The 72,089-nt window shown below is 39.1% G+C and overlaps 1 protein-coding gene, 2 long non-coding RNA genes and 1 other non-coding gene across 4 annotated transcripts; 3 read left to right on the top strand and 1 right to left on the bottom strand.

The window, feature by feature from the left end:
• Positions 1 to 16,656: 16,656 nt before the first annotated feature.
• LOC138825258 (zinc finger ZZ-type and EF-hand domain-containing protein 1-like) lies at positions 16,657 to 34,514 on the top strand. The gene is made up of 5 exons (XM_070019655.1): positions 16,657 to 16,706; positions 25,478 to 25,532; positions 29,494 to 29,605; positions 33,425 to 33,495; positions 34,355 to 34,514. Coding segments are annotated over exons 2-5 (345 nt in total). The 5' UTR covers positions 16,657 to 16,706; positions 25,478 to 25,530.
• Positions 34,515 to 34,698: 184 nt separating this feature from the next.
• Positions 34,699 to 41,010, top strand: LOC138825257 (uncharacterized). The gene is made up of 3 exons (XR_011371382.1): positions 34,699 to 34,768; positions 39,874 to 40,033; positions 40,881 to 41,010. It is a non-coding gene; the product is annotated as an uncharacterized lncRNA (long non-coding RNA).
• A 70-nt stretch (positions 41,011 to 41,080) lies between these two features.
• On the top strand, positions 41,081 to 53,426 carry LOC138825256 (uncharacterized). Its single transcript, XR_011371381.1, has 3 exons — positions 41,081 to 42,702; positions 42,796 to 42,909; positions 53,278 to 53,426. It is a non-coding gene; the product is annotated as an uncharacterized lncRNA (long non-coding RNA).
• Positions 46,837 to 46,940, bottom strand: LOC138825259 (U6 spliceosomal RNA). Its single transcript, XR_011371383.1, has one exon. It is a non-coding gene; the product is annotated as a U6 spliceosomal RNA (small nuclear RNA).
• Positions 53,427 to 72,089: the final 18,663 nt, after the last annotated feature.

Raw genomic sequence — 72,089 nt, 5'->3', positions numbered from 1 at the left:
TGTGTGTGTGTGTGTGTGTGTGTGTGTATCACATTTTCTTGATCTATTCATCTACTGAGGGGCATCTGGATCTGGGTTGGTTCAATATCTTTGCTATGATGAAAAATGCTGCAATAAACGTAGTTGTGCTGGTTGCTTTAGTATGGCCATGTTTGTGATCATTTGAGTAAATGCCCAACAACTTCGAAGTGGGGAGTGAGGGAGGTGGGGGAGGGAAGGGATAGTGGGAGAACAACAAGGGAAAAGGGTAAGAGTGCTCAACAAGAAATGGACTCCAGGGGGGCTGGGAAGGTGGCTCAGTGGTAGAGCACTTGCCTTGCATGCATGAGGCCCTGGGTTCGATTCCTCAGCACCACATAAGCAAAAAGAAAAAAGCCGGAAGTGGTGCTGTGACTCGAGTGGTAGAGCAGTAGCTTTGACCTGAAGTGCTGAGGGACAGCGCCCAGGCCCAGAGTTCAGGCCCCATGACCGGACCCCCCCCCCCAAAAAAAGAAATGTGCTCCAGGATTTGAACCAGGGGAGTCCTCACGAGGGCCAACAAACATGAAAACAAAACTTCAAACTCATCTGCTGCTGGTAGAGAGGTGGCATTTGCTGCCGAGTTTCTACTCCAAATATACCTGGTCTGCACACTAATGTCCTCAGCACAACTTGAAAACTAAAGACAGATGAAAACTAAGCACTTACAGACATTTGTTTTAATACATACGTTAATGTTTCATATCATGCAAGCTGTTGGTCATCTTTCTAGTTATTCATTGTGTTGAATAATTGAATAATAATTCAATTATAATTGAATAATTGAATAATACTGTAGGATAATTGAATAAATGAGAAAGGAACAGATATAAATGTGTTAATTACCAATACGTTTGAAAAAATAGTGGAAATTATAGTCAAAGTAATCAAATAATCCTTTCTGCCTTTAATTCTGCTCTAGACCCCAATAATATAATTCACATGCAGCATTCTGACGATCTGGCTTCACAGCTTTTGCCCAGTAATCATGGGTGTACTAGGACACAGATCCAGCTGCTGACTTGACCTCACTTTGAGTGCATTATGACTCCATATCTTAGTCAGGCTGTGTGGATAGATCTTGACCTCTTACTTCATCTGGGACCAATGGTCAAATTTCATCTCTGTTCTAAGAAAGCTCCTGTAGATTTAGAAAGGGTTTCCCCCATGCTGAGCTCTACAGCCCCTCACACACTCATTCCAATGCTGTAACATGTTTATCTGTGATGCTGTTTAGGGTTCTTACGAATTAAGAGGCAGTGGAATAGTGAAATGTAGCAAAGCAACAACCTTATGCAAAGCAAAATTAGAAAGGAATCTAAAAGCCTGGAATATATGAAATTCCTCAGGAAAATGTGTCATTTATTCTTTTCCCCTGGCACTTATTTTGCCAGTCAGCACCCCCTGTGAACTTGGAATCCTCAATGGTGTCTGCCACTAGCAAGGGTAGTGGTAATAAGTTGACTTGTTATGCCTAGTCTTGCAGCAGTAGGAACAAAAACATTCCAGCAGGAAGTTAAAGAAGCATTAGATTGGAAATGCAAATTATTATGAGAAGCTTTGGTATGAGAACACACAACAATCATCAAGTTGAGGCATGGCTCATGAGCTAGATCACACCTTTTTTTTTTTTTCTTGCCAGTCCTGGGGCTTGAACTCAGCTTCTTTTGTTCAAGGCTAGTACTTTATACCACTTGAACCACAGTACCACTTCCAGCTTTTTCTGTTTATGTTGTACTGAGGAATTGAACCCAGGGCTTCATACATGCTAGGCATGCATGTGGCTACCAGTAAGCCACATTCCCAGCCCATAGATCCCCAGCTTTGAGAGAACAACACCGAGAATGGGTGTGGAGTCCTGAATTCTGATCTCACTGCTGGCAACCACACAAAAAAGTGAAAAGAAGGACAGTAGGAAATGAAGGAAAGAAAGAAGCTAAATTTCAAAATAGGGAAGGGAAGGGAGGGGTGGGAGGAAGAAAATGCTTAGTTGCATTAACATTTTTCCCCCCCAAGTAACTTCACAGTCTGGGCCTCTGCCAATGCTCACCAGGTCACCCTCAGTCGATGGCAATTGTCTAGGTAGAATGGTTGCCATCCTTACTCCTCTATAGGGGCCGGACTCTCAGAGCCAGATCTTCCATGAATAACAATGGAAACAAGGAAGAAACCTAAGTTTTCTTGCAGTACATATCTATGAAGAAGTATCCAGGCAGGCAGAGGGATTCTGGCTGTTGGTCCCTCTGCAGGAAGGATCAGAGAACATAGCATGCCCCACCTCCATCAGACTAACCTCCCCACAGCTACCACTTCCACGCCCATCCTGAGGTATCCAGTCAGTTCCACACCTTTAGTGCTGGCAGCACAGAGGATCCATGGGATTCCTGGGCCATGTTTACAAATCCACCTCTGAAAAGGAGCAGAACATTGAAACACCTCCAAATCTGCCTAGTATCATATACAGATGGGGGTTTCTTACTGTAAGTCTGGATCTTTTAGCAGATACTGTATGGGAAGAGCCAGAGTAGGCATGACTACTGATCCCTCATCCAATTCTTCATCCCCATGCAGAGAGGCCAGGTGAGTCTCTCTTGATTATATCCTGTTGCAAATCTGTTCCCATAATCACTTCAAAGACTGGAGCTGCTCATTCAAGGGAGAAGATAGAGTGGATGGAGTTTGCTGGGTTGTGGCAGAAGAGAGGGCACAGGGTGGCAGTACTGGAAGAGAAACTTCCTGTCATCTTGCACGATTCTGGTTATAGCAAAGAGATTAGTTGGAAAGCATGTGTGTGCCAAGGGCCACTTGCTCATGCCTGTAATCCTAATTAGGAAGCTAAGATGTATCAATGTTCAAAGCCAGCTAAGCTATACAAGTCTGAGAGACTTTTACTTTCATTTAACCAGCACATAGATAAACTGAAATAGGTACACACACACACACACACACACACACACACACACACACATATCATGGAAATGTGTTACATATGTGAATGCATTTTGTATACAAGTGGAAGTTCGTTATAAATGTAGATCCTGTTGAAGATTTTATTTATAATTTCCAATTTGTTCTAATGCCCAGAGTCTGATTTTTCTTACATTCGTGGCTCTGTTTTACCGTGGTATTATTGAAATGACATACTTCGGAGAACAGCCAGAACCCAACTAGGCAGAATGCGATTCTCCCTGGCCCCTTATAGACTCAGTTGAAAAATGCCATGTAGATGGGGTCTTGCAAAGAATGGATGTAGCAGTAACTGAAAGTTTTGTTGTATGGAGTTTTCGGTATCAGCTATATTCTCAGGAAGTTTGTAAAATTACAACTTTTTAAGTCATGTTTTTAATAATAGGTTTGAAAAGTTCACATGAGAATATTGTTATTTTATGTATTTTTGTGCCAGTACTATGCTCTTGTTCAGTTTCTAACTTCAACGTAGTTGGCATTGTACCTCTTGAGCCAAACCTCCACTTCTGGCTTGTTCCTTGTTAATTGAAGAAGAGTTTCATGGACTTTTCTACTTAGGATGTCTTCAAGCTGCAAGTCTCAGAATCCGGTCTTCTAAGTACCTAAGTACTTTCTAAGCACCCTCAAGGTACTTAGTTATCTAAGTCCTAGAAGCCTGAGAAAGGCATCCAGATATAAAGTTTTTTAAGTGTAACACAACCACAATGTCACTGATTTTGTTTTACCTGATCTTCAAATACAATAGTATAGTCACTAACTTACACAAGTCTCTCTTGAGTTTTGGGTAACATCTGAAATGTGATATTAGACAAAAACAAGACAACCACAAGCAGAAATTTTGGTAGTATTATTTTTATTTGTTTTTCATTCTGTTGATAAGTATTAAAGACCAAGAAAACATTTTTGGAAGCACTAAATATAATAACAATGATTTTCTACATAATTTCTGAATTGTATTACTCTGTTAAAAAATAAGTATCATATTTTATTTAATACTTTATTCCTAAACATATCCTTTTCAGGGATATTCCTTTTCAGTGATACCCTTATACATTTTGATCATAAAATTTATATTACTAATAGTTTCAAAGGTATTGATATTTGATCTGTTGGGATATGTGAAGCCTTGTCATTGACATTGAGTGAAAACTGGGTCACAAGGGCTTGGAGGTGTGTATACATTTGATTTCCACAAGTGTATGGTAAAGTCATAGTCTGAGTTTTGGTGGTATTTTCAGCCTCATTGATTTTAAGTTTTTGGTATGATATTGCAGCATTGAGCGACATTGGAAAGAAAGGCAGTGAGAAGCAAAGGGAGGCTCACCATCAGCATGGTCTTTGTGTACCTCCTCAGGTTCCTTTCACCAAAGGTGGTCTTGTTGTATTCACTGCTTATATTTGTGCTCTGCTTTGTTCTTGGACTACCACGAGGGAAATTCCTCTTCAATAAGACTTTCAGCTTTGGAAGATTTTTTGGGGGCAACAGTTTTCTCCATTTTGTTTCTTATGATAGAATGAAAAGGTAGGTGCCACATTGTTAGGACCTCTATAATCACTTGATCTCCTTGTTTCCAACAACTTTCAGGAACTGTTTCTACTTCCTAAAACTGCTAGTTGTGGTATGAGGCAGAAGAGTGGACCACAAGGGAGTACGTTAAAGCAGGTAATTTAGGTTTAACCTAAAGCTTACATTTTATTGTTAGGTTAGATAGATGTACACAAGAAAAGTAGACATGATCAGCCTCCCCTACACGCTTTCCAATCCAAGGCAATGCATGAGGTCATGGTAGATTTATATGCAAGGTATTCTAAGAGTACCTGGCTGAACCATGTGGAATTGAGGATGAGTGGGGAAAATTCTTGTGGGGTTGTGCACAGATTGAAGGGACACCAGTGAAGGCCTCCACCTCCCAAGTTAGTTCCTGAACAAAGTGACAGGTCACTCCAATGCAGATGCCCTAGACCTTCATATGCTGATGCTCCAGCAACCTTAGACATACTTCAGGCCTGAGGAGAAAGGTGAAGAGAAAGACAGCCAATAGTTCATTATATTCTAAAGATGTGCTGAAGTGCTATCTCCTAATTGCTTTCATACAATAAATGTCCTTTTTCTTCCCTTCCCTGTGTGTCTTTAATAAAAGGGGAAAGTGGCCAGATCGAAGTTGGGACTCCAAATCACCAAAAGCCCACCCACAACAGCTCTAAAGCGTTGTTGCAAGGATTGCTGTGGAAAGAGTCTTGCTGCCCTGGTCAGCCCAGGAGCCTGGGGAATGGTAGGCCTGAAATTCCTTTCTCATCTGGAATTTTGAAGGCTCTGAGAGGCTATGGGTCAAACAGGAAGAGGCTCTAGTGTGAGGGCTAATGGTGATAATGCCCTCATCAAGGAAAGTTGGCACCCTGTTTCCTTTCATGTGTTCCTAAATGTTTGTTATGAAGGAGCAGGCTGGAACAGTGATGTTCAAAACAGACTGAGTCATAGTCAGTAAGGGTCATATGTAATTTCTAAATTCCTAATACCTTACTTCAGTAACTTAAACAGAACCAGGAGATATTTATTTAAATATTGTTTTATTAAAATAAAAATATCCAACCTATATCATTTGAACATGTGTCAATGCAAAACTACTATGAAATTTTATATCTGAATTGTGTATCATATTTTTATTTTTGGATTTAGCTGAACATTTGATGTGTATTTTATTAATCTAGTATATCTTCATTTCACTACCTCCATTCTATTTTTTTACAAGTTCTGATTTAATAGTATGTTTTTGTAATAATGTTTGTGCATTTTGGCCTTAAATATACAAACAATAAAATTTATTCTTGCTAGTACAGGACTCCATGTCTTTTGGAAAATACAGACTTAAGGATATAAAATCATGAACTATGCAACAATGTGCATCACTTTATTTAAAATCACTTTCTAAAACAATTATTCAACAAAACTCATTCTATCTTTCCCAGATTCCATTGCAAAACTCTTTTGTTTTTGTTGTAGCCCTTATCATGGACCCCTCCATTCAAATGTGCAGCTTTAATAGATTTGCCATAGTTTAGCTTTTATTTTGGTATTCACATGAGGTAGCTCACTGTATAATTTGAACACAAAGGGAAATTCCTGTTTTTGATAGAGAGTTTAATTCTCTGTGACAAAGGCAGACTCATGAGTAAACTGCCATAAAATACTCAATAACATCCAAATAAAGATATAAAATTATTCAACAAGTTTATATAATTACCACATAAATGTACTTCCTAATATTTTTAAAACACAATACAATTACACATCTATGTCATAAAATAATTCAGATCACAAGTATAGGACACTAATCTAAATATACTGCATCATCCTCAATATTTCCTTATAAAAATTTTGTCTTTTCATTACCCTTCGCCTCAGACCCTTTTTTTTCTTGCAAATAATGGTCTGGCGATGTCCCTAGAGTTTGGCCACCTCTCAGAAGCCTCTTGCCTTTTCTGCCTCTAGGTAGTCACTCACTTAGAAGACCTGAGGGAATGTTCTCAGTTGACTTGTTCCAATGTGTCTGTCCCAATGTCTCAATTTGACTGACTGTGCCCACTCTTGCTTCGCCTGGTTGGGGTCTGTGGCAATAGCAAGAATGGTGACAGGGACAGGCTAGAACTGTGTTGTTATGAATTAATGGTAGCAGAACAGAGTAACTGAAACTAGACTACCAGGGAAAGGATATTGGTGACCGAGACACAGGATTGGAGGGGCATGGAAGTGGGTGGCAGAATTATGTGTGCAGGGATTGGGGTAGCAAATAGAGGCATCTGGAGCAGTTTATCAAAGTCAGGGTAGCAGAGACAGAGTGGCAGAGAATAAGTTGTCAGGGATTAAGGTAGCACAATCAGGGTAGCAAGAACATGGGTGTGGGATCAGTGTATCCAGTACCAGGGTACCAGTGATTGGCATGTTGCCAATGTATTGGATGTTAGAACTTTAGAGACCTCCAACAACTCATCATCAGCTCTTTGGAAGTGGGCATGTGTCATCTATCAATGCGCACTCCAGGTGTTTCAGGTTCTTGGGAACCAGCTGTAGGATCTTGCCCTTATTTCCTTGAGAATCCAAACCCCACAATACTTCAAAACAGGCTCCACATAGTGAGCTCCAATCACCTCTTGCAAGCCATACTACTCCAATCTAATGTCAATTATCATGGTTGCACCCTGTGCCCTGAGATGTGTTCAGGGCACATAGTGCTCTGGACAGCTACCAGCTTCTGACCCAAACATTATAGGGCTCCCTGGAAAAGGACAACAACAGATCTGCTACTGTTCCATTCTCTCACTGTGGTTCTGGACAAGCAGTCTGTTGTACTTTGATCTCCAGATCCTCTTCAAGCCTCACACCTTGCTCTGTATTCTCTCTTTAGGCACTCATTTGTTCAAACTGCCCCTCCTTTTCTATCCAGGTGGTGCCCTCCGTGTTCACGTCTTTGTTTTCTCCTTCCAATCTACCTGTGGCTTTTGCACCACATCCTTGAAGTTCCTCATCTCTCTCTCCATCTGTGACTGCTGCATTAAAACCATCATCTCCCTTTTATGTCTGTTTGTCAAGTTTGTTCTGGAATCCAAGGCAGCACTAGGTAACTAAGAATGTGGGTGGAGCCTAAATACTCCCCTGCTATTGGTTGTTGAGAAAGATGCAAATGAGGTGTCATCAGTCTCACCTACTCAACCCCTAGGTCAGCAGAATAAAGTGATATCACAATGGAGCCACCACCCAGCAGCAATAACAATATATGACCCAACCATAGATAATTTAGGTAGTAGAGAGTAGCCAAATCTAGTGGAAGACATGCACAGATTTATAGAGCACTACTCAGAGCATCCACCAACCAAGTTAGTTTATAGACAAAGTGGCAGGCCAGTCTTAGGCTCTTAGGCTCTGCCCTACATCTTCCTGTTTTGAAGGACCCCCAGACACACCTCAGACCTAACAACATGGGTGAATAGAAAAGTAGGTGAGTATTGCTTAGTATTCTGAAGGTGCGCTAAGGTGCTGTCTTGTCATGGCTGCCATCTAATAAATGTCCTTTCTCTGACCTTCATGATGTCACTTTATTTGCCATAAGGGGAAAACTGGAAGCTCTAACAAGAATACCTAGAATTTGGACCAGGGGTTGTAAACTCCATTTTGAGATCATGATAAACTCACCACTTACTGAGCCAGGAAGTTGGGTTAGGAATTCACAAGCTGATAATTAACTCCAATTTCCCTACCTAAACATCCCTTAGCACCCCTCAGAATCCCACTTCCCAAATGTGTGGACAGCCTTAAACTCTGTTCTCCTGGAGAAGGATTTGAGTATGGGATATCATCAGCTTCTCATTTGTGGCTGCCTTATGAATGCAGATTTTCTTTTAGGCTCAAAATAACTTCAGTAGTTGGGTTGCTGTGTAACAGGTTATATAGGACTCGGTCAAGGGTTCACACCCCTAGGTAGAATTGTCAAGGGCTAAGGACTACTGAGGGCTCACTTGCTGTCCGTGGTATTGCACCGAAGACTTCTCTGTCAATGTTGCCCACAGTGCCTGGGCCAAAGCCTCTCAGAAAGACTCCAAGCCCACCCTGCCGTGGCTGAGTCTGTGTGAGTTAATTATCATTGAACAACTATGTTTCACAGTCTATGAGCCACACACTTCTATGTGCATACGCATTTGAGAGCCCAAGTATGACTCTTTCAGAACTTCTTTTCCTTCCTCCTGTGTTCCGAGAGCAACAGTTAGTACAGTGCATCTGTCTCCCAGGAGCTGTTTTTAACTGCACAAATTTCTTACAATAAACAATAGGTGGAAGCTGCCATTAAAGCAAACAAGTATGAAATAGCACACAATGCTTCCCCTGCATTCCTGGACCTAACAAGTTCCCAATTCTGAGCACAAAGTGTTCATGGCTGAGTTCTAAAAACCTTCACTGATTGGTGAACTTAAAATAAACTTAACAAGGCAGGTACCATCCAGTACAGTAGTTGCCACCTATAATCCTAGTTATTAGGATGGCTGAGATCTACTAGATCAATCAATTTACAGACCATGCAACACAGAAAATTCTAAGATATTAGTCCCAAAAGAACAAACTGAGACAAGGAGAGCCAAGTGGAAAAGGAGGAAGTCTTAACCAAGAGAATGTTTCTCTGAGCAGAGATGTGGGTAGTAATTCCAAGAAAGTTCTCGAGTTGTGGCTCATTAGTAGAGACTACCAGGTCAAACTTCACTAAAGCCAATAATAAAACATATAAAAATAAAAGCTGAAGGGATGTGAAGGGTAAACAAAGGAGGAGGCTGCAATGCTTGATAAGAAATGTACTCATTATCTTGCCCATGTAATTGGAACCCCTCTGTACAGAATGTTCACCAAAAAAACAAAAAACAAAAAACAAAAAACAACTGAGCTGGGAGCTGGGGGCTCATGCTTGTAATCCTAGCTACACAGGAGGCTGAGATCTGAGGATCACGGTTCAAAGCCAGCCCGGGCAGGAAACGCCATGAGACTTTTATCTCCAAAAAACCACTAGAAAACCGGAAGTGGTGCTGTGGCTCAAGTGGTACAGCACTTGCCTTGAGCTGAAGAACTGAGGGATAGTGTCCAAGCCCAGAGTTCAAACCCCACGACTGACAAAAAAATAAAAATAAAAAAATAAAAAACTATATTTGGATTTCATTACTAATAGCACTTTTAAGGGAAGTGGTGTGTGTGTGCGCGTATGTATGATGTGTGGTGTGGTTTGTCTGAGGTTGTGTATGGGCCAGTACTGGTTCTTAAAAAGCATTGAATTGGCACTGTCCTTTACGTTTCCCATTCAAGTCTGGTGGTATTCTAGCTCTACCACTTGAAACACACAATTCTGGCTTTCTGCTGTTTAACTGGAGATAAATGTCTAATGGGTATGTCAACCTGCATTGGTTTTAAAGTATGATCTTCAGATCTCACTCTCTTGAGTAGGTAATTCTTTAAGAGTGAGCCACTATGCTCAGCCCAGTATTCCCAGTAAGTTACTTAATATTTCTGATCCTCAGCTTCTTTCTGTGTGGAAAGTGAATTATTTTGTGGACCTTAGAATCTGGTGGGAATTATGATGGGCACAGGAAGTATGTGTGGACAGAGCCTGATACTCTCATAAAATTACTAATGTTTATATTGAGATGAATTCCAAGAAATGGAAACAAGAGAGATTTTTCTTTTCTTGTTTGTTCATTTATGGGGAGTGGGGGAGCCACAGAAATTCAAGGAGAACAGAAAAATGATGTAGATACTATGTTGACCATGAACTATACCATTTGTGGACAGGGACAGGAGGGAAAAACAGAGAGATAGCAAGCAAAGGAAGTGGTGAGAATATCCAACAAGAAATGTACTCATTACCTGACATAAAATGATGACCTGTATGTACATTACCTTAAGAATAACAATTAAAAAATCCAGGTTGATGATCCTCTCCCCCAGTTTTCTTTAGAGGCCCAGAAGACTAAGGCCCACCTATGGAGTGTTTAAAGGTCAATTTATATGATGATATAGAGACAGAATCTCTAAGAAATGTTATAAAAAAAAGTATTCTATTCTTAGTACCTGTTTTTGTTTAAGAGTGGAGATTCTATATGTTTTTGGCAAAGGTATTTTTTTTACTTTCTTTTTTCAGCACTTGTCAGGTGTTGAAATCCTTCTTAAAGCTTTGGGACAGAGGTCTGCTATATCTTGGTACTTTGCCCCTAGATAAAATGGTAATCAACCTTTGAAATTAATGTACTTGATTATGAGTGTTATTTTTGTGCATACCTATCAAGGAAATATATTGAGCAAATATATTATGAATTATCTGATATTTTAATGCATAAAACTGTTATCACTGTACCCAGGAATAATCTGGCACTGCATGCCAAAAAAGGGGGGGGGAGGGCATTTTAAACTAAAACTACAAAATGATTTTAAGATTTTGGTGCTAGCAAATGTGTCCAGGTATTATTACATTGAAAAGAGATTTCAAAATGGTTTTTCTTCATGGATACTTAGTATTTGCTAAAACCATGGAGTTTGATATCAAAAGAGTTTTCAAAATGTCCCCATTACAACAATGAGATGTACAAGTTGTTATGTCAAAAGCGAACTTTGCAACTTTGTGGGGAGGGTGGCAAGGGGAGCGGGAGGGTTGGGGGGGGCAAGGAAGGAGGATGGGAAGGGGAAACAAAGGAGGAGGCTACAATGCTTGATAAGAAATGTACTCATTGTCTTGCCCATGTAATTGTAACCCCTCTGTACAGTATTTTCACAATAAAAATAAAGAAAAACTAAAAAAAAAGAGTTTTCAAAATGTAAATTAAAGAAAAAATCACTAAGGAGGTAAAATTTATATTAAATGTTAATTTTTAAAGAGCAAAAGGAAGATCCTAGATGGCAGACTAGAGACAAAGCAGTATCAGAGAAATAAAAAGGTTTAATTGAAAAATTGAGCTAGAAAGTGGACATCAGGCAAAGGCAAGTAGTCAGAGCCTACCACCAACAAAGAAACATCCCAATATATTATCTCAGAAACAGGAAACAAGTTGCAGACCAGCGCTCATCATCAGTATCCCTGATTTCAATAATGCATGTACATCCTCTACACACACACACACACACACACACACGCACACACACACACACACATGAATGTATGCAACATCTCAACCTCAACCTACTTACAAGCATCCACTCAAAATGAATCAAAGATCTTCCTGTAATATTTGAAACTTTAAAAGTTTCAAGTTTTGTAAATAATTGATAACAAATGCATAAGCAATTATTTTCTGAATGGCAGAAATGTGAGTTCATGACGATTATAACTATTTAACACATCCCTCCATATCCAAAGAAAGAATTAAACAACAGACAATCCGAATTTTGGGAATATATTTCTACTAGCTATTCCCCAAAGGCTTAATAAGAAAATACATAAGAGATCCAAAATTTAAATACTAAAATAATACAATTAATATATGAGTAAGTGAAGTGAAGGACACTGACCAGAGATCTACTCTGCCTCCTGCTCTCAGCCAGCTGCACATTCCACCACTTTTGAGGCAGCTCAAGCCTGCAGTTTTTTTAGAGTAGCCATGCTGGGATTGGGGCTGGGAGCTAAGGGAAGAAGAGGGTTGGCCACAGGAGGAAGGAGGCAGCAGGCCAGCTGGTTCCTTCAATGGCAGCCCTAATGGCAACCGGTTCTGGGGAGTGTAGGTAAGGTGCAGTGATTGGGACAGATCCCGCGGGGCCTAGCCTGAGGAAAAGGAGTAGCAAGTTCCTCCAAGGTGGACAAGGAGAAATATGACAACCAGTGGCTGAAGCATTTCAAGAACAAAGGCCACAACTTGGAGGTAAACTCAGGCCGTGTGGAAGGCCAGGGCAGAGGGCCTGGGGGCTGGGCGACGCCGGTGGCCTAGAGGCAACAGTGATGCTTCCTTCTATGGACGCACCAGGAAGTGTGTGAGGGAAGGCTCCTCCAAGGCCCTGGCCTAGCCCTGAACTGCCAGGAATGGCTGGCATTTTTGTTTTGTTTTGTTTTTGGGTCTGGTCGTGGGGCCTGAACTCTGGGCCTGGGCTCTGTCCCTCAGCTCTTCAGCTCAAGGCTAGCGCTCTACTACAGTGCCACTTCCAGCTTTTTTCTATTTGCTTATGTGGTGCTGAGGAGTTGAACCCAGCCTCAGGCATGCAAAGCAAGCACTGTACCACTGAGCCACCTTCCCAGCCCATGGCTGGCATGTTTGAAACAAAGTTTCTAATTTTTTTGAACCAAAGTTTCTAATTCCTCCCATGCTGACAATTCTTCTGCTACTCTCATTTCTCCTTGTTTCTTAATTCAACTCCTGTGACCTTTCGGTTCATGAGAAACAGCTGAAGAAATGTGAAGATGGCTTGAAGTCAGAGCTAACTTCCACTCCAGCTCAGAGGATCTAGTGAAGGACCTCCACCTGGGCCTCAGAATCAGGTATTAATTGACCTGTTTGGAATAGACAAACTTACTTTCTCAGGGAGAATCTGTCATTCCTTGACTTTCTCTAAAGAGATCTGATACTAGGGCACATTTCAGAGAATGTGCTTTCCCACCATCATCCATAGCCTTGTCATAAGGAACAGATTCAAAACTGAAAGTGGGCTCATTTCCCACAGGGCCAGTCAGAAGCCAGGAGATCACACTTTCTTTCTCATCATGATGTTCTGGTAGTAATAGAGTAGACAAAGTCTAAGATGTAGCTAAACTGAGCCTGAGCCTGAGGGGGATACAAAGAATTTCCCTCTTTTTGACTACAAGTGAGTTGTAGTCATGGCACCTTCCTTCATATTAGAAAATGCCCTAGGTGAATTATCTCACTGCCACTTTGCAGGAGGTTCAGTTTCCCCTAAGGAGAAGGGTTAAAGGGTGTGACCACCAGTTTGCTTTCTAGGCTGTTGTTTCTCCCACTCCTTCCCATACTGGGAATTCATTGCTTCTTTCAGGCACTCAACTACTTGTTCTGACTCCTAGTCAGGAATACTATTCTTTTGCTAGTCTCTTGCAATTGATTTAGAATAGGCCCAGGCTCTGCTCATGCCAAGAGGTAGATGCAAGAAGGTGACAAGAAGCTCAGATTTGTACCAAAGATCAATCATATAGCAATAAAATTTAACTGAAATTAGTAGTTGAATAATTTAGGGTTTGTAGCCACTAATTTTAGGTATTTATTTGTAACACAGATCTAGAATCATGGATTAGGAAGAGAATTGTGAAATAGATTCAATATAAGATGCAAAAGGCACCCCATAGACATAACAGAAGCTGAGAGTGTGAAGGAACTATTGGTACAGGTCCATCTAATATCTTAGAGTGTCCTTGGATAGCAGGCTGTTAGAATATCTAAAGGAGAAGGACTTCCCAGGCACGAGTGGTTCACACCTGTAATCCTAGCTACTCAGGAGGGTGAGATCTGAGCATTGTGATTCAAAGTCAGCCCAGGCAGAAAAAACTGCTGGAATCTTACCTCCAATAAACAATTCAGAAAAAGCCAGAAGTAGTGCTGTGCAAAAAGAGGCTCAGGGATAGTGCCCAGGCCCTGAGTTCAGGCTCCAGGAGCTGCAAAACAACAACAATGATCATAAAATAAAAGAAGGATTTAAAGATTTGTTATGGAATGAGGCTTATGTGTAATTGCTTAGGGAACCTAGGAGGAGACAATTTGGAACACAGTGATAAATACTCATTACCAATAAAGGATCCAAGGCAAATGCCAAATTCCTCTACTCAAAAACGTCCAAACTTATCTTTTCTTGTAATTGAGGAGAGGCTTCTTTTACAGGATTTCTTCTTATATAGGTAAAAGTCAGTTAATGAACCTCATCAGACTTTCCTGTCAAGATGTAATGCAGCTAACTCTATGGAACCTAATCAGGGCTAGGAAAGTACTGACATTTATACATTTGTCATAATTTTCCTTATAAATATATAACACTGTCAGGTCTAATGACAGACTTCCTATTTTAGAGTTGGAACATGCAACCTATTGAAGGAAATACACATGGATCTCTCAGAGCAATTTCTCTACCACAGAACCATTTCAGATTTCATCCTCATTACCCAAAGAGCAACACATGAAAGCGATGCCCATGGAGGTGGTTGTCTGGATTTTGAAGACTGTGATCTGCACATATATATTTATGAAAATATTATGTTTTTATACTAATGAATGTGTAAAATAGTATAGTAACAGATAAAGAATTGAACACCAAAGTGCACACACACACACTCAAATATAAGAATTTCTCTATATCCTTCCTATTTACCTATACAGACAGTACATGACTTTTTCTTGAATTGTCCTGCAAGTTCTTTATCTGACTCTGGTAGCTTCACATTCTCTGATCTCAAATTAGCCAGATGATATGTGTTCAACAACATTGCCTGGTACAGGCAAAAGTATCCACCTGACAGCCAGAGGAACTTGGATTTCAGAAATGCCATGAATAAATGTGAGGCATACCAGTAGTTTTGAAATTGAATAGATTACATATTTATTAGAAAGGCTGGAAGAAAACACTTCAGTGTAGGATGAAAGACTTGAAGAAAACTACAATTTAAATTATATATATAGCCAGCACCAGTGGCTCATGTCTGAAATCATGACTACTCAGGATGCTGAATCTAAGAGTCACAGTTCAAAGCCAGCCCAGGCAGAAATGTCCCCATGAGATTTTTATCTCCAAATAAACACTCAATAACTGAAAAGGGTACTGTGGCTCAAAGTTGTAGAGATCTAGGGGTGGGATGTAGCTCTGTTGCAAAACACTTGCTAGCAAGTGCAATGTCCTGGGTTTGATCTCCAGTACCAAAAAGAAAAGAAAAAATACAGTTAAAGCTGGGTGCTGGTGGCTCACACCTGTAATCCTAGCTAATAAGGAGTCTGAGATCTGAGGATAGTGGTTCAAAGCCAGCCTGGGCAGCAAATCAGTGAGACTCTTACCTCCAATAAACCAGCAGAGAACTGGAAGTGGCACTGTGGCTCAAGTGGTAGAGTGCTAGCCTTGAGCTCAAGAGCTGAGGGATAGTGTCCAGGCCCAGAGTTCAAGCCCTATGACCAACAAAGAAAATACAGTTAAAAAAAGTTGTAGAGAGCTAGCCTTGAGCAAAGAGCTCAGGCATAGTGCCCAAGCCCCAAGTTCAAGCTCCACAACCAACAATAAATAAAAATAATTAATAAATAAATTACATATAGTTTATTACAAACTCTGTACAGGGAAAATAGGATAGGACAAGTGGCAACAAATGACTACAAGTTACAAAGTGCCATGCCATTTTCTCACTCTGAGAAGATGAATGATTTATACCAAATTTCAAAACATACTGTAAGTTATACACAGGAAATGAAATAACCATGCATTTTACAGACAGTATTTTCAAATCAGTATCTTTTCATTTACACTAAAACACACTGCTTTCAAAATTGATTTGTTTTTGTTATTCCAACTCACTTACCAAGGAAGGAAAGGAAATGGAAATGGAAACATTCAAAACCAAAGAACCTCTGAATATACCAAGGCTCATGCCTGCTTGCTATTATTTCTTTGCTAGGAAATATAACAGGATGATATAGTCTACAGGTAAAGTAGAAGAACAAACTCTCCACTGAGGCTGCAGAATGACTGATGAGGATGGGTCATACAACCTTATCTAGGAAGTTTCACAAAGAGTTTGCTGTGGTAGGTTGAGTCTAGTAGATAAGTGTAGCCAATCTTAGAGAGGAAATTCATTGTAAAAGGCCATATAGAGATGAGGAGGATAACTTGAAGGTGAATATGTGATTAGAGGGCCTTGCTTTCTTGAAGATAGACGTTTTTCGAGTAGGTTTTATACTGTTGAAAATGAGACAGTTAAGGAAGGGATGCTTATTTTTTTTTAGGTCCAGGAATTAGAAATATTATAACATTATCTTTGAAAATTGATAGTAAAGTAAGTGTATTTACAATTTCTATTGCAACATATAGTTTTACCCAATAAATGGTTGTTTATTCTGAATGGGTTTAGAAATGAAACACCATAATATATTTGAACTCACAAAAATAATGACACACAACTTGCCATGCATGGAATTAAAAAATATGTAACAAGACTTATGTCTGAATTCCCAGCTGCTCGGGAGGCTGAGGTCTGAGGATAGCTGTTTGAAGCCAGCCCAGACAGAAAAAAAATGTGAGTCTCATACTACCAATTAGCCTCCAAAAAAAAAATAGTAGGAGATTGATGTGTGGATCAAGTGGTAGAGTACAAGACCTGAGCAATACGGCTCGGGGACAGCAACTGGGTCCTAGTTCAACCCTCAGTACTCATACAAAACAATAAATTATGTGACTAAGGCATGTGGTGCATATTAGAGTTCTCATTCCTTATGCCCTTCATAGTTTATATAACACAAAATTCAGTTTTGTACATGTATTAATTATAGTTACTATAGTAGTATCAATTATTATAAATATATTATATATATTACTTATACATTATATAACATTGATGATATTATAATATATTCCTACATTATTCATAGTAATTATAGTAATATCAGTAAAATCGTATATGTTTTAGAAAAGGGAATAAATTTTCTTTGGTATAACGAGGAAGTAACAGTCACAAAAATTATTCCTCTTGGATTTTATATATATATATATATATGTATATATATATAATTATTTCTTTTGCATTCAAGATACTGAATGATAAAAGCAAGTTTTCATATGCACTGGTGTGTCATTGGCATGGGATTGTTCTCCTAAAGTCTTTACTCCAGGCAGAATAAACAGTGGAAGCTTGAATGATTGCCATTCAGGAATTTCTTTAGAAAATGAACCAATCTTGTTTTGATTATTAACAAATTTGTACCCAATACCCTTTTCATTTATAAAATATTTTCATTCTATAGCAATTTTATTGCCATTATAACTATAATTAGAAAGATAATGTGGATGCATCTGCTCCATATCTCTTAAAAGGTAATGTGACATTCACAGAATATCCAGATAAGCATGATGGAAAACTGGACTTGAATTCTAGGTCTGCAACTGGTCAGTCTTAGGTAATTGGGAAATTTGGTTGGCATTGCCTGCCTAATTCTTTAGATAGATAGATAGATAGATAGATAGATAGATAGATAGATAGATAGATAGATAGATATAGATATAATGTAGTATTGAATAAAAAGCACAGAATCTTTTCTCAAGTATGTATATTTACATTTTGAAAAGGTAATTTAAAAAGTGTAGCCATTATTGTGTATTTCTTTGAAAAAACGAGTGCATTTCAGGAGTATTTTCACTTCAGCTTCTATAAGAAGATGGGAAATTGTATCTTTTGTATGTTTGCCATGTGGTATTACATGTGTTTTCAAAAATACATACACATTTTAAATAATGGTATTTATTTCATAGGTCACAAACTGAATAATTGGAGTGGATGACCCTAATGTCTTATTTCAGTTGCCTGAATCAGACCGAAAAGAGTCTAAATTTCCTAGTTATGAACATTTCTTCATGCAAACTTAACAACATAGAATGGATTATGAAGGTATAGCCTTCACATACCTCTAAAGCTTTTATATATCTTAGAGTAATATGCACCTACACTAGTCAGCACTCATGAAACACTGATATATTATAATTGTGTTCATATCAGAAATATACTTTAGCTTAAAGTAAAATGAGATGGGTTGTATACTCAACCAAAGAGCAATGATCACCCACTGCAATTTTTCTCAGTGGGTAAACTCTCCCATGTATTTTACTGACTTAACTTCTATTTTGTGCTTTACCATTATTGGAGAGGTCCCATTGTGTCTACATAACAATGCTGTAACAGCCTGAGCTGCCTTTCAGTTGTACCTCCATTGTTGTGATCATGGTCAACTCTGCAGCTGTGAGCACATATTTAGTGGACACTTGATCTTGTCAAGCCCTGATTTAAAATCCAGCTTTCGCTTCTCATTGTCACAGTGTTAAAGATACCACTCCTCTAGATTTATTTTTTATCTTCTTGTATTTCAGACACTGCCTTAGATGTTAGATTTTGAAGTAGAATTTTTGTACATTTTTATTGTAAAAATACTGTCCAGAGGGGTTACAATTAAATGAACAAGGTAATGAGTACATTTCCTATCGAGCATTGTTGCCTCCTCCTTTGTTTTTCCCCTACCATCTCTTCCCTCTCACCTCCACAACTACTCCCTCCTCCCTGCCAGTTTTAAAGTTTATTTTCAATGTAGTGTCTACATCTCATTGTTACAATGGGTCTACCTGTATCCCTATTTAAGCATTTATTTAACATCATCTTATATGGTCATATGTACATAGCTTTTGACCTTTTTGCTTGTCCTAGAAAGAATTAGAAATTTTACTTTGCATTTGATCTGTTGAGGTGTTAGTGATGCCTGATGAACTGCATATATAATAATGTTAATAATGCGATGTTCTGGCATATATTTGTTTAATTTTTACAATTGAGGATGTAAATACACATCACTTACAAAACTGTTTTCATGCACTTTGGTAATACTTTATTGTGAACTTTCTAAATGCCAGGCATGGCAGCACATATTCAAAATCCCATCACTTCTGTAGCTGAGACAAGGCTGGAAAGTTCCAAGCCACCAGGACTATATAGCAAAAAGAGCAAAAGAACCTTCCAAAGGTTTTATTACATACTTTTTACACTTAGCCATTATGACCACCATAATGGAACTCCACTTCTTCACTAATGATTCACAGGATTACTGCTGATGATTGGTATCTTGCCAGGTGCTCATATATGTTTGTGTATCTTCTTTGATAAAGTGTGTTTCCACAGTTTGTATTGAGGAGTTCAGAATATCAGGTCGGTCCATAACCACAACTCTGGAACATCACAGATGATGGGATACCTTGCCAAAGAACTGAGAAATCACAGAGAGGAATAGGAAAGTGGGACACCAGGGGACCCAAAGGCTCACCACCAGTTTTTGGTGGTCCTGCTTAACAAACTTTTTATCCAGTTTAATATAGGGGTGTGGCTAAAGGTATTTGCACAAACTAGGTCATCAATCTATCTTGTGGTTACAACCACTAACAAGAGGTATACTTTGTATACATAGTGACAATTAACTATCTTACTGTTAGGGAGCAGAAGGGAGGAATACATACTTTAGCCATAAAATATCTCATCTCATCTCCAAGATCTTACTATTTTAGTATCCTAACAGCTGTATTTTAAACACACTTAAGGTAGTAACTTATAGCTCTATCTTGCCTTGACGATTTGACCTTTCCAGGGTACATGTCTCAGCCTTTTGAGTCTTGTTTAAGATGGCTTTCTAATCTTTTATCTCTTTCCAGATCTCACAGCTCAGCTCTAGAATCCCTCACAAGTACTCTTACAGTTGTATATTTTTGGAAAGGATTTTTTTCTAGGATAGGCTTCACTTTTTAAACTCTTAAGATTCCTTTTCTCTCCCTGTTCCTGTATCTCCCCCTTTGTGTGTGTGTTTGTGTGTAGGTTGTGAGTGTGTGTGTGGGGTGTAGTAATGAGATTTGACTTTGAGCCCTTGAACCCTTGGTGTTTACACTCATGCCTGATGCTTTACCATGTGAGCCAATGTTCCACTAGGCCTTTGACTGATCAATGGAACATCAATGTCTCATGGATTTGGCTACCCCAGCAAGCTGTGAGCCATGATCCTCCAATCTCAACCTCCTGGCCTTTTAGGAATAGGGATGAGCCACTGGCATCCAGATCTATTGCCAAGTGATTTTTGGTTTTGTATTGCTGTTGTTGTGTTCATCCAAAATCTGTAAGGAAAATAAATCATTTATCATCAGGACTATTCACATAAAATGTGCAGTGTTGAAAGATTAATTATGTTTGACATCCTGTATGATTTTTATCAGTTTACAGATACAGTATGTAATTTGAATTTTTGAATTCTATTGTTGGAAACAGTTGAGTCACATATATAATTTGATTGTTCTTGATTTGGTTTTATAATGTGTTATTTCAGAACAGAGTGTATTAAGGCTTAATTTTGCACTACTGAAACAAGACTTTTATGATTATTCAATGTCTTGTAAATTATAAGTTAATCATTTCTTGGCATCATGTGAGTGCCCGGTAGTTTCCTGTAGTCTTTCCAAGTGTTTTAGGACACAATGCCAGACACTTTTCTGAAAACATTTGAATTTACTGTTCTGACAAATATGTAAGATTGTACTTTATAATTCTCCTGGGATTTTCACTGTACTTCTCTGTACTCTCCAGTGATAAATTCATGTGACAGTTATGTTGATATTCTCCCGTGTTACATTCATCATTGCAACTTGGGAACTACTAGTATGCACTCCTGTACTTCAGTCCATTCACGCCTTGGCCTGCACCACTCTCACAGCAGAGAGCCATAGATTGGGAATATTTTCTTCGCTGTTTATCTTGGACATCTGTCTTTACTTTCTAGCAATGTATTAATTTAATTCACTCTCTAAAGTCTAAGAATGCCTTGAAAATGATTACTGTATTTCCATGGGTTTTTTCTTGTTATTTGGCTTCAGGGAAGAACTTAGGTCAAGCAGATTGCAAACAAGCCTCAATAAATGTTATTCATTAGATAATGTTAACTTCATGGTCTGACTGCCTCCTTCCTTTTCATTGTTTATTTTTCAATGTAGCCGTTTCTTGTAGAAAATATTTCTGTGCCTACTTAATATTAATTCCTACTGTAAGCAGTAATTAATTTTATTCCAACATCAATTCACAGTACCCTGTGAGTTTCTTCAGGATATTGTTTTAGGGTACTTCACATTCTTGGCTATCTTTTAACCATCAATGCATCCAATGATAAAGGCATATTGCTTAAATCATCATTTTGATCACTGAAAAGGAAACCATACTGCAATCTCAGTATATGGCAAACAATTTTCTGGTTTAAAGTTATTTTAGATTAAAATTGATGCTGCAAGAATGAACATTCTGTGTATAATTTAATATATTTTCCTATTTATTTTGTTTTAGTATAGGTTCCAATATAGAAGTATAAAGTTAAAGCATTGCTATTGCTTAGTTTAGATTAATATTTCCAAAAAGTTCAAGAAAATTTTCTATTTATTCACAATTTTCAGTCAACAGAGTGTCCATTATGACCAACGGAGAGAGTTTAAAATTGTTGTGTTCCTTAAAGTAGTTGCTGGGTAATCAAATCCAGTGCTTCATGTGTCAGTCTACTGTGTGCCTATGAGCCTGACGTGGCCTGTTGTTTTATTCTCACTCAATTAGAATAAAGAAAAATTTCAGTAGGAAGAAATCATTATTTGGTTAGTTTATCCAATATCTCTCTCACATATACAGAAATATAATTAATTCTACACTGGCTGAAAATGGTATTCTTGCATTATTTTTATTAGTAGTTGCTGTTTTTTTTATAGCCTCTCCCTTCCCACTCGAAGTCCTGCCTCTATCCTATCCCCTCTCACAAGTTCAACTTGACCCACTTCCAGTCAGCCCCTCTTTCGAAACCCTGTCCTGCTGCACCTGAAATCCCACCCCCAATTAACCTACACCCTAGTAGCCCTGCTATAAACTTTCAAAGCCCTGTTTGCAACCAGCCTCCTTCCTCAAGTCCCTGCTCTGCTACTTGGAAATCCCTCTTCCACTCCATCTACTCTCTTCTCTGCCCCAAAGAAACATATCGCCTCCCTCAATACCCAACTTGTTCCACCCAGACCCTCACCTCCATCCAGCTCCTCCCTTGAATCCCCACCCTTATCTCTGGATGCCCTGCCCCTAACTAACCTAGTCCCTCCAACCCCACCCTTCCCTTTCACCCTACTCTCAACCAGCCTTCTCCCTCAAGCTCCTTAGAGGCTCCAGGGAACATTTCTCCCCTTTGCCCTTCCCCCACCCCATAACTAGTCTACTCCTACAGCCCAGACAACCCATTCAAAGCCCTTCCCTGAACTACACTCCTCCCATGAAGCCCTGTCCTGCTACATCAAAATCCATCCGCCACCCTATATTTGCCCTTGAAGCCCTGCCTTGTTTCACTGGAAGCTACTGGCACAGCCCACCTCATCCTTGGAAAGCACTTCACCAGGTACTTCCCTACCTCCCCATCTTAAGTCCTGCCCTTCTCCCCCAATAATCCAACCCTCAGCTGAGCTCCTCATCCAACCCCTAGTTGGGGTTCTCTGTGGAATCCACACTCCACTCCACAGGATACCCTGCATATAATTATCCTAAACCCTTGTAGCCCTACCACCTTCTGAAAGCCCCACCTCCAACTAGCCTCATAGCTCCAAGCCCTGCCCTTCTCCACCAGAAAATCCCACCATCCTTGCTCGTTCTGGAAGGCCACATTGTTCCACTGGAAACCATTCCACCAGTTGGCCTCCTTCTGGAATGCTTACCAGGCTTGACTGGAAGCACCTGTCCATCCCTATTCTCTTCTTTGAAGGTTTGCCTTGCCCTACTGGAAACCCTGCCCACAGTAGGCTTGCTCCTTAGATATCCTGCCTCCTAACACTGAAGTCCCCAATCAATCTTACTCCATCTCTCCAAGTCTTGGCTGGCTTCACCGAAAACCCCACCCTAACTAGTCCTTTGGATCCTCAAAGCCCTGTCCTGACAAGGCTCATTCGTCCATTGCTGCCCCCTCCTGCTCTGCCAGAAATCCTTCCATCTTACCACATGCCAAAAAGTATGGGGTTTTCCACCCCAGAAATGCTGTCCTTTACTAGCCCAGTCCTTCATAACACTGACTTCCCTCTCAAAGCCACACCCCTCAATAAACCTCTCCCCATCAGCCCAGCCTTCCTCCACCAGAAAGCCTGCCTTCCACCAGCCTCTTCCCTCAAATTTCCCACCCTGCTCCACGGGAAATCCCATTCTACCTAACCCATGGAGGCCCACAGCGCTCCACCAGTAACCCCTCCTCTAAGTAAACTCTGTGAGAGCTTGAGGGGCCGGGAAGTCCTGCCCCATGCTGATTCCATCTTCATGCATGCCAGGCCACTTGGGGAAGAGGGGTCAAAGGGTGGCTTGGGGGACAGGCCACCAGATATAGCAAGAGGGGTTTCTGGGGAGGGGATGGAAAGAAGGAGATGCCGCAAGAGACACATGACAAGAGACATGGCTCCTGGAGCAGAGCAGTGCCCGGCTCTCCTCAGGCTTGATGGCCTGAGGAAGCTGGATCAAGGAGAGGTCTGGGAAATCCCAGGCTGTCAGAGAAGGCTGGAGAAGTCTGGGCAGGCAGGGAGACCTGGGGAAGCCCTAGCCAGCTGAGAGGACTGCACAGAGCTGAGAGGACTGTGAGGAGCAGGGAGGCCTGCAGAGAGCTGAGAGTCCTGTGAAATGCGGAGAGGACTACAGAGAGCACAGAGGCTTGTGAAGAGGTGGAGAGGCAGAGAGGCTTGCAAAGAGGCCAATGGAGAGTGGAGAGGCAAGGCTTGCAAGGAGGAGGAAAAAGGAAAACAACTTGCCCCCTGGAGGTTGCAGTTGCTCCTAATTCTAGTAACCTAGGACAGGGTTGCAGACACATTAGTAAAACACCTTTGACATCTTTAACTGTGCTTATGTGTATTTTCTCGCTCACAGGTCATTACATCTCCTCGCTTGCAGCCCCATTCTTCTCTTAGGACTGCAAACAACATCTTCCCCGGTAACCCTGCCATTTTCTACTGAACATGGGGCTATCTCTGAGCCTCCTTCCTAAAGCCTTGTCCTGTTCCACTGGAAACCCCACCCCTACAAATCCAATACTTCCTACCCCCTCCCAAATGTCTCAAAGCCCTACCCAGACTGGCCTCCATTCTCAAAACCCTGCCCTGCTCCACCACAGAGGCTGTGGCAAAGCAAGCTCCTTCCTGGAAAACTCGAGAGGTTGACTGGAAACCCCAAACCACCTCAAACACGAAGGTCTTATCTAGTAACTGTTTTATTCCAAATGTGATTTTAAGTTGGTATACAATTCATATTACTCAACACGATAAAACAGTTTTACAAAAAGGGAACATCCAAGTGTGATAGCTATTAGATGCCTTAGTCTAGTTTGGGGTTATGGTACCAGACAGATCCATATTGTGTGAAGGAATTACCTTTTATTGTAAAGCTTTCTTTGCAAGTATTATTAATGTTTCATAAGTGATCATTTTATTTCTAGAAAATTTATGCACATTTGTGCCCATTAACTTTAAGAATATTAGTTATTTTGGTTGAGGAAAGAGTATTAGTGTACAAAATCTGACTTTCAACTCATCTGTCTAATGAATAATTTCAGAGTTCCTTTCCATACTATGTACTGGAGTTTTAATAACAGAACTTCTCTAAATTCCAGAATGAACTTTCAGATTCTTCCTTCCACTAAGGTTCCCTTTGGGAAAAAAATGAATTGGGATTATACAGGTAAAATGTTAGAAATAAAAATGTATAATTATATAATTATATAGTTATATAATAACAGGTGAAGAACCACCCAATGTGCCTTTTATTTTCTAACAAAAGGAACTTAAGGATATTTAACTATAGACTTTCTGAAGGCTAGAAGACAAAAATATACGATATGACCTGTGTATTTCTGAAAACAAAACCAAAATAAGGAAAGACAATAATGAAGCAGAAGGGAATCAGGAACTTTGTATGTGTGATATATAACTGGAGATTGTAAGAAATACAATGAATCAGGTAAAAATACCTTTGGTCAAAATGTCTGTTTCATTGTAAATCTTACTTTTGTTAACCTCTGACTGAATATTTGTTTCAGCAGTGATATGCCCAGGAGCTGTGTGGTTAGGCAGTTTCATCATTGCAAGATCATCAGAATGACTGTCTCCCACACACTTTACCATACCTCCTAGATATGCAATCCTGTTGGTCCAACACTTTAAGCCCGACCTGTGTTTTATCAAAGTTCTGTATATGTATGTTATTGGTTTATTTAGGCTTTATTTTTATTTATTTAGATGTCTTCTGGTCCAGGAGGAGGCATCAATAACAGTTCGTTGGTGGTGAACACATGTATGTATCCTTGGCTGAAATCTGCTCTTGTTTTATCTAGTCTGCTCCTAGAAATAAATGATGACAATTATATCTAACATGGTATAGTGTCACTATTAACATCTATCACATGCTGACTATATGTTTTTTATATTTCTTTTTACCACTCTCTTTCTCTTTCTCCCTTCTTCCTTCCTTTCTTCCCTCCTTCCTTCTTTCCTTTGTTCCTATCCTCCTTCCCTCCTTCCTTATCTCCATTCCTTCCTTCCTTCCTTCCTTCTTCCTTTCTTTCTTTTCCTTCCTTCCTTCTTTCCTTTCTTTCTTTCTTTCTTTCTTTCTTTCTTTCTTTCTTTCTTTCTTTCTTTCTTTCTTTCTTTCTTTCTTTCTCTCTTTCTCTCTTTCTCTCTTTCTCTCTTTCTTTTTTTCTTTCTTTCTTTCTTTCTTTCTCTTTTAATTTTAATTTAGATATTTTGTTTGTTAGACAGGCATTCTACAAATAAGGACACATCAACAATCTTTTTCATTTACTAACTTTGCTCATACATTATCAGTTTTGTTGATGGCAAAACAGAGACTAGGCTAAGCTCATTCTTACCTTGGTCAGCCAAGTAGCTGGGATCACAAATGCATTCCAACCTGCCTGGCTTTAGGGAGATATCGAAATCTTATTACCTCCCTTCCCAGACTGATTCTGAATTGTGATCCTCTCAAATTCTACTTCTTCAGTTAATGATGTGACCTTCAATAGCCTGCCCTCTCTATAGGTGATCCAAATGAATGATTAAAGCAATAATAGTCTCTTTTTGCCAGTCTTGGGGCTTGAACTCTGGGTCTAGTCAATGTCTCTAGGCTGTTTTGGCTTGACACTTGATCCACAGTGACACTTCAGGTATTTTTCTGTGATTAATTTTGGAGATAAGAGTCACACAGACTTTCCTGCCCATGCTGGCTTTGAACCATGATCCTGGCATCTCTGCACCCCAAGTAACTCGGATTACAGGTGCAAACCACAGTTGCATGCCTGCAATTTGAGTTTAATCACTGGCATAAATAATAAAATAGTTTTTATGTTAAAATATAGGGTAAGATTGAAAATATAATTACACTAGTCAGATATTTTAGAAAGTATTTTTGTTTCACATTAGTAACTCATCTTTACCCCAATTAAGGGATTATTTTTCTGTTTGTCATCTTGTATGTCATTTGGAAAATTAAACTTCATGTCTTCCAAGTGGGATAAAGGATTATGAATGGCCTTATGTACCAGCTCACATCTATGATCACTATCAGAAATCAGAGATCAAGAGTATCACACTTTGGACATAATCTGGACAAAAGTTTACAAGTCCCAATCTGCACAAATCAGTGAAGCATGGTGACTCATGCCATTAATCTCAGCAACACAAGAGGCATAGGTAGGACTATCATGGTCCATGCATTGTCCACACAACAAAGAGATTTTAAGATAACCTAAAAGCACAAAAGGCAAGAGGTACCAAAAGATTAGAGTTATAAACAATAAATACATGTAAAATTAAATGCATATTTAAAATCATTAAGTTTAATTGGAAATTTGATTTCATACCTATTTCTTCACATTTTTGTTATTTATGGGGCTGAATTCTGGGCCTAGGTGCTATCCCCCAGCTCTTCAGCTCAAGGCACCTGCTCTACCTCTTGAGCCACAGCACCACTTTCTTTTTTTTCTGCTTATGTGGTGCTAAGGAATCGAACCCAGGGCTTCATGCATGCAAGGCAAGTACTCCACCACTGAACCACCTTCCCAGCCCCTATTTCTACACCTTTTATGTTTTCATTAGTTTGCCTTTCTGCTCTTGATTTCACTTCCACATATGATTACTCGATTCCTGGTGTTTATTTTATTGGACTATAAGTTTTTCTAATAAATTATATCATTTAATTTCTAATATGAATCTATCATATTTCACTTCTTAAAATTATGTACACCAAGTTTACCCAATTGTCTATTGTCTATTTATAGATTAATGCTGTCTTCCTCAGGTGAAAGAAAACATACATTCTTAGTTTCTCTTGGCTTAATCTAGTTTTCACCAGGTCCTACCATTTCCTTAAAATGATGCAATATCATCATTTCTAATAGATAAGTAAAATTCCATTGTGTATATATTCCACCTTATCCTGGTTTATTTTTCAATTGAGTGAAAATGTCTAAATGTCATTTCTTGTATTTGGTGTGATCCATCTCTCAATGTAGCATTTAAATTTGCATAACTTTTGTCTTTTTGTGTTTCCATGTGTTTTATGTTTTGCTTTTGATTTTTATTCTTTATGCCATTTCTGGCATTTGCATTAAGGGACTTGCACTCTCCTTTGACATTTTGCACTCAAAGCTGGCATTCTACTACTTGAGCCACAGTTCCGTTTCTGGATTATTGCTGGTTAAGTGGAGATGAGAGTCTTATGAACTTTCTGTCCAGCCTTGCTTCACACATCAGTTCTCAGATATGCACATTCAGAATATCTAAGACTATACACAAATGTCAGCCTCACCAGGGAGATTCTCTGTGTTTTACCTTATTCCTGTTATTTTACTGATATTAAGTAAATGGCAGCAACTTTTTATCATTTCCCTAATATTGTGCATGCAATCTATTCTGTAACAAAAAGTGCCTTTATTCATTCCTTGGCCTGATGGCTTACATTTTTATATATGTCATTATATAAATCATTAGTTCAATATGATACATAAATCTGCTTTTTTTTATTTCTGTCAGTTGTGGAGCCTGAACTCTGGGCCTGTGCACTATCCCTGATCTCTTCAGCAAAAGGCTAGCACTCTACCACTTGAGTCACAGCACCACTTCTGGCTTTTTCTGCTTATGTGGTGGTAGGGAATCGAACTCATGGCCTCATGCATGCAAGGCAAGCATTCTACCACTGAGCCACCTTCCCAGCCCCTACCTACCTACTTTGCATCGGTGGCTCAGGTCTGTATTACTAGCTACTCAAGAAGCTGAGATCTGAGGATCACAGTTCCAAGCCAGCCCAGTCAGAAAAGTCCATGAGACTCTTATCTCCAATAAACCACTCAGAAAACCAGAAGTGGCCCAGTTGCTCAAGTGGTAGAGTGCTAACCTTGAGCTGAAAAGCTGAAGGACAGTGTTCAGGCCCAGAGTTTAAGCCCCATGACTGACAAAAAAGTGGCCCACCATTGTAGAAAACTTTTCTAGAAGGACTTTTTTTTGGGGGGGGAGGTGCTAGTCCTAGAGCTTGAACTCAATGAACATAACATCTGGGCACTGTCTTGGAGCTGGTTTTGCTCAAAGTTACTAACCTACCACTTGAGCTACAGCTCTCTTTCCAGCTTTTTGGTGGTTAATTGGAGATAGGAATCTCATGGAATTTCCTGCTTGGACTGGCTTTGAATTGCAGTCCTCAAATCACAGCCTCCAAGGATTATAGGTGTAAGCCACCAGTGCCTGGCTTAGAAGGACTTCTTAAGAACTAAAAATAACATGAAGGCCTATGAACAGTGATTTCCTTTATTGGAATTCCAGGGTCTGAAAACCCCCAGACTTCTGCGTTCAGCTGTTTGTGAGTGCCCAGACCCCACACTGGTCACACATTAGTCAGACAGATGTGTGGAAAATGAGTCAAAGAAACTGGGCCTCCCTTTCCATAGCTCTTTTGAGATATAGTGGTCATTTTGCCTCTCTCATGAGAGTCTCATTAAGTCTGGTTCTTCAGATAGATAAGCCACTGTATAGAGAGCAAATTTCTTCTTAACTTTCATTTTATAGATGAGATTGCTACAAATTGGGAGGACCTCTATCACTACTACCTCATGTGTTCCCAGTGGGTAGTGGGTGCTATTCCTGGTCCCACTTTTAATTGACATGCTTTGTATATGAGGAAACTCCTATATAAATGTGGCTTTACTTGCTGGATTCTGGAGAAGCTTAGGAACAGGAAATTGTTTTGATTGTCATTCTGTACACAGGGTTTACTGTTCATCTGAAGACCTTGGAGAAGATGATCCTATTGGCTGGTTTGAGCTAGAAGAAGAGTGGGATGAAATAGATGTCCAACTGCAGCAGTGCCGAGTTGCCAAAGTAAGCATTAGTGAGCACAACCCTCGCATGTTCTACTCCTACCCTCTTCTTATTGTGTATACTCTGTGCTAATTGTAGGCCAGCCCTAAGTCAAAACAGAACCTCAGAGGTGGAATAATTCTCAAGGAGTCCCTTGAGAATGTAGTGGGAGAGACAGATATAATATGGCTGTGATAAAGGGATATTCAGGGGCAGTTGGAACCCACAGGAAGAAGATTCAAAACAGCCTTGAATGCACTAGGAAAGATGGTGTGGAGTAAATGGCTAGAAGTTAAGCCATCATCCTTGACTTGATTGAGATGTGTGGAAGAGTTCATCTTAGGCTGAGAAGCAAGTACACAGGCATATGTGCAAGAGATGTGTTTGCCTGGCAGTGAAAGAGACTGTCAAAGAGCTATCTGGCCACTTAATTCTTTTTAACTTCAAGTATCAATCTGAGGCTGAGACTTCAATAAGAGAATTAAGAACTATCTTCAAGGCTTTTTATGCAGTAAAATACTAGATTTGGAAAAGCCGTTAACGAAGGAACTTTTAAATAAAAAGCAATTTGTACAAAAATTGGGCTTTTAAATAGTCACAGTGGCTCATGCCTACAATGTTAGAAACTTGGGAAGGCTGAGATTGGGAGGATCACAGATGAAGATCAGCCTAGGCAAAATAAAGTTGACAAGATTTCATCTTGAGCAATAAAAAGCATCCTATATATACATTTTTCTAATTTGGGAAGGCGAAGGGAAAAAAACAAAATCCTTAAATAGAGATACAGGTTGACCAATTGTAACAATGAAATATACAAGATGAACTTTACAACCCCATGCAGGGGAGTGGGTGAATGGTAGGGGAAAATCAAAGAAGGGGATAACAATTCGATAAGAATGGTAATCATTACTTTTCTCATGTTACTGTAACCCCTCTGTACAGTATCTTTATATTATATATATATATATATATATATTTTTTTTTTTAAAAAGACAGTATGTTGGAAATGAACTTTTAGACTTGGTCCGGGGAATTCAAGGGGCCAAGGGAAAGTGGGAGAAAAATGAGGGAGGGGGTAAAAATGTTCAACAAAAATGTACTCATTACCATATATATCTATATATCTGCAACCCCTCTGTATATTACCTTGCCAATAAAAGTAAATTAAAAAAAAATCTGGGCACCATAGTGCATACCTGTCATCCTAGCTGTGCGGGATTTGCAAATAAGTGAATTTTGGTATTGGCTAACTTGGGCAAAAGATGAGACTATAAAATATAAAAATTAGAAGAAAAAGATTGAGGTGTTTCTTTCTTGAGAAAAGAGCAAAGATAATTTATTGGAAAAAAAAGAGACAGTATAAAATAAATGTCAACTGGGCAATCATATGCAAAAGATTAAAAAAAAAAAGAAAATCTAGACCCAGATCTTATATACTTTATAACTCATAGCTCAAATTGATTATGACCTAAATATGAAACCTAAATCTAAAACTTTAAAAACATTTTTGTTGTTATTATAAAGGTGGTGTACAGGTGGGGGTACTGTTTCATAAGATGGATAATAGTACATTTCTTCCTGGACAGTCCTTTGTTCTCTCATAGTTTTTCCCTTCTGTACCCACCCAAAAGCTGTATGTATAGTTCATTTTCAACATGGTTTCTACTGTGTACCACTGCTGCATTGGTTCACTCCATGTCTCTCCATATTCTTTCCCGATCGACAGACCTGTTGGAACCATCTCTTCACTGTGATGGTAATTATTTACTGAAAGTGTGGATTCTTTCACTGAAGTCGATTACGATGAGATTTGTTACTTTTTATTTGTTCTGAATATTTCAATTTGAGTTTCCCAAATGTTTGTTGATAGATTTCTAAAACCTTTGTGCAAAATAGCTATCAAAGGACATGACCCTGTGCTCATTTCCAATCTGTATTGTATAAGCTTTTGTCTCACAAGTCACAGTTTAGTCTCCAGCTTTATGACTTGCCTACAAACAAATTATGAGAAAATTTTAAACAAATGCATAAGTAAAGTTGGCCAGGCGCTGGCGGCTCACTCCTGTAATCCTAGCTACTGAGGAGGTTGAGATCTGAGGATCGCAGTTCAAAGCCAGCCCAGGCAGGAAAGGCCATGAGACTTTTATCTCCAATAAACCACCACAAAACTGGAAGTGGCACGGTGGCTCAAGTGGTAGAGCACTAGCCTTTAGATGAAGAGCAGAGGGACAGTGCCCAGGCCCAGAGTTCAAGCCCCATGACAGACAAAAAAGAAAGAGGAGGAGGGCTGGGAAGGTGGCTCAGTGGTAGAGTGCTTTCCTTGCATGCATGAGGCCCTGGTTTCAATTCCTCAGCACCTCATAAGCAGAAAAAGCCAGAAGTGGCACTGTGGCTCAAGTGGCAGAATGCTAGTCTTGAGTTGAAGAGCTGAGGGACAGCACCCAGGCCGAGAGTTCAGGCCCCATGACTGCCAAAAAAAATAGTTGATAGTTGTCTCACCCCCAAGTGTACTCATTACTTACCTTCAATGATGATAAGCTTATCTTGTTTCATCTATAATATACCTCACCTACTCTTCTTCCTCCTTCCCAGTATTATTTTAGAGAAAGTATATGACCATTTTATTCATCAATACTTCAAAATATACCTGTAAAACAATATTACTAAGTTTTGTTTCTCCAGTTTTTTTTTTATTGCTCAGTTTTTAGATACTGTCATGTTACTCAGACTAAGTACTGGAGTAGAAGGGTGCTTTAAGTATTTACAAGTACTCTGTTAGCAAATGGAATATTGTCCCAATTCTTTGCATTCACCAGGTAGCTGATAAACTAATTTTTACTTCATCCTACACAAAAAAGTAGAGGGCACATGGCTTCTTGAATAACACTAGTGACTATTAATAGACCAACCCTGTGTCCTTTGTTTTTATCATCCCTTCAGAATGCTATGGTGAAGGTTTTGTTTTCCTTCTTATGCTAATGAATTGAACTTCACTAATATTTTACCTGACTAAGCCATTCTTTGTCCAGCATCCTTCTGTTCATGTGACCCACGCCCCTGTCTCCCTTACTGTCTCTGTCATGTTGGGTCTTCTTTTTTTTTTTTTTTTTTCTTTTGTTGGTTGTGGGTCCTGAACTCTGGGCCTAGGCACTGTCCCTCAGCTCTTCAGATCAAGGCTAGCGCTCTACCACTTGAGCCACATCCATTTCCAGCTTTTTCTGTGTATTGGTGCTGAGGAATTGAACCCAGGGCCTCATGCATACAAGGGAAGCACTCTACTCCCACTGAGCCACCTTCCTAGCCTTCATGTTGGGTCTTCTTGAACCTTCCATCAAATGCCTTGCACAGCATTAACTATTTGGTACATTTATTTTAAAACAGTAAGTTTCTTCAAAATTAACTGATTAACCCTGTCTGGAGGCCTGAATCCTATGTTTGTAAGCATAGTCTGTAAATCTACATTATAAAGGGAAATCTTTAACATTGTTTAAGCAACAGAAAGCTCACAAAAAAATTCTCTATCCCTGCCTTTGTCTCTTCCTCTGAAAGTGCATATCTTTTAGAAGTCAGCTTCTTCAACTATTGGGTCAAACCTTCCAGAAGGAAAACTTGCAGATATTACTTTTGGGCATAAACTAAACTTATCTGCCAGTTTTGTTTAAGTAGTAGGTTCTTCCCTCTCCTGATACTGGACAAGGGTTTAGTTCACTGCCACAAAGTGGTCTGCTGAATCTGCTCTCCTCATACTTGGGACAAGTATGTGATGTTATTTCATGGTACCATATGTCTGTGGAGTGTCATGAAGTAAATTTTCTAAATGTCCTTTTCTTGGCTTTCTAGAAGAATATCACTGAGAAAGATCATAAGCAGTCCCTGCAGCTCACATTCCATTCACTGTGCACATATTTTAGGTAAGTTTGATTCTCTTCGATTATTGAATAATTCTAACCTCTGTAGTTATTTTTCTATAATTAGTCCTTCCTTCTGTGCTTTTGGAGTAGTGCTTCTCCTACCCAGAATTTAGAGAGATTCTCGAGTTCCTACTAGGCATGAGAATGACTAAAATAGTGATAGACTGATACTTTTCTCAAAACCTTAATCCAAGGCCCTTATAAGACAAGGTAGTATTGAACCCAGTGAAAACTTCTTCAGACCTTCAGTCTCTAATTAAATATCAAAGACAAAAACTAAAACCAAAAGAGTTTGGGGTCCTCAGTCTTCCATTACAACAACTGAAAATGCAGAGTAGTAATGTGTAGAAAGAAACATTCCAGGAAGAGAGTATATGGAGACTTACAGTCACATCAGAAAAGCAGATGGGACTGTAGAGTTCCTTAATGGAGGCACAGACTCTTGAAGGAGGGAGGGAACTGAGCATCTGCTTACAAGATGGACTATCTGGTCTGGATGACAGATTTAGGGCTATTTGTATAAAATGCTTTCAGAATCAGTTAACGAAGATGATGATAGGTCCTGGAGGTGTTGCATGAAGAACATTTGAAGATACAGGGATTGTTAGCCTGGATTGTTGAGTTACCAGTCATGATATCAGATATATTGAACACTGATATCAAGGTAATTTATGTGTCTGTGCTTTTGGAAGGATATATGGACAGACCGTGGCATAGTCCTAGTTGTAACTACCATTTCTCTTCCTGACCCAGACCCCTATTTCATAGAACTGATGCTGACATCTCTCTGTGTTCTTTATTTGAACCTGACCAGGAAAAGCCTCTTCCTACAAACAGGTGTGAGTTTGTGTCCTTTCAGTGATAAAGATCCAGGTGGCCTTCTACTTATACCTGAGAAAAGTGACCTTGCTGGCATGAACACTGGTGAAGTCCTAGCTATCATGAATACCCTCCTTTGTGTGGCTGCTCGAGAGGTACATCCTGTTTTCTTCTCCATTCTTTACCTCATGCTTCTTTAAGAGTATTTGATAAGACAGTTACTGTAGGGTTTTTTTGGAGGGTGGGTGGGATTGATGGTACTGGGTTTGAAATCACTGCCTCATTCCTGCTAAGCAAGTGCTCTACCACCTGAGCTGTGCCTCCTAGCCCTTTTTACTCCTGTCATTTTGAGGATAGTGTCTCAGTTTTTGCATGGTCTGGACTGAGATCCTCCTGGTCCTGGTCTCCCAAGTAACTATAGTGGCAAGAGGTACACCCCAAGCTATCGTTTAAGGTAAGATGTAGTGAACTTTTTTCTGAGTGTTCCTTGAACTACAGCTGCGATTATAGCATGATCTACCATACCTGGCTACAGTCTTAACTTTTGTAGTATTGTTTTTGCCATCACATCAGTTTTCTCTCATATGTCTAGACTATTCTGCCCATCTCTGTGTCCTCCTTAAAATTCTCACTACAAGATCATTGATATGTGCTGTCTTTCCAGTTCACCACGGATCATTCTGATCTCCATTTTTATTTCTGCCATTTTCTATAATTTCTCTTTCTCTTGTAGCACATCTAAATCCTGCATATTCTTCAACCTCTAAAAACTTCTTCAAGCTCTTACCATTCTCAGTCAAAGCCACTGGGCGAAAACTTCAGGGTTCTCACAAGTTGATAGAAGCAGGAGCTCACCATGCTGGAACAACACTGAAACCTGGCTCTTCAACTGGGCCATTCAACTCTGAAATCTCACTGACTGTCCAAGAAAGTTTCCCATAATCCCTTACCACTGGGACATCAAGTAGTTGACCTTTCTTCCCTTTCTCTCATCTGTGATACAGAGGAAATTGCATATACAATTAAACTTTCTAGGCCAGAGATTATTGCAGCCACTGAATTATCTTCTTGTAAAAGCAAGCATTTATGGTTATAGGGAGGGAGATAGACAGAGTTACATTAGGAGAAAAAAAAGTAAAAATGGTCTAAATTACACCTAGTCTGAGCTTTTTTCTCATGTTTGTTAGTTCAACAATGCCTACCAATGCCTGCTGTGTGTGAGGCCCCACGTTAGGTACAGAGGATACAATGATAGAGGAACCCAAACAAATGTGTGATTACATAGTTTTGTGCATAATTCAGGCTGTCAAAGGATGAGCACTGGTCTAGGGAGAGGGAAGGAAACTAGGGAAAAGCATTTTGGAAAAGAATTGCTGATCTCAGGGAAGGACTTTGAATAGGCTTAAACAAGCAAAGAGGAAGTGAGAGACATTTCAAATGGAGGGAGGTACACCTACAGTGGGCCTGTGATAAATGGGAAGGAACAGGCTACTAAAAAGGGGATGATAATGGGTAGATTCTGAACACGAGGTATTCATGGTTTTAGTGACCTTAAGGTGGTAAGACCTAGTTGCGCTCTCAAGATAGAAATTGTGGCTAAATTGAGCTACAGAGCTGAGGGATAGCGCCCAGGCCCAGAGTTCAAGCCCCACAACCAGACCCAAAAAAAAGAAAGAAAGAAAGAAATTGTGGCTAAAGATTTGTAACCAGTAACGAACAGGAAGTCATGATTGGGGACTGCCTCACATCAGTCATGGGCATCTTGAGCAAATCTACAAGGAAGGTAACCAGGACAGTAGGAAGGAGTATCAGGAAGAAATTCTGGCAGAGAAAGGGAAAGAACTTAAAGAGGGCCAGAGTTTGCAGAGCCTGAGTTTCAGTGGAGGGGCTTTGCTCTCCAAGTGGTAACTGGGGAGTGATCCAATAGAGACAGTAGAATGGGACTGAAGGAAAAGCAAAGCCACAGCATGAAGGGACCATTTCAAAATGTGGTTCACATACAAAAGAATAGATATGGAGGGACAATAAGTGAAAACAACTCTCTGTAGTATCATTCTTCAGTGTGTGTTCACAGGTTCCTTGTTTTTCTTTCTAGTCATCCCTGTACAATGTGTTGGTTATTGCTTGGTTTTTTTTTTCACCTTGATAGCATACAATCTTCTGTGAAATATTTGATTTGTTTAACAATGTTTTTGAGTTTCATTCATGTGTTGTCATTTGTGTTCACTGGTGTACCACAATAGTCTCTTTATGACATACCGTAATTATCTGCTTAACTTGGAGAGGCATATGGGTTGATTCTAGTTTAGAGGAATTAATTACAGACAGTGCTAATATTAGCATATTTCATAGTTTTTTGTTTTGTTTTGTTTTGTTGGTTGTGGGGCTTGAACTCTGGGCTTGGGCGCTGTCCCTCAGCTCTTCAACTCAAGGCTAGCGCTCTAACATGTGAGCCACAGTGCCACTTCTGGTTTTCTGGTGGTTTATTGGAGATAAGAGTCTCACAGACTTTCCTGCCTGGGCTGGCTTTGAACCACAATTCTCAGATCTCAGCCTCCTGAGTAGGTAGGGTTATAGGTGTGAGCCACCAGCATTTGGCACTTCATAGTTCTTCTTCTTCTTCTTCTTCTTCTTCTTCTTCTTCTTCTTCTTCTTCTTCTTCTTCTTCTTCTTCTTCTTCTTCTTCTTCTTCTTCTTCCTCTTCCTCCTCTTCCTCCTCTTCCTCCTCTTCCTCCTCTTCCTCCTCTTCCTCCTCTTCCTCTTCCTCCTCTTCCTCTTCTTCCTCTTCTTCCTCTTCTTCCTCTTCTTCCTCTTCCTCCTCCTCCTCTTCCTCCTCCTCCTCTTCCTCTTCTTCTTCTTCTTCTTCTTCTTCTTCTTCTTCTTCTTCTTCTTCTTCTTCTTCTTCTTCTTCTTCTTCTTCTTCTTCTTCTTCTTCTTCTTCTTCTTCTTCTTCTTTTTTGTTGGTCATGGGGCTTGAACTCTGGGCTTGGGCACTGTTCCTGTGATCTTCAGCTCAAGGGGAGCACTACCACTTGAGCCACAGTGCCACTTCTGGTTTTCTGGTGATTTATTGGAGATAAGAGTCTAATGACTTTTCTGCCCAGGCTGGCTTTGAATTGCGATCTTCAGATCTCAGCCTCCTCAGTATCTAGGATTATAGGCCTGAGCCACTGATGCCTGGCTACTTATAATTCTTCTTCTTCTTCTTCTTTATTTTTTTTTTTGTATGTCGTTCATAGGGCCTGAACTCTGGGCCTGGGTGCTGTCCCTCAGCTCTTCAGCTGTAGACTAGCACTCTACCACTTGAGTCTCAACCCTACTTCCAGATTTTTTTGCTTATATGGTGCTGAGGAATCGAACTGAGGGCCTCAAGCATGCAAGGCAAGCACTCTACCACTGAGCCACCTTCCCAGTTCCAACTTCATAATTCTTATGTGACAGACCCTCTGGAGGTTAGATGCCCCTTCAGAGAAAGTCCAAAGAACAAAGATGACGAAGAGTTACAAAAAGATCATGAATTATTTTCAAGTAGGTTTTTAAAATAAAATAAAAAAGTGAGAAAATCCCATCTTCCCTTCCAATATATAGGCACAATTTTTTTTTTCAGGCACACAAAAAATTCAGACACAAATTGAATGGACATTTATAAAGTTTGGGCTCATTAGTATACAGGTTCATCTTCAACAGACATCTTTAAGCATTTTTAATGGTAGGAAGATTACAAGCTACTTGGCTACTTCTTTCATTTACATATTATAAATTCTGTAGTCATTTAGTCAATTCTCCTAACTTAAAATATTATGTTTTCTAAAAACATCCTCCTTATAGAGAGATTCCACACAGTGGTCCAATTTCAATCCTTTGTAAATTACGCTTTTAAAAATTAAAGGTTGGGCTGGGAATGTGGCTTTGTGCTAGAGTGCTTGCCTAGCATCCAGGAAGCCTGCGATTTGATTCCTCATTACCACATATATAGAAAAAGCCAGAAATGGTGGTGTGGCTCAAGTGGTAGAGTGCTAGCTATGAGCAAAAGAAGCTGTGGGACAGTGCCCAGGTCCTGAGTTCAAGCCCCAGGTTTGGCAAAAGTAAAAAATTTTTTAAAAATTAAAGGTTTCACCAGGTGCTAGATTACAGCTAATCAGATAGCTGAGATCTAAGCCAGTCTGGGCAGGAAAGAATATAATAATTTTTTTTTTTTGGATCTGGTCGTGGGGCCTGAACTCTGGGCCTGGGTGCTGTCCCTCAGCTCTTCAACTGAAGACTAGCGCTTTTTTCTTTTTGCTTATGTGGTGCTGAGGAATCGAACCCAGGGCCTCATGCATGCAAGGCAAGCACTCTACCACTGAGCCACCTTCCCAGCCCAGAATATAATAATTTTTTTATCTCCAATTAACCACATCTTTCCCCCCCCACTCCCCAGAAATGCCAGAAATAGAGATGTGGTTCAAGTAATAGAGCAGTAGTAGCCTCAAGCAAAAAAGCTGAGGGACAGCACTCAGGTCGTTAGCTCATGCTCCAGAACTGCCACCAAAAGAACAAATAAATGCTTCTGTTCTTTTTAGTGATATATATTTACCATTTAAAAACAATATGTAGCTCCTAGTTCTTCAAATACCTTGATACTGCTCTTTAGCCTGAAATTAGACATACTTTTCCAAAAATGAAGAGCTAACATTTAGTGAGATCACTGCATCCAGTCACACAATATCAGTGATATCACTAGCAATGCTGTTTTTGTTGTTGTTATTGTTGTTTAAACCTAGTAAAGAGGTCACATAACAATTTTTGATGTTTGAATTTATATTTTCATTTTCAAATGAATTGCTTGAAAATGTGATTTTCCTATTGTCCTTCAATGATGGATTATCTTTATTTTTTCCATATTTTATTATCAATTTATGGTACATGGTAGATTTATTTTGACATGTCCATATACTCATACAATGTGGGGGCTGGGAAGGTGGCTCAGTGGTAGAGTGCTTGCGTTGCATGCATGAGGCCCTGGATTTGATTCCTCAGCACCACATAAGCAGAAAAAGCCAGATGTGGCATTGTGGCACAAGAAGTAGAGAGCTAGCCTTGAGCTGAAGAGCTGAGGAACAGCACCCAGGCCCAGAGTGCAGGCCCTATGACTGACAAAAACAAAACAAAATAAAACTCATGCAATGTACCTTGATCAGACTCACACTTTCTTTTCAACTCTCCCTCAACTCTGCTAGCGAGAGATTTGATGAAGACTCAGGATAAGGGCTCAGAGACAGAAGATTCATTACAAGAAAGAGATGAACAATAGGGTGGGCGTCTTGGGGTGCAGTAGATGTCTTGTGGAGCAAAAAGAATATTTATAGGTTCCACAAAACTGCAGAGCAATAGGGAAGTTTTCCTAAAACCATTTTTCTTGGTTCACTTCTGGATTGAATGCTCTTTCATAAATTTGCCCCATACACATAGGTTTTTGTTTTTGCTTTGCCAGTGACAGCTGCTTCTATAGAGATAGTTCCTGCCCAAGTTCTGGGAACACATTATTTGGACATTTCCTGTTTGTCTGTTTCTTTGTAGTGTGAGCTGTTGATGCTCAGTGAGCACCAGGGGAAGTTGGCTCTGTGGTCTTTTCTCTGTTCTGGTCTGTGCAAGGTAGCCTGCTCTCCCGGTGCCATTTGCAACTGAAGAGCACAGACTCTGGAGCCAAAGATCTTGCTGTGTACCTTATAGAAAAAATGTGAGTATCAATACACAATCCTGAAAACAGATAGTTATAACTCACGCATCAAGTATGTATATGGCTTATTTCAGTTCCGATCTATAGTTATTTCCGCTTTTGTTTTTGTTATTTGGAAGTTTTTGTTTTGTTGAGACAATATTTCACTATGTACCTGAGGTGTGCCCTGAACTCGTGACTCTCTTGTCTCAGCCTCTCAAGTGCTGAAGTTACAAGCCTGTGTCACCACCTTGTTCAGATTATTTTTGTTTTTTTTGACCCATTTCTGGGTCTAGAACCTAGGGCCTGAGTGCTATGGCTGAGCTTTATTGCCTAAGGCTATTGCTCTACTTGAGCCACAGCACCCCTTCCTGCCCTTTTCCTGGTTAATTGGAGATAGAGTCAAGTTGGCATAGAACTCAGCCTCCTGAGTAGATAGGATTGCATGCATGAGCCACCATGCCTAGCCTTTTTTTCTTTTCTTGGGGCGGTGGGGGGAAGGTGCTAGTGCTTGAACTTAGGGCCTAGGCACTTTCCTTTAGCTTTTTTGCTCAAGATGAGCACTCTGATGGAATTCTATGCCTCCATCAGAAAGAATGACATTTCCCCATTTGTTAGGAAATGGAAAGGTTTGGAAAAAATTATATTAAGTGAAGTAAGCCAGGCCCAAAGAAACATAGGTCCCATGGTTTCCCTTATTTGCAATATCTAGTATAGGTATGAGTCAAGCGGAAAAGGTCAGATAATGTGATGTTAGGAAAATGAACCCTTAAATATGTATTTTAATGTCTTCGTTTCTTTCATTCATGTGTTTCTAATGCATTTATAAGATTATTTCTTTGTTGCTTTGTATGTCCCTCCCCCACAGTGTAACCCCCGCTTTCACTATATTTGATGTCAGTATAACATGTGGAGGAGATGGGGACAAACAAGTCGTTTAAGGATTCGGGTGGACCTGTTGCAACAATGAGAAGTACAAAATGTCATGTCAAAACCAGCTTTACAATGTCGGTGTGGGTGGGGGGAGGGGGGTATGATTGGGTGGGGGGAAGGGGGGTGGCTGGGAAGGGAGGTGAAGGGTAAACAATGGAGGAGGCTGCAATGCTTGGTAAGAAATGTATGCATTATCCTGCCCATGTAATTGTAACCCCTCTGTACAGTATGTTCTCAAATAAAATAAAATAAAATTTTAAATTAAAAAAAAAAAAAAAGATGAGCACTCTGCCACTTGAGCCATAGTTCTACTTCTGGCCTTTTGCTTCTTAGCTACAGATAGAGTCTTCATGGACTTTCCTTCCTGGGCTGGCTTCAAACTTTGATCCTCAGATCTCAGCCTGCTGAGTAGCTAGGATTACAGTTATGAGCCATTAGCATTAGTGTTTTTATTTAGAATTTGGTCATTCTGCTGCCTAGTCATTCTCTTTGCAATCATACAGCACTCGTAAGTGATATTATTGCATGTCAGGGGAGTCTGCCATCTCTGTTAATCATCACCCTCAAAAGAAAGTCTGGAGCTTTTAAAAACTATAACTTTTATAAATCACTGAAAATATTGATACTTGTTTCCTGTAAATCGACAGAAAATTGTATGAAATCCAACAGACGGTGAGAAATTGACTATTTACTTCTGCCAAATTTGGTCTCAGCAATTATGACAAAATGCTTGGAGTTCTGGATCAAGCCACTTAGGCCTTGGGAGATCAGAACATTAATTCATGGACCCATTGTAAACTAAAGGAAAGGGAAGGCTAAGAGCTGACTCATTTGGTCAATTTTTCATATTTTTCCCTTTTCCTTCCCCTTTCCCTTTTCTTTTCCCCTTTTCCTTTTCCCTTTCCCTCTCCCTTTCTCTTTCACTCTTTCACAGTACTGGTATTTGAATTCAGGGCTTTGCTTGCTAAGCAGGTATAACTCAGCCACACCTCCTATTTTTACTTAACTTATTTTTCAAATAGAGTATTACATTTCTGTCTGGGCCAGCTTGGACTGCAATTTTCCTATTTGTATTCCCCAAATATCTGGAACTACAACTATATAATCATATGTTCAGATTTTTATTGGTTGAAATGAGGTCTCCCAAGATAAGTTCTCTTAAACTTCTTGTCTAGGCTGACCTTAAACTGTAGTCCTCCCAAGTAGCTAGGACTACAGGCATCACCACTTCTTTTTAGATAAGTTTTCACTGTGTAGCCCATGCTGGCCTTGAACTTGCTGTCTACCCAGGCTGCCCTTGAATTCTCAGTTCTTCCTCAGCCTTCTGAGTGCTGGGATCAAAGACATAACTTAGAGTGATATCTCCACTTCATTGAAAAGCAACAAAGACAAAAACTCACCTTAAACTTAACTATCACTCATATCAACTACTGAAATTTTCACTGCTTTTCCCTTTCAGAAGAAATTAGACTGACATTGTTCATTAGGATGATGCTTAATGGTTTTGTGATCTGCTGTTCCCTTCTCCCTGCGTTGGTAGTCAGCTTCTATAGCCCTCCCTAGCTTTGCCCTTGGTAATAATGTAGTAAATGATGTTCTTACCATATAAAATATTAACTACTTTATGTTTTGATAGATGTAAGACAGTTTCTGGCAAGCATGAGAGTGATTTTGGAATCCCTTTTGTCACAGAATAGTGGAAAACCGTAGTAGAAAAACTGTGTAATTCAGTGTTTTCCATGGCAGCTCATCAACTGGTAAGGAGAAGTGGCTATTTGCAATAAGCAGGGAAGGGAGTGGTGGAAATACCAGCATGTGCAGTGAATACTGAGTACTTCATCTTCCTTTAGGTCATCTTTCTCCTAGACTTCTGTTCTTTGGACTTTTCACACTGTACTCTCTTGAGAAAGTTGAAGAAGCTGTTGAAGAAGCTCTGCAATGACCCTGAAGGAGGACTGAGCAAGGTAACTTGAGTTGGCCCTGAACCTGTATTGCTTCCTCTCTTCAGAGAGATATGACTCTACCAAATAAAACATACTGGACTACAGATATATGCAAATAAATTGCCTCTAGAAGCTTTATTGGTATTTTTGCCAATAAGGATAGTAAATACCACCTTGATTTGTCATTAGCATTAGAAAGGAGGCAGAAAAGCTGTATAACTTATCTAATCATTTTAGAATATATTAAGTTACATAAAATCTATGTAAATAAAGTCTGAAAGATTTGTCTAGCCAGGTTCTTATAGCTCATACCTGTAATACTAACTACTCAGGGTTGAGATCAGAGGATCTCAATTTGAAGCCAGTGTAGGCAGGAAAGCCTGTGAGACTCTTAGCTCCAAATAACCAGTTGGGGGGAGGGGGGCAGATGAGGAGGGGTAGGCTCGAGATGTGGCTCAATTGGTGGAGTGCTAGTCTTGAATGAAAAAGCCCAGGGACAGCACCAAGACCCTGAGTTCAATCCCCATGACAGGCACACACACAAAAAAATGAAGTCTAAAAGAGAAAATATACATGGAAAGACAAATAAGAAGGTTTGGTATTTAAAAGAATTATCTCCCATACTTAATTTTTATTATATAACATTTGTTCATAATCTTTTTGAGTTTCATAACTGCCTGATGGTAGTAGAAAGGGCATATACATTTAGCAGATCTTTTTTATTTTCTCATTTTGTTTTTTGGTGTAAAACTAGAACTCAAACTTAGTACCTGTTGCTTTGGCTCATTAGGTAGTGCACTACCAACCAACTAAACCATGCCTCCAACCCTGATGTTTTTGTTGGTTGTGGGGCTTAAACTGAGCCTGGGCATGGTGCCTGAGCTCTTCAGCTCAAAGCCAGTGCTCTACCATTTGAGCCACAGCATCTAATCCTAATCGGTTTCTTTGCCAGTATTGGTTCTTAAATTCTGGGCCTATTCCTTAGCTCCTTTTTCTCAAGACTAGCATTCTACCACTTGAGCTATTTCTGGCTTTTAATTGCAGATAAGACTTTCCTGACAAAGCTGACTTCAAACTGCAATCTTCAGATCTCAGCCTCCTGGGTAACTAGGATTAGAATCATGAGCTAAAAAGAAAACTTCCTTTATTTTTAAGAGGAAAAAAGAGTGGTCTTAGACATGCCAAGGTCCTAAGTAAAAATGTGAGCTCTTTAAACTTTTAATTTAGTGTTTTTCTCCAGTGGAATTCATACCAGTACTTATTTTTAAAAATAGTTCTGTCACTGCTAAAAGATAAAAGCATGAGTCCCTAAAGTATAACCCTAATGCACTTCTGCTGAGTGATAGATGTCTATTGACCAGCTTAGCCTGTGTAAAATTTCATCAGGGCTGTCAAAGCCTGTGATCTACAGCACTGATAGTCTATTGTGACAGTTGGTTCTGTAATAGTATCTGGAATTTTCTCCTACTCATTTGTCTGCCTAGCTGGATGTTGAGACCTGGCAGCAGGAACAGCCTGTGGTACTACATACATGGACCAAGAAATCTGCCCATAACTATGAAAATAACTGCCATGAAGTATCTGTCTTTGTTAGCCCAGGGGCAACCTATTTTGAAGTAGAATTTGATGAGAGGTGTGAAACCGAAAAGCGCTAAGACTTACATGTATTTTCTTCCAAGCAATAGTGGATCAAAAACAAGAGAAAGAATATAATAGAGATTATGCCTTCACAGGTATGATTATCTGGAATTTACAGATTCTAGAGTTAGGAAGACACACTGACATAAAACTTGGTACTTATAAGTGGCCTAAGGTAAGTCATATTCCCAAATCAAGGTAAATAAGTACTTCTGTAGCAATTCTTGTCCTTTTTCCAACTTTAGAGCTAAAGGTATGGTGTTTGGAAAAAGAAGGACTACCTAGGCTCTGCTGGCTCATGTTGATAATGTTCAAAATCCTAGCTACTCAGCAGGTTGATATCTGAGGAATAAGATTTAAAGCTAGCCTAGGTAGACAAATCTAAGAGAGCCTTATCTCAACCAGCAAAAAGCAAGAGTGGAGACTTGTTTTGAATGGTAGAATGACAGCCATGACCAAAATAGCTGAAAAAGACTCAAAGCTCTAAGTACAAACCTTAATACTGGCACATTTCTAGAATGTGTTATTAGATAGTTTTGACCATACATCAGGCTGTCAAGGGATGAACACAGGTTTAGGGAGAGGGAAGTCAACTAGGGAAAGGCATTTTAGAAAAGAAGTGCTGAGCTCAGGGCAGGACTTTGAATCAGCTTAAACAAGCAAAGAAGAAGGTAGAGACATTTCAAATGGAGGGCGGTACACCTACAGTGGGCCTGTGATGAAATGGGAAGGAACAGGTGACTAAAAAGGGGATGATAATGGGTAGATTCTGAACATGTGGTACTTGTGGTTTTAGTGGCCTTCAAGTGGTAAGACCTAGTTGCACTCTCAAGATAGACATTGTGGCTAAAGATTCGTAACCAGTAACGAACAGCAAGTCATGATTGGGGACTACCTCACATCACTCATGGGCATCTTGAGGAAATCTACAAGGAAGGTATCCAGGACAGTAGGAAGGAGTATCAGGAAGAAATTCTGGCAGAGAAAAGAGAAAGAACTTAAAGAAGGCCAGAGTTTGCAGAGCCTGGGGTTCAGTGGAGAGGCTTTGCTCTGCAGGTGGTAACTGGGGAGTGATCCAATAGAGACAGTAGAATGGGATTGAAGGAAAAGCAAAACCACAGCATGAAGGGACCATTTCAAAATGTGGTTCACATACAAAAGAATAAATATGGGGGTCTGGGAAAGTGGCTCAGTGGTAGAGTGCTTGCCTTGCATGCATGTGGCCCTGGGTTTGATTCCTCAGCACCACATAAGCAGAAAAAGCTGGAAGTGGTGCTGTGGCTCAAGTGGTAGAGCACTATCCTTGAGCTGAAGAGCTGAGGGACAGCGCCCAGGCCAGAGTTCAGGCCCCACAACCGGACCCAAAAAAACCCGAAACTGTACAGAGGTGTCACATTTCTGGGAGTAAATAATGAGTACATTTCCTAACAAGCATTGTTCCCTCCTCCCACCATCCCTTCCCTCCCACCTCCACAAATACACTCCCCTCCCCCTTCCCCTGCCTAAATTGTAAAGTTCATTTTTCAACAGAGTGTCTTGTGCATCTCATTGTTACAATGGGTTAACCTGTATCCCTATTTAACCATTTTGTATTTCCCTTCCCCTCGCCAAATTAGAGAAACGTATGCACAGGATGTTGGTTTACCAACTTCAAATACAATGAAAACAGGGGTTATAGCGTGGGGGAGGAACATATACAGAAACAAAAAAAATCACATCACACATCATAAGTACATTAGAAACAATAACAAGAAAGTAAACAAATACTTGTGTCCCTATCTTAGGGTTCATTTCCCTTAATATCATCTTATCTGCTCATATGCACATAGCTTTTGATGTATTCTGCTTATCACAGACATATATTAGTTATTGAAAATAAGGGAAACCATGGGACCTATGTTTCTTTGGACTTGTTTTACTTCACTTAATAAATTTTTTTCCCAAGACTTTCCAATTCCTAACAAATTGGGCGATACCATTCTTTCTGATGGAGGCATAGAATTCCATTGTGTATATACACCCATATTTTCTTGATCCATTCATCTACTGAGGGGCATCAGGGTTGGCTCTATATCAGCTATTGTAAATAATGCTGCAGTAAACATACTTGTGCTGGTAGTTTTAGTATGGTCTTGTTTGTGATCATTTGGGTAAATGCCCCAAAGTGGGATTGCTGGGTCATAGGAGAGCTTTATATGGAGTCTTTTGATGAGCCTCCATATTGCTTTCCAAAGTGGTTGAACAAGTTTACACTCCCACCAAGAATGCAGTAGAGTCCCTGTAGCCACATACTCTCCAGCATCTGTTGTTGCAAAAATGGAACATTTCACTAATTTGCGTGTCAGCCTTGCTCAGGGGCCATGCTAATCTCTGTATTGTTCCAATTTTAGCATATTTGCTGCCTAATTGAGCACAGAACATTTTTTATATGTAAAGTGTAATTGATTTTCTTAAACTAGACAATTCAAAAAAAGTAAGCTCAAAAGATTTCTTGTGAAATTTTAGAACCATGTATTTCTTTTTTTTAGCAATACAACAAACTGTTAGTACCATGTATTTCTTACATAAGCACACATTTAAGAAGAAAGTCAAGATTGGCATGTCAAAAACAAAATAATTCCAGATATTTGTTGTTCAAGAGATGTGTAGGAGGAGGAATTCAATTATTCTATACAAGGCACCTGTCATAATGAACACTGCAGCAAGTGTTAAGGTTTGTTAAAAGTGTTAAATGTATTTAATTTTGGGTATTTGCTTATATATGCCAAAATTAGGACTGTTTGGCAGGTCATAAACTTTTCTATAAAGTATTTAAGGTTTATGGTAGCAGACATATGGTACTAATTATGTACATTTCAGAGTTTATAGAAACATTACCAATAAGAAGTTGCAAAGTCTTTGCGTAAAGAAGCAGAGTGAAGAGTTAAGACTTTGTTAAGTACATAGTTTCTGTTAAATTTTTAGGGCTTCCTTACTTTACATGTTAGTGAGGAACAAATGATGATATAAGCCATATACAAATGATGAGATGAACCATAAAAAGTAATCTTCGTGGGTAACTTTAAAGACTACTCATAGCCTATAAAACTCTTTTTAAAGGGCTGGGAAGTTGGCTCAGTGGTAAAGCGCTTGCCTTGCGTGCTTGAGGTCCTGGGTTCGATTACTCAGCACCCATAAGCAAAAAAACAATCCAGAAGTGGTGCTGTGGCTCAAGTGGTAGAGAACTAGCCTTGAGCTGAAGAGCTGAGGGGCAGTGCCCAGACTCAGAGTTCAGGCCCACGACTGGACCCAAAATAAAAACCCAAACAAAATCCTCTGTTTGAACATCATAATCTTAGCCAGTTTTAAATGCACAGGAATATGAGAAAATAGTAAAATCTAATATGTAGAACACTTCAAATACTGAAAACACTGGTAATTGTTTTTTTAATTTTATTAATCATTAATATTTAATTTTCGGTTTTCTTTATTTGTTGCATTGTTTCCCTTTTTGTAATATAATACAACTTTTTATAAGTCGTCATCAGGAGGTACTTTGAGAAGCTTACTGGGATGGCCAAAGATTTTTTATAGGTGCATGTGAGTTTACAAAGAAGAAAATTAAGAACAAAATATTTATTAAAAAAATTATCAAGTACAGTCTGAATCAGGAGGGATGAAAAATGTCCACACTCAAAATCTTAGCCCTCATCTGAAGTGGTGGTATTACAGAGTTGAGACCACAAAAGTGAGAGACTGTTTTTGTGTTTTTTTTTAATATTTTATTTTATTTTATTTGAGAACATACTGTACAGAGGGGTTACAATTACATGGGCAGGATAATGCATACATTTCTTACCAAGCATTGCAACCTCCTCCTTTGTTTACCCTTCACCTCCCGTGTTTTTTGTTTTTGTCAGTCGTGAGGCTTGAACTCTGGGCCAGAGCGCTGTCCCTGCACTCTTCAGCTCAAGGCTGGCTCTCTACCCCTTGAGCCATGGCGCCACTCTGGTTTTCTAGTGGTTTATTAGAGATAAGTCTCACGGACTTTCCTGCCCAGGCTGGCTTTGAACTGTGATCCTCAGAACTCAGCCTCCTGCATAGCTAGGATTATAGTCGTGAGCTGCTGGCACCCAGCATTGTTTTGTTGATTTTTATTTTGTTGGTCATGGGGCTTGAACTCTGGGGCCTGGGTGCTGTCCCTCAGCTCAAGGCTAGCGCTACCACTTGAGCCTTCGTCTTTTTCTACTTCTGTGGTGCTGAGAAATCAAACCCAGGGCCTCATGCATTGCAAGGCAAGCACTCTACCATTGAGCCACCTTCCCAGCTCCTGAAAGACTGTGTTTTAAAAAATCATCTAAACAACATTTGCTTTCTGCTTTGGGTTATATAATGAAATATATGAATATCTTTTTATATTTTTGTGAATTGTCATACTTCTAAATTTATACTAACTTCAGCCACTTTATCCTTTTCAAAGTCATGAAATATCGCTGAGAAATTTCTTCTGGGAAAATTGTATTTGCACTTATAATTTCTTCTGAGTCATTTTTATTTTTATTTATTTTTTATTTTTTTATTGTGAAAAAACTGTACAGAGGGGTTACAATTACATGGGCAAGATAATGAGTACATTTCTTATCAAGCATTGTAGCCTCCTCCTTTGTTTCCCCTTCCCATTCCTTCCAAGCCTCCCCCCCTCACCCAGTACTCCCCCCAACCCCCCACCAAAGTTGTAAAGTTCATTTTCGACATGACAACTTGTACTTCTCATTGTTGCAATGGGTCCATCTGCATCCTTATTTAAACGACTTGTTTTTCCCCTTCCCCTCCACAAATTATACCGACATCAAATACAGTGAAAGCAGGTGTTATACTGTGGGGGAGGGACATACAAAGCAACAAAGAAATAATCATATAAATGAGTTAGAAACAAATGCATGAAAGAAAAAAAACATTTAAATACATATCTTAGGGTTCATTTTCCTAACATCACCTTATCTGACCTTTTATGCTTGACTCATACTTATACTAACTATTGCAAATGAGGGAAACCCTGGCACCTATGTTTCTTTGGGCTTGGCTTACTTCACTTAATATAATTTTTTCCAAGTTGTTCCAGGCCCATATCAAGCACTGAAATAGAAACAGCAATAAGAGACCTCCCATCTAAGAAAAGTCTAGGACCAGATGGTTTTACAGTGGAATTCTACAAGGCCTTCAAAGCAGAGCTCACACCAATACTCCTACAACTCTTCAATGAAATTGAAAGAGAAAGTTCACTACCGAACACATTCTATGAAGCCATCATAACCCTCATCCCAAAACCAGGCAGGGACTCATCATTTTTATTTTTTATCAAAATCATTTTATATTTTATGCCGATGGATTATCATACATCAAATACCTTCAAATGTACATGTAGAGTCTAAAGATAGCAGTATGAATATTCTCATACAGCTCTTGTTTATCTGTTATGTACTTTCAGTATTATGTTACTTCTCTCTTTCACCGTTTTTCATTCATAGTCTTTCTCTTTCATGCTCCATGTCTGCTACTTAGAATTTCTGCTGGTCTTTTGTCCTTCAGGATCCACTGGTTTTGTGGGAACATGATAGGGACCAACAGTTTCCCTTGCATTCTTTAAGAATTCTAAGAGTGACGTGATATTATTCTTTGCCATTCTAAATGGCAAAACAACAGATCTAGGAATTCCTTTTCACTTTTACTTCTATTATAAATTTTATCTCAAAGGAATCATTGGGATAGATAAGATATTTTATCTTGTGACTTAAAAGTTCTTTTTCTTTTACAATCAACCTTTTTCTTTGATTATCAGTAAGTAACTACATGTAATGAAAACAAAGCTATCCTATGGTAAGTAGACCGAAGTTGTTCACAGGGATGAAAAACAAGGTAATGGGGCAAGTGAGAACAAAGGATACCCATCATAGAGCACAGCTCCTCAGAGCAGTTTATCATGTACACTTTGTGAGAATGACAATGTGCTGGGAACTATTGATTAAATCACTGAACACTGATTTATATATATGTACATATATTTGCATATGTATATTTATTTATATATGCATATATGTATGCATATGCCCTTATATATGTACACACATATGTTACTATACACATAAATTCACACATACATATACACATGTATACATGCACACATGGAGAAAGACACATATTTACAGCCAACACAAGTTTCACTAGTTGTTGAATATGCCTTAGATGGAATATTTGAAACAAAATATGTTGAAAATGTATTTGTCTCTATTAGTTCTTTTACCACTCCTCTTATCTCTTAAAACTGGTAGGTTTTGACAGATTTGACTTGCAAAATGCAGTACAAGTCACTCAGAAATCTCAGTAAGTAAAGAACATATCGTGTTTCCCAGCTCCCTACAGAATGCTTGCTCTTATAGACATTCTCAACAACCAAAGTAGCAGGAAAATGCCCTGGTAAAAAAATAAAGTTATATATCTCATTGTTGCAATGGGTCCACCTATATCCCTAGTTAAACGATTTGTTTTTTCCCTTCCCCTCCAAAAATTATACCTACATCAATACAGTGAAAGCAGGGGTTATACCGTGGGGGAGGAACATACAAAGCAACATAGAAATCATCTTATAAATATGTTAGAAACAATTTCATGAAAGTCAAAAAACCAAAAAAATCATTTGAATACTTATCTTGGGGTTCATTCCCCTAACATAAACTTATCTGACCTTTTCTGCTTGACTCAGACATATACTAGTTATTGCAAATAAGGGAAACCATGGAACCTATGTTTCTTTGGGCCTGGCTTACTTCACTTAATATAATTTTTTCTAAGTTTTACCACTTCCTAACAAATGTGGCAATGTCATTCTTTCTGATGGAGGCATAGAATTCCATTGTGTATATATACCACAATTTCTTGATACATTCATCTGCTGAGGGGCATCTGGGTTGGTTCCATATCTTAGCTATGGTAAATAATGCTGCAATAAACATAGTTGTGCTGGTAGTTTTAGTATGGTCTTGTTTGTGATCATTTGGGTAAATGCTCAAAAGTGGGATTTCTGGGTCATAAGGCAGCTCTATGTGGAGTCTTTTGAAGAACCTCCATACTGCTTTCCAAAGTGGTTAAACAAGTTTACACTCCCACCAACAATGTACAAAAGTACTCTTCTGTCAACATTCCCTCCAGCATCTTTTGTTATTAGAGTTCTTTATTATAACCATTCTAACTGGGGTGAGGTGGAATCTCAATGTTGTTTTGTCGAAAAATGAGCTTTACAACTTTGGTGGGTGGGGAGATGACCAGGTGTGGGTGGGAAGATGGGAAGGGATGGAAAGGGGAAAGAAAGAGGAGACAACTATGCTTGATAAGAAATGTACTCGTTATGTTGCCCATGTAACTGTAACTCCTCTGTACGGTATTCTCACAATAAAAATAATAAAATTATAAGGCTCTAAATGGCATCCTTCCTTGAGCTCTTTTCCAACAGCCAGCATCAATTCCCAAGCAGATGAAAGAGTCCTCAGAAGACTGGACCTCAGATCAACATTTAACCAACCCATTTGAAAAGTCCTATGAGAGAAATGCTGGCTGAGGTCTGGCTGATTTCCTGGCCAAGAAAATAAGAAAAGAAGAAAGTATTTTTAATGTATTAAAGTTTGAGAATAATTTGTAACTTGTCAATAAATGTGTAGAACACAACTATACCAACTGACAAAAAATGATGTGCTCTTGGACTTGGTGAGTGATTTTACATGTGTTTACATAAGTAGAATCAGCAAAAATCAAGCCAGCATTTCTTCATTTAAGATATGAAGAAAGGATACAGGTTGACCCATTGTAATAATGAACTGCACAAGACACTCTATCAAAGAGGGGGTGGAGGGATGAGTTGGGGAAGTGTGAAAAGAAGGGATGGTAGGGGAAAAACAAAGGAGAGGGTGCTCAATAAGAAATGTACTCATGCTGGGCGCTGGTGGCTCAGGCCTCTAATCCTAGCTACTCAGGAGGCTGAGATCTGAGGATCTGATTTAAAGCCAGACTGGGCAGGAAAGTGTGAGAAATTCTTTTTTTTTGGAGGGAGGGGTCCAGTTGTGGGGCCTGAACTCTGGGCTTGGGCGCTGTCCCTCAGCTCTTCAGCTCAAGGCTAGCACTGTACCACTTGAGCCACAGCGCCACTTCAGGCTTTTTTCTTTTTGCTTATGTGGTGCTGAGGAATTGAACCCAGGGCCTCAAGCATGCAAGGCAAGCGCTCTACCACTGAGCCACCTTCCCAGCCCCCAAGAAATTCTTATCTCCAATAAACCACCAAAAAACAGGAAGTGGCACTGTAGCTCAAGTGGTAGAGTGCTAGCCTTGAGCTGAAGAACTGAGGGACAGCACTCAGGCCCAGAGTCCAAGCCCTATGAACGACAATAGAGAAAAAACGAGAAATGTACTCATTACCTTACTTATGTAACTGTAACCCCTCAGTACAGTATCTTTACAATAAAAATATATATTAAAAAGATACAAGGAAAATTTCTGTACTTATAGGAAGTTGTATTTGTCACATCAGTAAGGTATTGGTTTTAGGACCAGAGGCATATTACACTTTGGATAGTCAAATTCTCTATGTGAACACAGCATATTACTTACATTAGAATCTGCCCACAACCTAGTACAGAGTAATTGCTATGAAAATTTTTACTACATTCTATGTTTGTAATGAAAAATAAAAGTATATGCACTATTAATAGATACAATTTTTTTCAGATAATTTTTGCCCACATTTTATGGATGGAATTGGGAGAGCAATTTTGAAAAGCACAAATTTCATCACCAAGACCGGTCTGCAAAACAAGGAGCTAATACAGCATCACTGAATAGTATGGAACTCCAAGGAGAAGTACTTGAATTGACAGTATCAGAAAGTGTAAGCACACAAGAACTTTTTAGAAATGCAGCTGCTAGATTTCTCATGGAGAGCTTTCATAACACTTTGTGAAACACCAAGTCAGAACCTCACTGAAGTGTAGATGGATTTCCCTCACCTTTCTGTCATGCTCAGTCATTATCAATCAACATATAGCTAATCTCTAATAATCCTCTAATAACAAAATATTGATGGAGTATATATATGCAGAAAACCTGGGAAGGCTAAATTTTTTCAATTAGGACAGTTTGTATTCTATGATCCAGCAGAGTGGAAACTAGGTAAGCATCCATTTACAGTCTTCTGAATAATTCTGCTTCTGACCACATCAGTTATTTATCCATACCTGTGCTGGAGTGAGCGCTTTTTAAAAGACTTTAATGATTTTAAATTTAAATTTAAATGTGGAATGAAATTAGTTTCAATAGTGCATTACATTAAGATATTTAGAAACAACTGAGAAACCTAAAGGTCTATAAGATTTTTTTGGAAGTGAAGAGATATTGGAATTTCTTTCTTTATATTTTAAGCAATTTGCAAAAAGAATTGGCAAATAAAATTTATATTTGCAGCAGACTTGACACTTATTAAATTTTGTATGGTAAAGAGCACAGCCTCAACAATATGTCAATGCTATCCTCTTATTTATCTTTAAAGGTTTATGCTTCTGGTCTCTTAATATTAAAACAAAACTTTTTAAATCTTTAGCTAGTAGTCCAAAGGGTTTTGCTTCATCATGTCAGTGTTGAATAGAGTGTATGTATGTATGTTGAATAGAGTGTATGTACACTTCAATGTACAATACATCTGGATCATTGTCAAACTTTCCACTTTTCTTCCTTCCCTTATCCCAACCCGACCTATCCCTTCAAGTTTTCTATTTATATTCTCACATATATGCAGAAGTAGGCCCTGAGAGGAGACTCGAGCTGGGACAGCTTCTTTCCAGGCTTTGCCTTTGTTTTGGGGATTTTAGGAAAAAAAACCCCTCTAAACAAGGTTAACTCGACCTTGGCTCCAACCAGCACAGTTCTTGGAATGGAAAGAATGCCTCTATGCTCCCCTCCCCTTAACAACCTAACCCACCTTGATTGTTCAGTGAAAGACTGACACATAAAACAGGTAGGTTGTAATCTGGCTCCAACTGGTGACACCACGTGCTTTATGGTAAACCCTGCCTTTTGCACATGCTTACAGTAAACTCCACCTATTGGCCATCTGTGTGTGGTCTGGTATGACCATACAATCCTTTGTGTGTGTTACGATCCCATTGGTCACCTGCGCATGACCAGGCTCGACCTCATGGATTTTGTCTTTAAAAACCAAAGAATGGGGGCCGCTCGGGGTCACAGTATCAGCTCCCGAGCCTGTGCTGAGGCCCTGGCTGATCAGTGTAGGAATCTCAATAAAGTTGCTTCCTTATTAACAACTTTGTTGCAGTGGAGTCTGTCACTCTGGAAGATTAGGTGGGCTTGCCTGCCCTGAGTAGGGGGTCTTCTTACTACATTTAATGGGGGCTTGTCCAGGATAGAGCTGAGGGGGATTGAAGTCCCTGGCCAGGAGGACAGTATGTGGGCACTTAGCTGTTGGAGAGAAGTTCCGAGAAAAGCCTTGAGGTAAGCACGGTGGACCTAGGTAGAGAAGGGAGAAGGCGCCAGAGTGAGGCCAAAAGTAGGGTGAGGCTGGACACAGCAGAGTCCCCTACGGCTGAGGAGTTCCAGGGATGCCTGGACCCCTCAATTCCACCAGTCCTAGCAGTCCTAGTTGGACGGGGGCTTGCTTAAAAAGTAACTTTTGGTTTTGGGATCCCTCCTCATTCTGTGTATAATTGTGTCTGTCTGTGTCTCATTTTGCTTTTGCTTTTGCTTGCCGTATTTGTAATTGGTTTTATTTTACAGAAAAAATATGGGGCAACGAGAGTCTGCTCCTGGGACACCCCTAAACTTTGTCCTAGTTCGTTTAAAACAAAAACAAAAACTGCTGGTTCTGCTTTGGTAACTTGCTTTTTTTTGTCAATTATGAAACTGCCACCGACCACCTGCAAGTGGCCCCATTTGCAAACACCATTTACTGAAAAGGCTATATTTTTTCCAATATAGTTCTTTAGCTCCCTTACTGAAAATTAGGTGGCTATAGGTCTGTGCGTTCATTTCTGGGTCTTTAGTCCTATTCCATCGGTCCTCAGGTCGGGTCTTGTGCCAGTACAAGCTCTTTGGATTTCTATGGTAGAGTAGAATTTGAGTTAGAGTTTGAGTAGAGTAGAGTTTTCTATGGTAGTAGAGTTTGAATTTTGGTATTTATCTTCCTCCAGCACTGTTCTTTCTACTCAGGATTTTTTTTTTTTTTTTTTTTTTGCTATTCAGAGACTTTTATTGTTCCATATGAATTTTTAGATTGCCTCTTCTATTTCATTGGAGAATGAGGTTGCAATTTTAATAGGTATCTCATTGAATTTGTACTTAGCCTTTGACAGTATTGTCATTTTCACGATGTAATCCTCCCAATCCAGGAGCATGGGAGGTTTTTCCCCTTGCTTAGTTCTGCTTTAATTTCCTTTCTCAGGTTTTAAAGATTTTGTCATAGAGCTCCTTCACCTCGTTTGTTAAGTTCATTCCTACTATTTTATTTTTTGTGGAACTATTATAAAAGGGGGTGTTTTCCTAATTTCAACCGTGTTCTTCTCATTATTGGCATACAGGAAAGTCATTGATTTATAGGGTTAATTTTATTCCCTGCTCCTTTGCCAAAGTTTCTGATCAGCTCAAGTAACTTGGGAGGGAAGTCCATGGGATTCTTTAAATACAAGATCATGTCATCTGCAAAGAGGGAGAGCTTTACACATTCTTCCTTATTTGGGTCCCCTTTATGTCTGCATCTTGTCTTACTGCTGTAGCTAGGCATTCTAATACTAGTTTAAAGAGGAGTGGGGAGAGTCGACACTCTTGTCTCATTCCTGAATTTAGAGGAAATGGCCTTAATATTTCACCATTAAGTATAATGCTGGCTGCAGGTTTGTCATATATAGCCTTTATTATTTTGATGTATGTTCCACGGATTCATAGTTTTTCCAAAACCTTCATCATAAAGGGGTGTTGGATCTTGTCAAATGTTTTTTTTGCATCTATTGAGATAACTATGTTGTTCTGATCCTTGCTCTTGTTAATGTGATGAATTATATTGCTTTGCATATATTGAGCCAGATTTGCATCCCTGAAATGAATCCTGTTTGATCATGGTGTATGATTCTTTTCATGACTTGTTGAAGTCGATTGGCGAAGATTTTGTTGAGAAGTTTTCTGTCAATAATCATCAAAAAATAGGTCTATAGTTCTCTTTTTCGATGAGTCCCTGCCTGGTTTGGGGATGAGGGTTATGCTGGTTTCATAAAAAGAGTGTGATAGTGAATTTTTGCTTTGAATTTCATTAAAGAGGTGGAGAAGTATTGGTGTGAGTTTTGCTTTGAAGTCCTTGTAGAATTGAGCTGTAAATCCATCCAGTCCTGGACTTTTCTTGGGTGGGAGGTCTCTTATTGCTGCTCTATTTCCATGCTTCATATGGGTCTGTTGTTTTAAATCATCTTGGTTAAGTTTGGGCATGTCAATATTTGCTAGAAACTAGTCCGTATCTTTTAGATTCTCAAACTTATTAGTATAAAGGTTTGAGAAGTATCCCCTTATATATTATGAATCTTGGCTGTTTCTGTAGTTATATTTCCACTGTCCTCTCTTGAGTTTGTTTATGTGAATGTGTTCTCCTTTTTTCCATTCCATAGGATTTGTTAAGGGTCTGTCAATTTTATTTTTTGAAGAGCCATCTTTTTGTTTTGTTAATTCTTTCTATAGTTCTTTTTTGTACTCTAATTCATTTAATTCGGATTTAATTTTATTTGCTTCCATCTACTGGATTGGGGTTTGGCTTGTTGTTCTTTTTTCAAAGAGCTTTAGTTGCCTCATTAAATTGTTGGTTTCAGATTTTTCCAATTTGGTAATGTGCAAACTCAGAGCTATAAACTTGCTTCTGAATACTGCCTTTGCTGTGTCCTAGAGGAGTTGGTAATTTGTGTGATCATTTTTTTTTGAATATCATGAACATTTGAATTTCCTTTCTAATCTCTTCCATGACCCACTGGTGGTTCAAAATTGTGCTGTTCAGCCTCTATGTGTTACAGTATTTACTTTGGTGGCTTTTGGTATTGAATTATAATTTTATTCCCTTGTGGTCTGAGAGAATGCAGGGTATAATTTCAATGTTTCTGAATTTGGACAGATTTGCTTTGTGGCCTAAATATGGTTCATGTTCCATGTGTTGCTGAGAAGAAGGTGTACTCTGTTTGGGCTGGGTCAAATATTCGGTAAATGTTGGTTAGGACTAGTTGATCTATGCAGATTTTAAGATCTGTAGTTTATCTGGTGAGTTTTTGCTGGGTGGATCTATTTAGTGGGGATAGTAGTGTAGTAAAATCCCCCACAATTAATGTCTTTGGATCTATGTGAGATTTGAGGGAAAGTAGCATTTCTTGTATAAATTTTGGTGCTCCATTATATGGTGAGTACATGTTTTAAATCATAATATCCACCTGAAGGAGAGTTTCCTTAATTAGTATGCAGTGACCTTCTTTGTCATTTCTCATTGATTTTAATTTAAAGTCTATTTTATCTGACATTAGTATAGTAACTCCCCCCTCTTTATGGGGGCCATTTGCTTGATATATTTTATTCCAGCCTTTCACTTTCAGAATGTTTATTTTTGTGGGCAAGTTGTGTCTTTTGAATACAGCAGATAAAAGGATCTTGCTTTTTGATCCAACTGGACAATCTATGATGCTTAACTGGAGAGTTAAAACCATTAATATTATGAGTTAGGACTGAGAGGTGTTTGTCTGTCCCTGCCTTTTTATACATTTTATACATTTTTTATACATTTTTGTACCTTGGCTTTCTTGTTGTGATCATGTACGTGTTTTGTACTATTTATAATGTATGTATATCATACATAATATATGTAATACATACTATATCTGTAAATATGTATAAGAAATGTATATATGTTTATATATATATGCCAGGAATTATGGAAAAACCATTAGTGCATTTCATGTGTGCAGCAGCTTGATGAGAGCTGATTTCATTTTACAAATCATTGAGAAGCCAAGGAACCTCCTCTATGCACACAGAATAATAAACAGTAGGGCCAGTTTTCAAGCCCAGAGGCTGGATCCTCAACTACTATACCACCTTGTCAACCAATGCCAATCTAAACAAAGGAGTGGAAAGAAGGGTGCAGCTGTAAGGGATGCAGCTGGTGTTTAATGCAGGTATAAATCAAGGTGTAGACTAAATATGACACTCTTTCCCACTATGTTTCTCCTCCCACCAACTCCTACTTCTCAGGAATTAGGTAGTGATTCTTGCATTCAAACCTGCTCTGGAACTGGAGCAAGTGTCAGGCTTGACCACATGCCCAGGAAAAGAATAAAGACTGGACTTTTTTCCCACGCCGCCATCCCCACCCCCTTGCCCTCTGGCTATTCCCTTTCATACAGGTAATTTCTGTATGAAAGGTAATTCCTGTATGGGTAATTCTCAGCAGCAAAGCTAGAGGGCAGTCAAGTTCCTCCTGGCAAACCACCAATGGGCATGTATAGCTTTGAAGCCTCTGCCTGGCAAAGAGGTTAGGTTTTAGCTTTATGACAAAAATCAGCATGTTAACATTTTGAAGTGTTTGACATTGAGGAAGCATTTACTTCTGTTTAACCCGACACTTCCCAAAATTATTTGAACACAACACACTCATTTTGTGATTCTTCCTGAATTGGACAGGATTATTCAGCACAGCCTAAGTGGAATGCCCCGAGGAACCTATACTTCCTGCTTCCTGGTGGCCATCCAATGGAATTCCTGGAGTTCTGAAGCAGAGAGGCCTCCATTGTGTAATGGACAAACCCTACAGACCTAGCCCACCTCAAGAAAGCAGGTGATCTCCTTTGGTTGACCTTGTATCTAGTAACTGGCGCCAAGATGGGCCTCCCTCCTTCCACCCCACTCTTCCTTTCTTTTTTATATTTTAAAAGTGCCAAAATACACAGATGATCAAGTCAGAACCCACCCATATCCTCCCATATCTAAAGAAGTTACAATGCTCCATATTATATAAATGCTTCACAAGTAGTATTTTTGTTATTTAGGAAACCCTGAGAAAAAGAAATGCATGTACAGTTTCCTGACAGATCAAATCACTCTCTTAAATATATGTGATCCAAAGTGAGTTGAATTCATGGATATAGAACTTGTACATGAAGGAGCTAAATGTTTTATCAGAATATTAAAATCAGGTGTATTTTCTATGTATTTGAAACTTATAATGGGACTGTAAGCTGAGTACATCTAACAAATTATACACACCAGGAAAATAAACAGTCTCACAAGAACTACATGACACTGCAAGAGCTGACACCTGAGATTTGCAGAATCAAAGTCTGCAACTTAAATGGCAAGAAATCTTAAAGTTAATTAATTTTCAAAGGTGAGTCTTAAGGTAAGTTTTAGAAGAGAGATGGGAAATGCTTAGCTATGTCCGAGTTCAATATTGAAAGAAACAAATTCAAAGAGGCACCACCTCCAATACTTTGGGACAGCAATCAGCAAGACTTAAAAAACAATGGTTGGTTGCTTTATTCTTTCTCATGAGTCACCCAAATGAAAAGACATATTCAGTTTACAAAATGCAAAAGAAAACCTATTAAAATGTTACAGAATTGTTTGTAATGTCCAGCTCACTTGATGATATAAAGAAAATTATTTTAACTCTATAAAGACAGGAGTTCTTATATTAAGCCTAGCGATAAACTCCTGAACTATTAAAGGACTATGCTAACTAAATCCAGAGACATTTAAAATGCTCATAATCATATTGCTGTTGCTTTCATCAAGAGGAAAGTAAGTCATCTTGAAAACATGCAAATTTCTGAAAATAATTTTTCTTTCACATTTTACAAACTGGCAAACTTTCCATAATCTGTGTGTGTGTGTGTGTGTGTGTGTGTGTGTGTGTGTGTGTGTGTGTGTGTGTGTGTGTGTACAGAGACTCAAATGCAAAAACACAAGGCCTAAGGTTATCTATTGGCTTTTTCCCTCAAGATTGGCACTGTACCCACTTGAGCCACATCTCCATTTCTGGCTTTTTGCTGGTTAACTGTAGAAAAGATTCTCAGATTTTCCTTTCGAGGCTGACTGAATCTAATTCATCTGATCATAGCCTCCTTCATAGTTAAGATTAAAGACATGAGCCACTGGTGCCTTGCCATAATCTCTTTATACACAGACACTGAGACATTTGAAATTGTTGAGTAAGAATCTTTACTACAAGGCACTACTTTTCTTTTAACTTTTCATACTGCAAATGTACCTTGCTGGATTGATTTTTGTTTGAACCTGATATTTTTTACACATTTCACATTGCTTTTGTCAGGGTTAAATAGGAAATAGACTTGATTAGATACATTAAAAAGTCTTAAAAATCTCATGGTCTTTCCTGCCCAGACTGGCTTTGAACCATGATCCTCAGTTCTCAGCCTCCTGAGTAGCTAGGATTACAGGCATGAGCCACTAGCACCCAGCTGAAAATTACTGCTTTAAAAAAATGGCAAAACTATTTTTGACAAATATAATGAAGAAATGTGGCCCCATTGGGAAGAAGCCCCTTTGCCTCCAACCATTGTCCCATTCGTTGTAAGTGGATCCAACTACAGTATTGAAACCCACCTATGTAGACTAGACTGAAGTGCACAATAATTGCTGTTACTCTAATCAACCATTTTGGGATGCCACAGGCACTCTGCTCTGCCCAGTGCCTTTCCGTTCCCTTCACTCTATATCCTGGGTTTAGGCCCCAGGTCCAATCTTCTCAAAAAGTCATGGGCTCTTGTTAAATTAGTCATTGCAAGGGATTTCATGCTTTGCTGGATTTATATTTCATGCCTGGAAAATACACCAATGGTGTATTTGTAGGTGGTCACCTGACTCAAAATTGGAGTACTGTTTCTGTGAAAGCTAATAGCAAAATCAACAGTTACCAGAACTTTTCTGCACCCCTCTTCTGGTACCTGATGGAGAACCAAGGCTTCCTCTAACCATCTGGTACTCTTTGGTCTTCAAGATGCTTAAGCAGCCCTCCAGTGCTCCTCCTCTGCTTTCCCAATAGATGTAACCACCATTCTCAGGACTGGAAATGTCTAATGATGAGTATGCCACCAGCTAACCCAAGTGGTTTATCCCAAAGCTAAAGGTTTTAAGTCTTGATGTAACTTATTTTCATGTATGGAAACAGAACAATGAAAATGCTGAAATTTTTGGAAGACAAGGGAATTGAATCTCATGGAATGAGAGTTATATCTGGTCTGAAGATGATTGGATATATATATATATATATATATATATATATATATATATATATATATATATATATATATAGCTCGGCTAGGTGAGAATTCAAAGGCAAGAAAGTGCAAGGCTCTGATTTCCAAAACTGGTATTTGTAGGGGTGCAAAGAGCTATTTTTGGAGCTGCAAGAATTGTATGTGTTGGGTATCATTTCAAATCTAATTCATAATTTAAAAGTTATATTTTATCCAGTATTATGAGCTGTTTTACCTTGTGGGATCAACTTGCAACAAGAAAGTGTGATCTATCATCTTCTACTTATTTGACTGTCTGCCTGGATGTCATCTACATATTTTGCAATCACTTAAACTAAGAACATGAACTCATGTTTGCTTGCTCACAGCTGACACTCTTCCAAATGAATCAGGCCTCCATTCTGTACTTTGATTAGTTAACTACAGATAGAGTTTTGTGGACTTGGTTTTAGGAGTTTCTTCAAACCATGATTCTCCAGTTCTCATCCTTCTGAGGTAAGATTATAGGAATGGGACAATGGTGGAAGGCAAAGGGGCTTCTTTCTGATGAGGCCACAATTGTTTATTTGTCAGTAATATTTGCTATGTTTAAAAAACCCAGTAATTTCCAGCTGGATGCCAGTGGCTCAAGCCTGTAATACTAGCTACTCAGAAGGCTGAGAACAGAGGATCATGGTTCAAAGCCAGTCTGTGCAGGAAAGTCCATGAGACTCTTATCTCCATTAAACCACCCGAAAACAGGTGCTGTGGCTCAAGGGACAGAATGCTAATTTTGAGCTGAAGAACTGAGGGACAATGTCGACCCAGAGTTCAAGCTCCATGACAAACAAACATTAATTTTCAAATGCAAGATTATAGTGATGGAGAACTAGTCTTGAAAAGAAAGTTCAGGACAGCACCTTGGACCTCATTTCAAACCTCAGGACATACAAACAGGGACACACAGGCATAACTTAAAAGGCATAAACACTATGCAACCCTTCTCAGGACACAAGGCTCTTTTACATAGCTGCTGACTGTTGCTCTCATATACAAGCATCCAAAGAATTTTTTTTTCTTTTATTATACAGTCTTGGTGATTTGTTTGAATAATCAATTCAAGGTTGGAAACCATACAACATAGAAGATCTCATTGAAATAAACAGATGGATACACACCTGTAATACTTTCATTCAGGTGTTGGTAGGAAGCCTGGAGGTATGACTCAACTGTGGCTGGCACAGCAAGACCTATGGCAGAATAATACTGAAACATCAAAAATGAATGAAAGAATGAAAGAAAAAATACATTTATTGTCATAGTCTGAAACCTTATGGCCCTCACAATTGTCCTGATCATGATAAGCATCAAATAAAGTGTTTTTCTTATGGCACACAATGAAACTGGTATACTGATGGCAAGGAGCCTAGCATGGCTGACCTGAGGCTGAGCAATCTGAAATAAGCCAGTACTCTTACTCCTGCAGGAACACTCTGGTGGCAAACCAAACCAGTCATTGTTCAAAGTAGCTTGGCATATAGCTTATGTAAGCACACTTACCTTTCTGGGCCATTTAATTCACAGCCTGCAATTGCTGAGAAACTGTCACAAATCTCTAATTTTCTTAAGTTGTTCACTTCCCTGAACATGCCCTTTGCAGAATTACTTCTTCCTAGAAATTTATTCCATACCACTATCTCTCTCCCCATCTAAACTTGCTTACAAATATTTTCACAGAAAAAATAGAGAGACCCACACAAAGTTAGGAGGGAATCTGGTGAAGATCTCCAAGTCAGCAAACACCCCCCACAAACTGGAATCCCTACCCCCAGGGTGAGTACAGGGAAGGAGCGAACTCAGCGATATTGCCATTACAGTTGCCAGAAATTGGCACAACCCGGTAAACCCCCAAAGTCAGCCCGTGCCTGCAGTGCTGACAGGATACTCATGTGCCCCTGCCAACCTGACACAAGGACCCCAGGAAACCACAGTCACAGCCAATCCATTGTTCTATGCTCTATGGGCCAACTGCACTGCACTGCCAACTAGGCACTCTGCTGGGACCTGCTCCCTCCCTGCTGCCACCCTGCACAGACCCCAGGCTCTCACAGCTGCTGCACCACAAAGCTGCTGCTGCCATCTCTGCTGACAGACCTAGCAGCCACCCCCAAGGCTGCCCACCACTGCCCACCACCTCCCACTGCCTCTGCTGCACATCAGCACTACCCCCCACACCCCAAAACAGCCTACTGCACCAACCTCCACTCAGTCCTGCCACACCAGGACTTGCCACGCTACCACAGAGGAGACCCTTGAGATTCAGCAGAGACAACCCCCCACCTGGACCTGCCAACACCCAGACCTTCTGACTGAGAACCTGCCAACTCCATCTGTTTTTCTTTTTTAGTACTCTCTTTTTTTAATTGTGAAAATACCATACAGGAGGTTACAATTACATGGGCAAGATAATGAGTACATTTCTTACCAAGCATTGTTGTCTACTCTTTTGTTTTCCCTTCCCATCCCTTCACATCTCCCCCTTACTCTGTCCCCCTACCTACCCACCCCCCTCCACCTCATCACAGTTGTAAAGTTCATTTTTCGACATAAAGATTTGTACATCTCATTGTTGCATTGGGTCCAGCTGTATCCTTATTTAAACAATTTGTTTTTTTTATTTTAAACTTATTTTTTATTGTGAAAATACTGTACAGAGGGATTACAATTAGATGGTCAAGATAATGAATGAGTACATTTCTAATCAAGCATTGTAGCCTCCTCCTTTGTTTCCCCTTCCCATCCCTTCCCAGCCCCGAAGAGAACTTGGGTAAAATGATAGTAGAGGGAAAAGAACAGCTTGGGGGAGGGGCATATGTAGTAAGATGAGAATAAAGACCTTGTTACCAAGTGTAAGAGGTGGAAAAGGATTTGAAGAAAGGTTATGTAGGGAGAAGCTTACAGATTGAGATGAAGGTGAGAAAAAGAAGTGTATTTGGAAACTTGCTGAGATTAGAGAAAGATTTTTCAAATATTATTAGAGAGTCACTTAATCTAAGTTAACTCCTGTAATAATTATTTACAAACGAAGAAGGAGGCCTTTGTGTACAGAACTAGGCAGGGTAGCTCTGATGGAGTAGTAGTATAATGTGGAGGGAGAGGAGAAAGGGAGAATTAGAGGAAAATAAAGAAGAAAATCTGACAAATTAGCAGATCAGAAAGTGGAAGAAGAAACCAAATAATAATGAAAAATAGAAGCTTTAAGTGGAATAGCAAATCCTAAATCACAATACACTTAAATAACACACTTAAATAGCATGTAGAAATAAAAACAAACAACAAACGATCAGACATAAAAACTAACAAATCAACAAAAACGAGAATAAAAACTAAAGAATTGTTTTTTTGGGAGTTCTTTAGGGGAGCTTTAGTCTCCCCATAGTCCTCAGAGCAGATTCTTGATAGAACCTTGGATGTCTTGCTGTAGTCAACTTTCCTTGTGGCTTGTTTGGAAGTAGATGGCCTTTTCATGGGAGAAGGTGCTTGCTATCTAGAGTTCCACTCTCAGGCTTGGTGGCAGGGAGTTTTGGGGGTTTCAGGTTTGTAGACTGCTATCATAGGCCTGCAACAGTGTCCCAGACTTTTCCAGGTAGCCAGACCAGCCTTAGGAACAAAGCTTATGTCCGTGTTCTGTTCTGGTATGATCCCTTCTTTTTGGAAGTGGATTTGGGTCAGAGGGCTTTGGGGTCCCACATGGAATTGCTACCCCCAGAGATTGGTCCCAGTTGGGTTACTCAAGAGGTCTGTAGCTGGTGTTGTGCTGTGTCAGAAAAGACTTGGAAAAAAAATTATATTAAGTGAAGAAAGCCAGGCCCCCAAAAACATAGGTTCCATGAGTTCCCTTATTTGCAATAACTAGTATATGTCTGAGACAAGCAGTAAAGGTCAGATAAATTAATGTTAGGTGAAATGAACCCCAAGATAAGGATTCAAATGTTTTTGCTTTCATGCAATTGTTTCTAACATATTTATAAGATGATTTCTTTGTTGCTTTGTGTGTCCCTTGCCCAAGGTATAACCCCTGCTTTCACTGTATTTGATGGTATAATTTGTGAAGGAGAAGGGAAAAAATTGTATTTAATGGCGAAAAACTAAAGCCATTCCTTCTTAACTCAGGAACAAGAAAAGGATGTCCACTCCCTCCACTTCTCTTCAATCTAGTATTAGAATGCCTAGCTACAGCAATAAGACAAGATGCAAACATAAAGGGAATCCAAATAGTGAAAGAAGAAATAAAACTCTCCCTCTTTGTAGATGACATGATCTTGTATTTAAAGAATCCCATAGACTCCACTCCCAAATTACTCAAGCTGATTCAAAACTTTGGCAAAATAGCAGGGTAGAAAATTAACCCCCCCCCAAATCAATGGCTTTTCTGTATGCCAACAATGAGAAAAGTGTGGCTGAAATTAGGAAAGCAACTCCATTTGTAATAGTTCCACAAAAAATAAAATACCTAGAAATTAACTTAACCAAGAAGTGAAGGACCTCTATGATGAAAACTTTAAAAACTTGAAAAAGGAAATCAAAACAGAACTTAGAAAATGGCAAAACCTCCCATGCTCCTGGATTGGAAAGATTAACATCGTGAAAATGGCAATACTTCCCAAGGCTAGCTACAAATTCAATGTGAAACCTATCAAAATTCCACCCTCATTCTTCAAGGAAATAGAAGAGACAATCAAAAATTCATATGGAACAATAAAAGACCACGAATAGCAAAAACACTCCTCAATGGAAAGAACACTGCTGGAGGAATATCAATACCAAATTTCAAACTCTAATATAAAGCCATAGTAATCAAAACAGCTTGGTACTGGCACAAGAACAGACCACAGAACCAATGGAATAGAATTGAAATCCCAGAAATGAACTTGCAGACCTATAGCCATCTAATCTTCGATAAGAGAGCTAAAAAAATAGAATGGAAGAAAGACAGCCTCTTCAGTAAATGGTGCTGGCAAAATTGGTTAACTACTTGTAGAAAACTAAAGCTAGATCCTTATATATCACCCTGCACCAGAATCAACTCCAAATGGATCAAAGACTTCCAAGTCAAAGCAGACACCCTGAAAACATTACAGGATGGAACAGGAGAAACCCTAGGTCTCCTTGGCACAGGCCAAAATTTTCTTAAAGAGACTCAGAAACACAGCAAATCAAAGAAAGGTTGGACAAATGGGATAGCATGAGATTGCAGAGCTTCTGCATGGCAAAGGACATAGCTAGCAAGATCAATAGAAAGCCCACGGATTGGGAGAAGATCTTCACTAGTCATACAATGGACAAGGGTCTCATATCTAAAATATACTTGGAACTCAAAAAATTAAATCCCCCAACAACAAATCTGCAAAGAAAAAAACTGCCCAATAAATAAGTGGGCTAATGACTTAAAGATAAACTTCTCTGAAGAAGAAAGGATGGCCAATAGACACATGAAGAAATGCTCAACCTCCCTAGCCATAAAAGAAATGCAAATAAAAACAACATTGAGATACCACCTCACCCCAGTTAGAATGGAAAAAATCAAGAACTCTAATAACAACAGATGCTGGAGGGGATGTGGACAGAAGTGTACTTTACTTCATTGTTGGTGGGAGTGTAAACTTGTTGAACCACTTTGGAAAGTAGTATGGAGGTTCCTCAAAAGACTCCACATAGAGCTCCCCTATGACCCAGCAATCCCACTTTTGGGCATTTACACAAATGTTTACAAACAAGACCACACTTAAGCTACCAGCACAACTATGTTTATTGCAGCATTATTTACTATAGCTAAGATATGGAACCAACCCAGATGCCCCTCAGTAGATGAATGTATCAAGAAAATGTGTTATATATGCACAATGGAATTCTATGCCTCCATCAGAAAGGATGACATTGCCCCATTTGTTAGGAAATGGAAAAACTTGGAAAAAATTATATTAAGTGAAGTAAGCCAAGCCCAAAGAAACATAGATCCCATGATTTCCCTTATTTGCAATATCTAGTATATGTCTGAGTCAAGCAGAAAAGGTCAGATAAGGTGATGTTAGGAAAATGAACCCTAAGGTATGTAATTTAAATGTTTTTTTTATTTCATGCATTTCTTTCTAACACAATTATAAGATTACTTCTTTGTTGCTTTGTATATCCCTCCCCCACTGTATAACCCCTCATTTCACTGTATTTGATGCCGGTATAATTTGTGGAGGGGAAGGGGAAAACCAGTCGTTTAAATAAGGATACAGGTGGACCTGTTGCAACAATGAGAAGTATAAGTTGTCATGTCAAAAATGAACTTTACAACTTGGGGGGGGGGAGGATTGGGTGTGGGGGGAAAGGATGGGAAGGGATGGGATGGGTAAACAAAGGAGGAGGCTACAATTCTTGATAAGAAATGTACTCACTATCTTGCCCATGTAATTGTACCCCTCTGTACAGTATTTTCACAATAAAAAAAATAAACAAAAAGACAATTAGGTAAACATTAAAAAAAGGAAGACAAGGGATATAAGAGAGAAGGTAAGTTATTTCAAACCATGTTTGCACATTTAGAAAATTATAACAATAGAACCTCTCATAGAATTAATACATGCTAATTCAAAATTGAATTTAAATGTAAAAAATAAACTACAAAAATCTAAAATCACTGAGAACAGATAATTGTAGGTTTATATGTTCAGTAAATTACAATCAAAAAGAAGACATTCTGCCTCTCTACATGATAGCAGTTATACTCAGAAGGGATGGATAGACAAGCAATATTAAGAAAATTCAGAATATAAATGGCATGAACTTGTGTAGGATAGGACTAACATCTGAGCTACTTGCTCTAGGAGTTCATAATTATGGTAATATACTAAGAACTGTGGAGCTGCAACTTTTTGCAAGCGTACACGTGTTTGTGAGCCAGTGCCAAGGGCTGAAATCAGAGCCTCACATTCTTACTCATCATTTCCTTCTGCTATATTTAGAGTGGTTATTTTTATTGTTGTACAGAGGGATGACAATCACATAAGTCAGTAATGAGTATATTTCTTTTTGAACAGTGTCACCTCTTTCCTCATTTTCTCCCAGTTTTTTTTTCCTTAATTTACAACTCTGCCATTTGAGCACTTTACTTTGGTGTTTGATTGGAATAAGGGTCTCTAGGATTTGTCTTCTCTGTGCTGGCTTCCAATTGGGATCTTCAGATCTCAACCTCCAGTACATCTAGAACTGGTTATGAACCACCCCTGCCCAGGAACTGCACATTTTTATGTATCTCTCTTGATGACAATTATCATCTAAGTACAGCAGACACAGAAAATAAATTTAAGTGCACTGATTTGCAAAATTATTTTCCTGCAGGGCTGAAAAAAATGTCTCAGTGGTAGAGTGCTTGCCTCGCATGCATGAGGCCCTGGGTTCAAATCCTCAGCACCACATAAGCAGAATAAGCCAGAAGTGACACTGTGGCTCAAATGGTAGAGTGCTAGCCTTGAGATGAAGGATTGAGGGACAGCATCCTCGACCAGAGTTCGGGCCCCACCTGACAAAAACAAACAAGTAAACAAAAAAAAAACCCTGCTAAATCTATTCAGGTTGCTGAAAAACTATACTATTACAGAAAGGAGAAAACAGAAATTTGTGGTGAACACTCAGGAATTTGGCTGAGTTTCCCAGCAATAGTATATAATACCTGGTTGAGCTTGGCAAAGTTCAAAATCTATTTTCTCTTCTCAGTTGCACAAATAATTAGGGAATAATTTGAATTATGCCAATTATTTGGTTGTTATGAAGAATCAATAATTCGAGATATAAAAATTTCCTTGATCTGTGACTTAATATTGTAATTCAGATTATGCAGTTAATTAATATCTGAATTGTCTGCTTTTGAGCATTTTTCCCCTTTAAAATGCAACCACCATTTCTCTAATACAAACTCCTGTAAGCTTCCTCAAGGGCTCTGTGAAATTTAGTTATATTTTCAAAATTATAAATCATTTCTGTCAAGATTAGCATGTCTAGGCAAACAATCTAGTACAAAGAGATAAAATTTTAATTTTTAGAAGAATAAATACTATCCAAGAGGAAGAATGCCCTTGTTAAATGAAAATACATCTACACATAGGCACTTATAATGGCATTTAGGACAAGATTTGACTTTTGAATGCAAAAAGATAAAGTGCCAAACAACAGAGATATGTTCAGTATTTTACAGAGATATGTTCAGTATTTTCTTTGTATAGTGTCAATGTTTATGTTTATATGTAAATCTTACTATTTAATAAAAATAAATTTTTAACTGCTTGAAAAAAAAGAAAGAACAGCAATAAGAAGGGTTATAGAAAGTGAAGTAAAATGTCTTCAAAGAAGAATGGAGGAGGCCGAAGAAAGAATATTGGAGGCTGAAGACAGTTTAGACTCCATAGAGACAGAGCACACAATTATTCATAATAAAACTAAGAAGTATGACAGATCACTGCAGGAAATACAGGATACATTCAGAAAGCCTAATTTAAGAATAATAGGTATAAAGAGGGCCTGGAGAGGGAAGCCAATGGATTAGGAAATATATTCAGCAAAATCCTAGCGAGAAATTCCCAAATATACAAAAGGACAGACCCCTCAAAATACAAGAAGCTTTTAGAACCCCAAATAGACCACACCAGAACAGATCATCCCACCACCGCATTATAATCCGTACAGGCTCAATAGCCACTAAAGGAAAAATACTTAAAGCTGTCAGGGAGAAGAGAACCATCACATATAAAGATAACACAATCAGAATCACCTCACTTCTCAGCAGACACCATAAAAGCAAGAATGGCCTGAAATATGTAATCACAACAAGAACAGCCAAGGCCCAGCTTTCCACCTAACTATGGATAAAAAGTAAGAACAAACACCTTTGAATCCTAAACCTTAATATTAATGGTCTTAACTCTCCAATGAAGCGACATAGATTGTCCAGTTGGATCAAAAAAAAGCAAGATCTATCTGCTGTCTTCAAGAAACACACTTTGCCCACAAAAATAAACATATTCTGAAATTGAAAGGCTGGAATAAAATATATCAGGCAAATGGCCCACATAAACAGGCAGGAGTTATAATCCTAATATCACAGAAAATGCACTTCAAATCAATGAGAACTGATAAAGAAGATCACTACATACTAATTAAGGGATCTCTCCTTCAGGAGGATATTACGATTCTAATGTCTACTCACTAAATAATAGAGCACCCAAATTTATCCAAGAAACACTACTTTTCCTCAAATCTCACATAGACCCCAAAACATTAATTGTTGGAGATTTTAACACACCACTATCCCCACTAGATAGATCAACCCAGCAAAAACTCAACAGAGAAACATAAGATCTCAAAATCTGTATAGAGCAACTAGACTTAACAGACATTTACTGAACATTTCACACAGCAGCAGCAGATTACACCTTCTTCTCAGCAACACATGGAACATTCTCCAAAATACACCATATTCTAGGCCACAAAGCAAATCTGTCCAAATTCAGAAACATTGAAATTATGCCCTGCAATCTCTCAGACCACAAGCGAAGAAAATTAGAACTCAATACCAAAAGCCACCAAAGAAAGTTCTATAATACATGGAGGCTGAAAAACACCCTGTCGAACCACCAGTAGTTCATGGAAGAGATTAGAAAGGAAATTCAAATGTTCATGATATTTAACAAAAATGAACACAGAAACTATTAGCTCCTCTGGGGTACAGCAAAGGCAGTACTCAGAGGCAAGTTTATAGCTCTGAGTTCCTATATTAACAAATTGGAAAGACCTGAAACCAACAATTCAATTAGGAACCTAAAGCTCTTTGAAAAAGAACAACAAACTACCCCCAATCCAGTAGATGGAAACAAATAATTAACATTATTTGTTAATTAAATGAATGACTCTGAGAAAACTAAAAAATTAACAAAAGAAAGATTGGGTCCTTGAAAAAAATTAATAATATTGACACACCCTTAGCAAAACCTTATGAGAAAAAAGAGAACACACCCAAACAGACAAACTCAGAGATGAGAATGGAAACATCACCACAGAAACAGCCAAGATTCAGAATATATTAAGGGGATATGTCTCAAACCTTTCTGTTAATAAGTTTGAGAATCTGAATGATATGGACAAATTTCTAGCAAATATTGACATGCCCAAGCTAAACCAAGCTGATTTAAACCAACTTTACAGACCCATACCAAGCAT

Source organism: Dipodomys merriami, unplaced genomic scaffold, assembly GCF_024711535.1.
Source record: "Dipodomys merriami isolate MVZ:Mamm:240054 unplaced genomic scaffold, mDipMer1.0.p SCAF_1367, whole genome shotgun sequence".
In the NCBI taxonomy this organism is placed as follows: domain Eukaryota; kingdom Metazoa; phylum Chordata; class Mammalia; order Rodentia; family Heteromyidae; genus Dipodomys; species Dipodomys merriami.
Note: the sequence above shows the minus strand (reverse complement) of the source record. Positions and strands in the feature narration are given on the sequence as shown.

Bases quoted from the DNA above. Each gene is read 5' to 3' on its own strand.
- LOC138825258 (XM_070019655.1), top strand. The intron at 29,606-33,424 runs GTAAGCATTAGT...TTGGCTTTCTAG, and splicing joins AGCAGTGCCGAGTTGCCAAA to AAGAATATCACTGAGAAAGA. The intron at 33,496-34,354 runs GTAAGTTTGATT...GTGTCCTTTCAG, and splicing joins TCACTGTGCACATATTTTAG to TGATAAAGATCCAGGTGGCC.